Here is a 72,089-nt window from a genome sequence, read left to right as displayed (position 1 = left end):
CATGGGGGTAATATAATGCTTTGAGGAGCTGAAATTGAGACATGGATTGGAAAATCATGACTTCTATAGATATCTCCTAGTGTGTCACTATTTAAATCAAACCCTTACAAAATATCATAGAAGAAGGCGTAATGAAGGTATTCATAGCAGCATACAATTCGGAACCATGTATAAGGATTATAGCAAAAGTATACAATGGATTACATAAAATTGATAGATGGAAATGTTACTAGTATAAGTATATATTTGACGTATTAAACATAGAGCGGTCGTCCGGTAATTGGAAAGTTCCCGGTTTGATTCCGGCTTCTCCCGGCAGAGTGTCGAAATGTCCTTGAGCCCAAGACACTTATCCCTACCTTGCATGGTCGGCTCCGTCGTCTGTGTGTGAATGTGTGAGTGAATGAGAGGCATAAGTTGTAAAGCGTTTTGGATAAAAGCGTTGTATAAATGCAGTCCATTTAAATTAAATTAAATTCAACCACCTTCAACAATATTTACCATATTAAGGGTGGCAACCAAAAAAGCTCTCACAAGGAAGTGGATGAGTCAGGTGGTGCAGACAGAGGGAGAATGGATGGACGTGATCCATGAGATCTATGTGATGGAATAGTTGACGTATGAGACAACATAATAATATAATATATATAATAGATGCATATATTCTGTCTGTGTTTTTGTTGTTTCTCTTTTGTCTATGTATTGGGCCAATGTCCTTTGTGCTTATATATAGGTTGTAAAAATGCACCTTTAATATATCTGTTCTGTAAAAGCATACAACTGGAAGACGAACAATCAGGGAGTGGACTCTCATCAAAGATGACGTTGCTTGAAACTATGATATTGGAAAATAATGTTGCCCGTCTTTATAATGGGAAATGGTGGATAAGTGTCATTAGAGACTGTCCCACAATGCATCTGGTTTCTGAGTGAGTGCTCCCGCTACTCCTACTGTAATAGAAGACGATATTATGTGGTCACAAAATAATGTGACTATAGATTACACAATTCACAAAAGGATATGCTGTTTAATTTAGGTTTTGATAGGAGCCAGAGATGGCTGCAGTTCTATATCATACTGGCTTCCGCTCAGCGTCATTCTGCACTAACCTCACTTCGTGCACAGCACTGAATAAAAAATCCACAATGTACCTTTACATACTAACATCCGTCTGGCCACACCCCTATCCGCTTACCTTCATAAGCAGGTGTGTGGTCACCTACTCGCCTCCTTCTTCACTTTCACCACAAGGAAGTGCCTGGTATATACCCCACTTGACGAGAAGAAAGTTGAGAGGAAAACAGAAGACGGGAAGATACGTTTGACATTATATCTTTATTTTCTCTCTCACTATTTTCGAGAAAATACGGCGATATTGTCTTCGTCACTGGAGTGTCTGGAAGATGATGATCATTCTGACCTCCACCGGCTTTTTCGTATTAGGGGCTCGCGCCGCTGATATACTCCCCAACTGCAGTCCTCCTTGCTGCGGCTCGATGGGTATTGACCCTCCGGTCATACAGCTGGACTGTGGGAGGCACCGGCTGTTGTGAGAAACTGGGTTGCTTCCGTGTTGGGTGAGTACTGTTTTGCTTGCGAGCGCTAGTTGTCTGTTAACGCTATGGGGGTTAGCTGACAATTTTACGAAAGCCGACCCCGGACTGGGGTCCTCTGCTCGGCTTCTTAAGCGGCGGACGGAGGATCTTGGTCTGACGCCCATGATGGTCAACCTAGTGGGCCGCGACCGAGACCTGGTTAAAACCCGGGATTCTCTGGACGAGCGGATGCTTCTCTGTCCCGTGCAGGCCCCATCTTTCACATGAATGTGGAAGTACACCCTAAAGCACGGGGAAAAGTGGGCATGGATCTTCATTATCGGGAGTTCCATGCTCAAGTCGGCTGCAGCCCGGATGGGAATTGTGCCGGCTCCGCTGTATGTCTGGTAAATCACAGTTGAAAACTGTGTTTGACATTTCTTTTTCTCTTCCCTCTTAGGATGGGGAGGGACTTGGACAGCGGCCTGTCTGAAGTGTGGCTTGTTATGTCGTTGTGTACAGTTCAGGTGATAGCTGCTTAGCTGGCGTGCTAGTTTGTGGCCTACTGTGTTAGCCAGTCAGCTGTTAGCTGCGGCGCTAGCTCGTTGTGTTTACTAGGCTAGTAAACGTTAGCTTGTTGCTATCAGTCGGACGGCTGTTAGCTTAATGCTACACTGTTGAAACGTTACTGTAACTGAGGGGTACAATTCCCTGACTGTATTGATAAGTATGGTATCATTAAACCACTACCTGCTTTATGTACTTTAAATACTGGCCACACAGTACATGATGTAGATATGATGAACACTTTCCCACCTGATGAAACGAAGTCCACACAAATGTATAAATCGAATATTTTATATAGCAAAGGGTATATACAACGTTCACTTAATGACATTTATGATTTGAATGCACTTGTAAGGCAAATGAGTATTCGTTGGTAAATCAACATTGAATGTCCAATCTCTGGTTACGCAGGGAGCAAGTATACAACCTGGTTCTTTAGGGAACTATAGCGATGGTACTTAAATGATTATAGCTGGATACACTAAAGGGGGGTCCCGCTGGTTGTAAGTCAGTAGGGGGGGGGGTTAGGAGAGCCGCTGGCGATATCCCATCTGGCCGACGATTTCTTGGGAGAATTCAGAGTGCTGAACACGGTGCCCACAGAACCTCGGTCCGCAGATGAATACAGCTGGGCCCTCTTGTAGACGGTAGCTGCCGGTCCACAACGAAGAGACGTGAGGCGACCTCACTCGGGGTAGAGCGCCTCGGGGGGGGTAGTTCCAACACTCAGCAGTGTTGGCCGTTATCCATGGCATAATCAAAGCACCCAAAGCACGTAGATAATCCAAGCCGCGTAGGGCTCGTCGTCGTCCGGGTAAAGTAATCCAATGTACAGGTCCACTCGTCCTGGCCCAGAGCTCCTCGGATGCAAGCACCATACGTGGTCTGTCCAGCCTGGTTAAGACTCTAGATAACGCCAGGAACGATGGGGGTACTGCTCACTCTATAACTCTAACCGAACGATGCACCATACATAATAGACTATTATTAACTTAATAGAAATACGTCCCACTCGACGGTATAGTGCCAAACTATGACAATTCAACTATTAATCCACACGATGTCTCAATGCCTATTCTAAGGCCAAGTAGGCCATACTGCACCACCCGTGCGTCGTGGGTGAGGCTTCACATCTGTTACTAGGTTGGAGGGTAAAGGACTAATGGACTAAAAGAAAGTTCTACTTTACTTGCGCCATATATATATGCGCTGTGAACAAATAGTACCATTCGTATTTCGCCAGACGTATTCCTACGCGGAACCGGGCTTGTAACGACATGTTCGTCGGCACGATTGAACTTGAACCAAGGGGCTTGGCTGCTGGCGCCAGGTTCTCGTCCAATGGTAGAATGAAACTATTATGGGCTGTTAGTAGACTAAAGGGATATTCAGTGTACATGTACAAGGAATATACAAGGGATATCAAACGATATACAAATACTATTAAATATATATCCATAAATAAATATATATATTCGGTTTAATCTGATCCTTCACAACAGCCGCACCCTAATTAGTCCCACCTAATTAGCTAAGCAGAGACAGATTAACCGCACTGTCTACCACTCAAGGTCCGCTGTAAGGGTCAGTCAACTCACAAAGTCATGGGGTCATGGTCGTCATCGATAGTGTCCGGGAGTCTGGGCAGTTCTATTAGCCTCGCCACGGGTCGTGTGTAAGTTCGCCCTTGGACGAGTACTTCAGCTGCTCGGACCTTGCCATCGGCACCGGTGATCACTTTGCTTACGCGGCCAGCCGGCCACATAGCTCTGGGTAGTGACTGGTCGATAATCATGACGACTGTTCCTTCTGTCAAATTGTCTCTCTCTTTTACCCACTTCTGGCGGGTCTGTAGAGACGGTAGGTAGTGGAGTAGAAAGCTGTTCCAAAACTTGTCAGCTAGTACTTGACTGTACCTCCACATTCTTCGGCCGTTCGCTTCTTCAGGCCTGTACATTGTCTGGGGTAGCGCGGGGTCCAGCCGCCCCATCAAGAGTGTGTTGGGGGTGACTGGGTCGACATCTGCTACATCACTGGAGATGTAGCCGAGGGGCTTGGAGTTCAATACTCCCTCGATCTCCGTGAGGACTGTCATTAGGACTTCTTCTGCCACAGTCTGGGCCCCAAGCACGGCGTACAGGGCTGTCTTTATAGAACGTACTTCTCGTTCCAAGGTTCCACCGAAGTGGGGTGCGTTCGGGGGATTAAACTGGAAGTCAATCTGGGATGGAGCGAGGTGGGTCTTAAGTTCTGGGCCCATAGCTTGGAAGCTCTCTCTCAGCTCTCTTTCTCCGCCTTTGAAGTTTGTCCCGTGATCAGACAACAATGTAGACGGTTTTCCTTTCCGTGATGTGAATCTTCGGAAGGCCATAAGGAATGAGTCTGTGCTCATGGTTGAAAGGAGTTCGATATGTATCGCTCTGGTGGTCATGCATTTGAATACAATACCCCACCGCTTCTCGGTTCCTCTTCCTTTCTTTATATACAACGGGCCAAAACAGTCCATGCCTGTGGAGTGGAATGGCTTGTCGCCGAGTCGGAGGCGACAGGGAGGTAGGTCAGCCATCCGGGGTATGCTGGGCTGCGCGCGCCACTTTCGGCAGTCTAGACAGGTTCGCTGGAAGCGTCGCACTGCTTCTCTTCCTTGAAGTATCCAATAGCGACGTCTGATCTCCGCGAAGACTCTCTCTGCTCCTGCGTGGTGTACATCCTCGTCGTATTTCTTTATGATCAGCTCTGTGACCTTGTGTCGGCTGTTCAAGACTATCGGGTACTTAACGTCATCCGGTAGATCGGGGGCTCTCCGCAGACGACCACCCACTCTGATGAGATTATGGGCGTCGCTCTCGGGTGCCAGGTGGAGCAATCTGCTGTCTGATAGGACGGGCTTTCCTCCCTGTAGACAGTCTAGCTCATCGGGGAACGAGTCTCTCTGGGCTCGTTGTAGTAGAAGAAGTTCTGCTTCTTCGTAGTCAGCTGCTGAAATGTCGGCAGTGGGCTGAATCTCTCGGTGGTGCCACAGGAATGTCTTTAGCTGCGCACTCTGTAGGGTAATGCAATCATCTATGTTGGGGTCTGTGGAGGCGACTGTGCTCAGTCCACAGAACATAGGTTTCTTGTTCTCCGCCTCCTCTTTACTCGCTTCCCGTGGGGTGGGCGTAGGCCACTCTTCTTCCGGGAGCTTGAGGAATTCTGGTCCGTCACTGTAGATGTTGCGACGGGTGAGGTCATCTAGGGACATTCCCCGGGTGATGACGTCAGCTGGGTTGTGTTTGGTGTCCACATACCGCCAGCTCGCTGCTTCTGTTAACTCTTGAATCTCGGTGACTCTGACTCCCACGAAGACCTTGTATCTGCATGAATCAGACTTGATCCATGTGAGTACTGTCGTGGAATCTGACCACAAGATTGTTCTGTGCACCGGAATGGTGAGTTCACGTTGGATTAACGTGGCTAGATGCGCTCCTGCTAGGGCTGCGCAGAGCTCTAGACGCGGGATAGATTGTTGCTTTCGTGGGGCTATTCTTGAGCGAGCCAGGATGAAAGCAGTGTGTATCTCTCCTCCCTTCTCTTGGGCACGCAAGTAGGCCACCGATCCATAGGCTACTTCGGAGGCGTCACTGAAGACGTGTAGATCCATCTTGCATGTCTCTGGCCTCACTGTGGGTGGGAAGTAGCTGCGGCGTATATTGACGCCTGGGAGTGAGCGGAGCTCCGTCTCCCACTCTCTCCATGTGGAGGCAAGGTGTGCGGGTATTGGGTCGTCCCAGCCCTGGTCCTTGTCCCATAGTGCTCGTACAATCATCTTTGCCCTGGTGGTGTAAGGTAGAATACATCCCAACGGGTCATATTGTCTGGCGAGTGTTCTGTACACACTCCGTCTGGTGGTCGGTATCGCCGTCGACCTTCCCTGCTCCATGGTCAGGGGTTTGTGTCTATAGTGGAGCGAGTCTGTTTTGAAGCGCCAGACTAGTCCTAGTGTCATTTCTTGGGCTTCTCCTGGGATGGTCGCCATCCAGGTCTCGCTGCTGGCAGCCTTGTCCGCGGGGGAGAGGCTGCGCAATACGTGCGGGTCACTGCTGGCCCACTGCCTGAGATCAAAGCCGCCTTTGATCAGGGAGGCGCGTAGCTTGATTAGGAGAGCCTCGGCTTCTTCTTGAGTCGAAACGCTTTGTAAACAGTTGTCCACGTAGAAACTGTTCTTCACACTGTGTCGGACCTCTTCATCTGCTGCTGGGTCCTCTGCGACGTGTTTCTGTAGTGCAAATGTAGAACAGCACGGGCTGCATGTGGTTCCGAAGGGGAGGACTTCCCACTGGTAGATGGCTGGGTGCTCATCTCCGATCCTCTCTCTCCATAGGAACCGCAGCAGGGGCTTGTCCTCCTCCACTAGTCTCACCTGCAGGAACATCCCTTTGATATCCCCGCTGATAGCCACCTTGTCCTGGCGGAAGCGTAGTAGCACGCCTAGTAGAGAGGGGCCGAGTGTGGGGCCGGGCAAGAGCTCTTTATTCAGATTTTGGGATCCGATCTGGTAGCTGCAGTTAAACACAATGCGATCCTTGCCGTTGTGGTGGACCTTGTGGTGCGGCACGTACCATGATTCGGTCGTCTGATCGGCCTCTTTAATGTCAATCTTTGTCACGTGTCCCGCTGTGATTAACTTCTCAATCTCAGCGCGGTACACACTCTCTTGAGCGGGGTCTTTGGCTAGGCGCCGCTCTGTGTTCAATAGATACCGCTCCGTGGCGTCTTTCTTTGCGTGAAAGGTGGGCATTCCCTCTCGCCTCAGGAGTGGAGTTGCGTATCTCATCACTCCGCCGACTGTGACTCTCTTTGTCCCTTGCTCGAGGAGGTTTATGGCGTAAATGTCTTCTTTAGAACGAATGTCTTTCTTTTCGTTCTTAAAGGGCATTGTCTCTAGTGTCCATAGCCTCTCGACATGCTGCAGGAGAGTGGTGTCTTCTTCTGTCGCTCTGGAGTGGAGGCAGCTAGTGGCTGCTGTTCGGTTGAGAGATTTAGCGAGGGGGCCTTGTAGTGTCCACCCTAGGCGGGTCTCGACTGCTGCAGGACAGCCTCGGGGTCCTGTATGGACCCGGTCAATCGGGACGATGAGGTCTGCATGGTCGGAGCCTATCAGCAGGGTCGGGGTGGCGCCGTCTATGAGCGGGATAGGTAGTTGACGCAGGTGCACATATTTATCCATCAGCTTGGCGATGGGGTAGGTGTACTGCGATAGTCCTATTTCTTGGCTGGTGAAAGCATTTGTAATCCTATACCGTCGCTCTGGCTGCCCGCTTGCTGCGATAGTGAAGGAGACATTCTCGCCCTTTATCGTCTTTAAATCTCTTCTTATTGTCCGAATCGTCATTTGGTTCTCGCTCCCCCGCAGTCCCAGCTGGGCCGCAGCGGACGCGAGCAGAAGGGTCTTCTCTGACCCGTCATCAAGGACGCCGTAAGTGTCCATGACTTTATCTTGGTAGCTCAATGTTACACTGACTACCTTTAAGAGCACTTGGGCGCCGCTGCTGCTGGCGGGGTCAATGTACATGACACTTGCCTTGGTGCTGCTCGGTGGTGCAGGTGCAGGCTTTCTTCTGTTACTGTTGTGTAGTACATCTAGATGGGCTCCGTCACACCGACTGCACCTCTTCTTTAGGCGGCATTCGGCTGCCATGTGACTGCGCGCACATCGGTAACAGCGCCTGTTGGACTTTATCCATTGACTCACTTCTTCTGCATTCATCTTTGTGAACAGGTCACATTGTGACAGCCAGTGTTCCTTCTCGCAGTACGGGCACACCATCTTCCACTTCTCTTTTCTCGAGGGGGTACTGTGGTTCTTACTGCTCGGTACTGATTCTGATTGGTGCATGACAGTCACCGATCTTCTTCCATCGTTTATTCCCCTGGGTCCCTCTCTGGAGCTTGGTGTGCTCCGCACGAACGTATCCAGTTGTAGGCTGCTGACTTCTCTCGCCAGGAAGTCGGCTAGATCGAGGAGAGATGGTTCGGGACCGTTAGGATCACGGTGGTCTCTCTGCCGCCTGAAGCGCTCTTGTCTGGCGGGTGGCAGCTTCTCTAAAATCCTCTCGACGTTAGAGTTGGCGTATAGCTCGTGCATACCCTTTTCCCGTTGCGCTCCCAGCATCCCTACCAGGGACTGCACTTTTATAGACAGGTCGTCTAATGAGCGATTATCTGTTGCTGGGGGTAGGCGATCAATATGCCTTATCTCTTGGATTACGTAATCCCATATACATCCATATCTCTGGTCCAGCGCTGCTAGAGCCGCGGTGTATGGGGTCGTAGAGGTGGCATAGGCTAGCGCTATATTGTGCGCTCGTGGTACTTTCAGGTGCTTCAGTAATATTGCATACTTGTGACGTTCATCAACGACATCCACCATCATTGTCTCTAAGCACATCCGGAGCTCCGTGTACTGTGCTCGATTCTCATAGGTGAAGTCTGGAAACGTCGGCGTGGCAATGTATGGCGCCGTGGATGGCTGATACATCGGCGAGCGTTGGGGGAGAGACCTCCTAGGCGAGTCTCCTCTTGCGCCTCTCTGTGGGCTGGTACCGGCAGGGTACCATGGCCCGCTGGTCCAGGTGCTATTCCTCGGGGCTGGTCGTGCGTCGTGCTCACCCGTGAATAGGGTCGGGGGTCTGTAGCGCAGCGCCGCGGGGGTATAGCCTGGGCTGTACTGGACCTCCTGGTCCGGTGGAGTACTGTGCTGTCGTCGGGCTTGGTTCTCCTCCTCTCCCTCTTCTTCTTCTATCAGGTCCTCTAGATCCTGTAGTCGTTTATTTAGCTTCTCCGCAGTGTATGCCGCTCCTTCCTTGTAGCTGGGTCTCGCTTGGACCGGTCGGGGAAGGGGGTCTGCGGGGGGTATAGGTTTGGTCTGTTGGTCAAGTTCAGGGTCGCTTGCTCGGTTAGGAGACGCTGCCCTTGACTGTTGTCTCGACGAGTTCCTTGAACCCCTGGCGGAGGGAGAGGGTGTTGCCTTGAGGATCAGCTGCTCCATTAGTTGCGCTTGTAGCTTGTCGCGCTCGGCTTGTAGTCTGTCGCGCTCGCCCTGTAGTCTGTCGCGCTCGGTTTCGCGCTGGATGAGAGCGAGGTCGCGCTCTGTTTCTCTTTGGGCACCGGCAGCGGCACGCTGGGTGTCTGCTCGGTCTCTTGCCATATTCTCTTCCGTCTGAAGGCGTCTCATCTCCAGGCGTATGCGCTCTTCTTCGCTCCGTTGCTGTGTCTGGAGTCGATCGCGTTCACCCTGAAGTCGATCGCGTTCACCCTGGAGTCGATCGCGTTCGGTAGAGGCTGTCAGGCTGACGAGGAACGCCTGTGATAGCATCCTCTCCGCTTCGCTGGGGGAAGACGGTTGTAGAGGTGAGCCGCTCCTGACGGTACTCGTTGGGGAGTCCCGGAGCTCTATTTCCTCGGCGCTCTCCTCCTCTTCTTCCGTGCAGAGTTCTCTCTCTGTAGGGTTGTCTTCCTCCCGGGGCTGGTCGGGGACTACTTCTTCGGTATTGGCGGGGGGTAAAGGCATGTCAGCTCCCTCCTGGTCCCCACCGTGAGCTTGGTCAGTTACATTAGAACCCACTAGGGCCTCTGTGGTCGGGGTAACCTGTTCGTTAAGGTCAGACATAATTTTACTTTCTACTTTTACCGCGTTTACCGTTTGTCGAAGGCTAGGTAGTTGACTGACAGCGTAATCCTCTAAGTACTGAGGTGTCTGTCGTCTGCACCGTGGGCGTTCTACGTTAGGAGGACCGTTTCGTGGAGTGTTCATCATAGGCCATTTCAATATTAATAACACTATATTAATATTACACTAGTTACCCTCCGGCTCGAAGGACCAATTGTAACTGAGGGGTACAATTCCCTGACTGTATTGATAAGTATGGTATCATTAAACCACTACCTGCTTTATGTACTTTAAATACTGGCCACACAGTACATGATGTAGATATGATGAACACTTTCCCACCTGATGAAACGAAGTCCACACAAATGTATAAATCGAATATTTTATATAGCAAAGGGTATATACAACGTTCACTTAATGACATTTATGATTTGAATGCACTTGTAAGGCAAATTAGTATTCGTTGGTAAATCAACATTGAATGTCCAATCTCTGGTTACGCAGGGAGCAAGTATACAACCTGGTTCTTTAGGGAACTATAGCGATGGTACTTAAATGATTATAGCTGGATACACTAAAGGGGGGTCCCGCTGGTTGTAAGTCAGTAGGGGGGGGGGTTAGGAGAGCCGCTGGCGATATCCCATCTGGCCGACGATTTCTTGGGAGAATTCAGAGTGCTGAACACGGTGCCCACAGAACCTCGGTCCGCAGATGAATACAGCTGGGCCCTCTTGTAGACGGTAGCTGCCGGTCCACAACGAAGAGACGTGAGGCGACCTCACTCGGGGTAGAGCGCCGTCTCACCTGGACTCCTCTCGGGGGGGGTAGTTCCAACACTCAGCAGTGTTGGCCGTTATCCATGGCATAATCAAAGCACCCAAAGCACGTAGATAATCCAAGCCGTGTAGGGCTCGTCGTCGTCCGGGTAAAGTAATCCAATGTACAGGTCCACTCGTCCTGGCCCAGAGCTCCTCGGATGCAAGCACCACACGTGGTCTGCCCAGCCTGGTTAAGACTCTAGATAACGCCAGGAACGATGGGGGTACTGCTCACTCTATAACTCTAACCGAACGATGCACCATACATAATAGACTATTATTAACTTAATAGAAATACGTCCCACTCGACGGTATAGTGCCAAAATATGACAATTCAACTATTAATCCACACGATGTCTCAATGCCTATTCTAAGGCCAAGTAGGCCATACTGCACCACCCGTGCGTCGTGGGTGAGGCTTCACGTCTGTTACTAGGTTGGAGGGTAAAGGACTAATGGACTAAAAGAAAGTTCTACTTTACTTGCGCCATATATATATGCGCTGTGAACAAATAGTACCATTCGTATTTCGGCAGACGTATTCCTACGCGGAACCGGGCTTGTAACGACATGTTCGTCGGCACGATTGAACTTGAACCAAGGGGCTTGGCTGCTGGCGCCAGGTTCTCGTCCAATGGTAGAATGAAACTATTATGGGCTGTTAGTAGACTAAAGGGATATTCAGTGTATATGTACAAGGAATATACAAGGGATATCAAACGATATACAAATACTATTAAATATATATCCATAAATAAATATATATATTCGGTTTAATCTGATCCTTCACAACAGTTACTGTGACTATAACATGCCTTAAACACTCTGACTACGACGTCATCTTTGACAGAGGATGTTAGTCGACCCTACACCCGGGTGCCAGTGCCAGCGAGGACTTCGTCAACATGGAGAACGGCGGCTGGGTGGCGTAGCGGACATACCCTCGTCACCAACGCAGGAGATGCTGGGTTCGACTCGGTGTCCCGTTAACCAGTGTTGTAGTCCTCTCGGCCTGCGCTCAGGGTGAAGGTAGGAGTCCTGACCGGACTTTAAACACTTCTTCTTTTCTTCCCTTATAAATGTTTTGTAATAACGATGTTTCCAAAACATGTGTTGCTGCAATACATTGAGGATACAACGCGTGTTGTGTGTGAATTGTCTTTTCACTGGTATAGCTTCTCTCTCCATAGTAAATCGGCGTTGTTTTTTACAATGAACTGGTTAGTTGTGATGAGAACATGTGTGTTCATGTAACGTTGTAACGTGGGTGAACTCACAACTAAGAGGGTTAGTTAACCTGTGAAGCTATGCTTAGTGACATGTGATTGAGGAATGAATCTTTTCTCAGCCTGTGATGACAATGAACAGCATGTTCACATATTAACAGGGGTACCTCTTCAACTTGGTCGTATCAAGGGTAAGATAGGAGGGGTGACCCCCCGGTTCCCTGGGGCTTCCCCCCCCTCCTCTCAGACATGTTTGTTTACAATATATTGTGTCACTGTGTTTGTGGGGATACGATGTAACCCTCAGCTTAAATTGCTGGGGTTGTGCTTCCGCTTGAGAAACAATTCTTTCCTAAAGAAAAGGTTGTTTGGTCACTTATCATGTGTGCTTAGCAAGGTCTGTGGCCATTACATAATCGAGGACTTGTGTCTTCTCTCGTTATGGAAAACGGCGTTCCTCTGTAGTAAGAGTGTACTTTTGCCATTTTTTGTTGTGATGAAGGGTTGTGTGTGTCGTTGTGATCTACAACTGGGTTAGGTTTGGCCCACAGAAGCACCGGGGCTCTTGAAGGGGCCCTCTCTGTTCTGTGTTTTTCCTTAGTAAAACTCAGATAGCAGGTTAGCACATGAGCTATGTGAAGCTGTTAGATGCTTCATGTAGCATGCTATGACTGTGTCATGCTCTACTTTGTCATTATATCGTATCAGGGGTGAGGGGTCGTAAAGGGGTGAACTGGTAATCCTTTCCTCCCCTTTTCTGATTGGTCAGGGGTTAAAACCCCCTGTCCTTCAGGGTTCCTGTCACGTTGCTGTTCGGCACGTTACAGGGTAGGGGGGGGGGGGAGGGGAGGGAGTTTCCTGGTCCGACGGCCTGAAAAATTGGGCGTGTGCACTGCGGAAATTCCCCCGCCATAGAGTACGTCACTGAGCGCGTCTCTATTGGTAAGACTTCCGTGAGTTGTTCAGGTTCCATGTTATGGATCTGTTTCAGGGAGTTGTCAGAGCTCCTCCTCACGAAGCTCCTCCTCAGGGAGAAGTGCCTTCTGTGAGTTCGGACTCTCCTTCGCAGTGAGGGAGCCTCCTCAGAGTTTCAGAGCCTCCTCCTCAGATTGTCAAGGTGAGTAGAACTTCAAAAAAGGAGTTCTGCTCTATTGTATGTGTATTCGATTCAATTCGATTATTGAGTGTGTATTGGTTCAGTGCCTCCTCCTCGGAGAGCCCTAGTGTTACATAGCTCAATGTTGCAATGTTTCTTTTCAATCTATACAGCTCGCGTGGGAAGTCTCTCTGGGGATTCCCGTCTCCTCCCTGTAGCGAGGGTGGCGGGATGTAAAAATTAAAAAAAATTTACCCTCAGCTGCGTCACGTGGGATTCATGTCAGTCTGTGTTTCTTTCTTTTTTAAATAAAAAAGAGGGAAGAACATGAAGCACGACGGCTCCTTGTCGTTCTCCCAGGCGAATTGGAGGAACAATGTCTGGTGTCTTGTTAGACTATCCATTGATGTGTTTGGGTCTCGACACGTACATAGTGCTGGCTCGGGGTGTTTCTGATAAGAATCACGCATGAGGCTGGTACGCCTTGGTTGCTCGTTATTAAAACAGCCTTTTTATAGGGCAACTGGGATGGAGGTTTTCTCTTACAAGGCCTGTTACAAGGTCTCGATGGATTCTCGTTCATATCTGGGGGATGTTAACGGAATAGATCAAAACATAGGTAGAGGGGTCTAACGCCCTTGGGGTGGGCCACTGAGCGCGGTACGAATGGGACCGTCTGGGTGGCGCCCTCTTTTCATGTTTTAGATCGACACGCGTACCTACCCCCTCTCTTGGAGTGGGGATGTCAGCGTGGTTAGGGCACGGGACTGGTTCTGGTTACGCTGGTCCAGGTCAGTTAACCCGTTGTCCACCGGGGACACAGATCTGCTGTTCTGGTACCCTGAGGGACTTGTGCTTTTTTCAGGCGAAAAAATGCCGGGTTGGCCCGGGTGTCACAGGGTTGGGCGTTATGGAAACCCTTTGTTGGGTACATGTTGTACCTGGCATTATCATGAAGGGGCTGGTTCTCCATTCTTTTCACTCCTCTCTTACGCATGGCGAAGAGGGGGCTGTTGGGGTGGTCTTATGGACCTCCTCTGGCATCCCTGTGTGCTTCCCGGGCCGCCGGGCCCCGTCCGAAGTTGTGTTTCGTCGACCCGTAGGCCTGGAATAACCCCTTTTTGAAAACTGAAACACTTGTACTGCGGTATAGCCAGTGTATACCCGCAAGTGTGTTTGAGTTTTTTCTTGAGGGGTTATAGGAACAACCACCGCATGTGGTACCAAGAGGGTGGTTGATTCCCTGGTGTGTTGGAGCAGAGTCAACTCCCGGGTTACCTGGTTGAGTGTGCCCCTGCACGTTCATGACGTCTGCCAATCGTGTCAGCCTTCTCTGCCTCGACCCCTCTGGGTGGGTTTTTTTTGGTGGAGGCTTTGTCATGGTGCGCAACAATGCCAGCATACGCCCCTTCCGCCGGGGTGCTGTTTCAGTTGACCCCTTTGGCGCCTGTCTCGTCCGCAGTGCTCCAGGCTCGGGTCTAAAGCCTGCTGCCTGGTTTAAGGGATCGACCCCTCTGGGGTCGTCTCCCCGGTGCGCTGCCTGCTTCCGCTATAGTTAGTCTTTTGAGTGCTTCAAGTTACGGCCATGCTGACTGCCTGTGTTGCAGGGTCAGTGTGCCAGGCGGCGTACTAGTGGGGGAAGGGCCCGCTCTTGGAGGGGCCCTGTCCGAATACGCTGGCGATGTGGGGGGCGGTGTCACTAAGTGACCGCCTGGTGAGGTCTTGATGCTTTGGCGTCATTGACCTCTCCGGGCCCCCTTTTTCCGGGGGATCCAGTCCCTTCAGTGGGTCTGGGTCTTCCTTCGCGCTCCGCTGCTACGGCCTTGCCACGGGTTGAGTTTGCTCTTGACCCCGTGATTTTGGGGGCAGTAACGAAGTTTGTTCCTTCCGTTCGTTCCCTGGTGGCATGCGGGTTGTGCGTGTGCGTAGTCGTGGGGTCAAGCCACGGTTTGCTCACCCTGTGCGTTGAGTTGCTCGAGTTTCTCTTCGCACGGTCGGATCCGTCTCCCTCCCGTCCTCCAATAGGGAGGGTATCCTCCATTAGGGAGGGTCGGGGGGCTCGGTCCTCTCCGGTCTGATGGTTGTGGGGGGCCTCAGCGGGGTACATTTTGTCGAGCTTCTGGCTCCCGCTCAGCTCCTGTTGTGCAGAATGACACTGAGCGGAAGCCAGTATGATATAGAACGTAAGGTTATGTATATAACCAAGTTCTATGAATACTGGTGACGCCGCTGCGGCCCTTGACCTCGCCTTGTGGTGAAAGTTTGGGAAGGAGGCGAGTAGGTGACCACACATCTGCTTATGAAGGTAAGCGGATAGGGGTGTGGCCAGACGGATGTTGGTATGTAAAGGTACATTGTGGATTTTTTATTCAATGCTGTGCACGAAGTGAGGTTAGTGCAGAATGACGCTGAGCGTCACCAGTATTCATAGAACTTGGTTATATACATAACCTTACGTTTTCTCTTCAGAGACATATGCTAATAGGCCCCACTGACTTCCACTGTCAAAGACTGCTTCTACTTCCAATACAAACACTGGTGCCAACGCTTGTTTTGGATGGGTTGCAAATGACTCACAGTTTGTGATGAATCAGATATGGCTACACAGAGTGAACTGTTCTTTTTTATATGACTAATTTGATTCACTTTGTACGTTAATCCAGTTTTAAATGTCTTATGTAATAACAATTGGTAATTTGTTGATTAATTGGTTAGAAAAGGGGTGTAATTCGAATGTGTCATAAATAACAGCTCTGAAAGCAGGATACAAAGATAGCCCATGTTTTAGAAGGAATCAAGGCTTAACCCTTTCACTGCCACACTACAGAAGGTTAACCCTTTACACACACACGGTTAACCATCGCTAGTGATAGTAAAGGATTAACCTGCTGTTGTGCGGCAGTGAAAGGGTTATCCTTCTGTAGTGTCGCAGTGAAAGGGTTACCCCTTTGTCGTGTGACAGTGAAAGGGTTAAAAGACAGACACAAAACAAAACAATTCACATGGAATAATGTTGTTTTAATACTGATAGTTTGCATACAGAACGTTTTTACATTGTGTTTAGAAGAGTTGTAGCCTACACTGAGCAGCAAAGACTGGACATCTCTGAAATTAGGCTATAGGGTAATGAACGGGCTGCTTCCTGGCTCAAAGTGATCAATATTATCTGTTAAATTGATGCATATATATATATATATATATATACAGAAGGAGAACAGACAACTGAATATAAATTGATTTGGCAAACTGCCGAACATGACAACAAACAAAACAATAAATAAGGCATTAAGGTACGTTGTTAAATAAAAAAAATTAAGTGTAAATAAAAAAGACGCATCACTTCTCTCAGCTCAATGCAAATGCAAAGGTCGATGAAATAAGACGAGTAAAAATAACCGAATTGACCCATCTCAAGCCCCGCCCCCTCTTTTCTTGATCCTCCAATCACAACCGTGGCTTCAGCTAGGTCAATTCAATACAGTAATTAATCAACCCTGGCGTTAACAGAACACCGGCGTCGATGACTCCACGTTGTATTGCCTCATAAGCATATATTGTATTACGAGCTAATAGCATTCCTGTCGCAGCAGCACACAACGTGTCGTATTTGAATCAGTGATATAGCAAAGGTGCATAAAATCAACAGTTTGTTCCAGCGCCTGTCCCAGGGCCGTTTCTTGCCATATGCGGACTATGCGGTTGCATAGGGGCCACCAGGGGGCCCCTAAACTGCCATACATATTTTTTAATATATTTTTGTATTCACTCAATATACTGTATATATAAAATGGATATAACAAATCATCAGCTTAAAAATGTTTTACCGATGTATGACCGCAAATGGGCGTTTCTTTATAAAAATAAAAAATAAACATAAGTAGCTTACTGACAAAAATGTAGTTGCATTTTCAAACTTTATCTTAAATAGTTCCATTTAAATTTCAATATTGTAAGTCAGAAACTTAAGGGAAATGCAGTATCTATCTCATTTATGTGCATTTGGGAGATGTTATAATGCAGATTCGGTCAAGGAAAATAGTTTCTTGGTGTAGATTGATGCATTTAAATGTTAAATGTATGCTCACCTTAAAGGGTTTGGAATCCCCCCACCATAGTTTCACAAAATAGGGGCCCCCAAACAACATTTTGCATAGGGCCCCCAAAAAGCTAGAAACGGCCCTGGCCTGTCCTGTGTGTGCATCCAGGTCAAAAGGCATCCAGCAGTTCCCACAGACACACGTCATCCTTCGCGAAAACATGGATAAGCCAAAGCACATGCCCTGATACAGGCGTTGTAAAACCACTGTATTGGAACAGTTTACATTAGCCCCATATAAGAATGTGTTGCCAAAAAACGAAGATCTGGAGCTCAATCAGGGTATACATACAGTACATTACATATACATGACAACCTCCTTATATTACCGAGGATATACAGTGTCTACATAGGCTGATATGTAAGAACTTTATCATTCCATAAAAATAAGTCTCAAAAGTGCATTGTTTGTTTTTCAGGATGGTTGTGTACGTGTGTGTGTGTGTGAGTTTTTTCAAATTTACATCTTCTTCATGTTCACAAATAAAAAAAGAAAACATGTTTTTGGACATATCTTGAATTGCAACAAGCTCTGCCTTACGTTTGCACAAAGCGCAAAGTCATTTTCCATTCGCTTCCTATGTTGCTTATTAATGCTCAGCAAGTCAACACATATTTCTGTCTGAAAAGGTTCCAGTGGATCCAGTGGATAGTATACTATAAGTGTACGCATAAAGAAAGGTTCCAGTGGATCCATACTATAAGTGTACGGATAAAGAAAGGTTCCAGTGGATCCGTACTATAAGTGTACACATACAAAAGGTTCCAGTGGATCCATAAGTATACAGGAGCCGTAAACAGTAGTAGAATCACAGTCAGGATGTGTGCTGGTCAGGGCTGTTGTATTTGTATGATCATTTTGCTCTCTCTATGATTTATTTTGCCCTCTGTATGGTTTATTTTGCCCTCTGTACGATAATTCTGCACTCTGTGTGCCTATTTGTTCTCTTGGTTATGACTTGCAAACAATAGTTTTCCTAAATTATTTTTAATCGTAAGCCTCTGGGATGATCATTTAACATTTCCCATCTGGCAACACTGGTGCTGGTAAAAAGAAAATACCCTTTGAAATGCCTCATGATCAGGGAGTGTGTGTGCATATTTATTTTTTTAAAGGCGCTGTAAGTGCTATTCTTTTGTTAAAAGAAGTGTTAAGTAACTACATTCCGACAGCCATCACTGATATAGAGTGTTTGGTTAGTAACATGGGTCTCCCAGTCCCTCCGCTCTGCAGTAAACAGAGAATAAATGTTCTGGTATCCTGACCAGGTGAGGAATAGGATATGCAATTGCTGGATCTTCATTCATATTTGACCTGCAATGCCTAGTCTGACAGGAAGCTAAATGCCGATATCACTTACAGCACCTTTAATGTATGCATTCACAATTTCCAAATGTGGGAGATGTTTAGTATGTACCTATATCTCTAATGCCCATACTTCAATCTATGTCTATGTCTATGTCATATGTCTAGTATATGAAAACTACATCTTCAAGTTGTGTCTGTGTATGTATTGTAGTGTGTGTGTCTCTGTGTATGTGCATGCCTGTGTGTAAGTGTCAATAAGAAAGCTCTCAGTGTCCAGTCCTCCATGGTTCCTAAGCTTCCCTTGGTTTTGCACTTTCTTTTCCATCCAGTAGAGGGCGACTAACAGACCCCCGCTCTACTCCCCAGCCTTGCCGCCGGCCCCGGCCCCACTCTTGAACTTCACCACCATGACGGTGATGTTGTCGGGACAGCCGCGGTAGAAGGACTGGAGGACGATGCTCTTAGCGCCGTAGTGCGGCTCGTCCAGACGCTCGCGGACAAACCGCACGGCCTCCTCGTTGCTGAAGGCGTCCCACAGGCCGTCCGACGCCAGGATCATGAACTCGGGCTGCAGTTTGTCCAGGTCAAAGGTCATGATGTCAGGGTCGGGGATGACCACGTTGAGGTTCTTCAGAGGGTAGTCGCCCAGAGAGCGGGACATGGCCAGGATCCCCTGAACCCTCCAGGACCCGTTGAAACTGATGAAACCCCCTGGGAGACAGAGTAATAGAGTATTCACTTGTCAATTTAACTTCAATTTAACATTATTTGTTTGGTTAAAAAGAAATAATAATGAATGAACCAAATAAGACTTTGTGACCAAACATCCTCTGTATAGACCTGAAGAGTGAGGTCTGTATAAACCTGAGGAGTGAGTTCTGTATAAACCTGAAGAGTGAGGTCTGTATAAACCTGAGGAGTGAGGTCTGTATAAACCTGAGGAGTGAGGTCTGTATAAACCTGAAGAGTGAGTTCTGTATAAACCTGAGGAGTGAGGTCTGTATAAACCTGAGGAGTGAGTTCTGTATAAACCTGAGGAGTGAGTTCTGTATAAACCTGAGGAGTGAGTTCTGTATAAACCTGAGGAGTGAGGTCTGTATAAACCTGAGGAGTGAGGTCTGTATAAACCTGAGGAGTGAGGTCTGTATAAACCTGAGGAGTGAGTTCTGTATAAACCTGAGGAGTGAGTTCTGTATAAACCTGAGGAGTGAGGTCTGTATAAACCTGAGGAGTGAGTTCTGTATAAACCTGAGGAGTGAGGTCTGTATAAACCTGAGGAGTGAGTTCTGTATAAACCTGAGGAGTGAGTTCTGTATAAACCTGAGGAGTGAGTTCTGTATAAACCTGAGGAGTGAGTTCTGTATAAACCCGAGGAGTGAGGTCTGTATAAACCTGAGGAGTGAGTTCTGTATAAACCTGAGGAGTGAGTTCTGTATAAACCTGAGGAGTGAGTTCTGTATAAACCTGAGGAGTGAGGTCTGTATAAACCTGAGGAGTGAGTTCTGTATAAACCTGAGGAGTGAGTTCTGTATAAACCTGAGGAGTGAGTTCTGTATAAACCTGAGGAGTGAGTTCTGTATAAACCTGAGGAGTGAGGTCTGTATAAACCTGAGGAGTGAGGTCTGTATAAACCTGAGGAGTGAGTTCTGTATAAACCTGAGGAGTGAGGTCTGTATAAACCTGAGGAGTGAGTTCTGTATAAACCTGAGGAGTGAGTTCTGTATAAACCTGAGGAGTGAGGTCTGTATAAACCTGAGGAGTGAGTTCTGTATAAACCTGAGGAGTGAGGTCTGTACAGAGTCTATATAGAATGAGTGAGTTCTGTATAAACCTGAGGAGTGAGGTCTGTACTGAGTCTATATCGAATGAGTGAGTTCTGTATAAACCTGATAAATGAGTTCTGTATACACCTGAGGAGTGAGATCTGTATAAGCTTGAGGAGTGAATTCTGTATAAAGAGTGAGGTTTTAAATGGACTTGAATTGTGCAGTTGTATCATCTAGGAAAATACAAATATTGGGATATTGGGTGAAAAAGCTGGATCAGGACAACCCTAGTAGAGACCATAGGCAGAACTCTTCTGGAGCCCAGTGGGTCTTAGAACAATCATGTGATTTCCCAGGTCTATAAGCGTGACATGATGTCATCCCAAAATAGACCAACAGATGGCGACTGAGGTCTGCAAATTTCGAATACTGTACACCACATATATAGACTGCCAGTGTTTCCCACAGATCTGTGGTGGCAAGCTAAGACGGACAACATACACAGCCAGAGCAGAGGAACGCACTGTGTGCATGCAAGACGAGACATTATTAATGTGCTATTGTATCCATTTGGGAAATGTGTTTGTGGTGGGAAGCCAAATATAAATCTATTAGGCGTGGGAATCTTTGGGAATCTCACTGTTCGATTCGATTTTGACTCTCGGGGCCACGATTCAATTGAATATCAACTCCCGATTCATCACGGTTATCTTGGAAATCAGATTCTAGATTATTAATGTTTGTGTTACAAAGCGTGTATTGTGTGAGTCTTTTTGCTTGGCTAATCGTAGCAGGAGTTAGTGAGCTAGCGGTTTATAGTTCTATGGTCATATCACAAGACTGAAAACTGAAGAAATCTATTTTCAGAATTTGTGAAGAGATTTATAATCTTAGAAGATAGAAGCTGGAGTCACGATCCAAACCCCCCTCCATTAACACTTTGAGTGCCACTCACGAGATTTCTCGGTTTTTTTTATAGGTGGTTGCTAGCCACTCACGAGATTTTTTTTTTTTTAGCGATCTGAAAAATTATTGCATCACCCGAGCCTACCCGAGTATAGCCGAGCGGCGCCGGCGATCACTGTGGAAAAAAGCGCCCCCTGTCGTCTCCCAGATGACATAAGTGATTTTGGAATGGACTCAATGAAAATGGAAAAAAATCCGGTACTCCACATTTTCCAGTTCACTGATCCAGCCGGGGTTACCACAGTTCATTCTGGAACCTCAGATCCCCGCTGATCATGGAGATCTACAGTATCGCGTTGGATCCATACACGTATCGATTTTTTCGAATGGTGATCAGGAATTGGAATATACCAGTTGGATACCATCTGATGTCAGGTAAGGACTCTATGTTATCAGTGTTAGGATAATCAGAGTAAGTTTGATGAAGTTATAAGCTGTTTTGTGAAATGTCTTCTTTCGGTTTCACTGAAAAAGTCCGTGAGGAAATCAACGGAGCGATTATCCGTGCGCGGCCGTAATGTGCTTGCGTGCACGTATAATATTGATCATCTAGCGTTTATTTGAAAACGATTCATAAAAAGGCAGACGAATATCAACGTTGTGGAATATTCCACTAAAAGACGATTTTCATAGAATGCTCCAGAATGAGCTGTTTTTTATATCAAAACGGGGGCTTTTCTAACTGCTCTGAAACGGAAACGACGCGATAAAAAAACAATCTGCCTTGACAGCACTGACTGGAAAATAGTCTTTGATAATGCGATGGGCAGATTAGACACATAGCCATAATTTAAAACATAGATTAGGCGATATTAACGTTAACATTGGCGCCGATGGTGGCATTCAGCCGGTAAAACGGAAAACCAGACGTGGCGCTCAAAGTGTTAACAGTGTCAATGGGAGGGCGAGCACATTTGCGAACGCATAAACTATATCTTAAATTATGGCTATGTGTCTAATACGCCTGTCGCTTATCAATGACTTTGCAGTCAACATTGTCGAAATGGATTGTTTTTGAAAAACGTTCGTTTTTGGAAACTTCCAGAAAAAAGGTGATTCTGCAGGAATCGCGCTTTAGTGGAATACACAAAACACGTTGTAATTTTTCGGCCTATTTATGAATCGTTTTCAAATAAACGCTAGATTATCGATAGTATATGTGTACTTATGCACGCTAGAGAAGCGGGCTGAAAATGTATTATCTTATTTCCTGATCAGCACACACACACACGCACACACACACACACATATGGGACACACTGAGATATAGGTGAAAAAAACTCTGATTATCCCAAGACTGGTAAAATAGATTCCTTCCCTCAGATCAGATGTTCTCCAAAAAGATTATTCCAATTCCTGATCGCCATTCCAAATATCGATCGTGTTTATTGATCCAACGCTGGGTACTGGAAACACATATTCCACGCTCGGCAATGAATGGGATCGTCTCCGGTTACATGCCTGACAAGTAATATGTGGATTCCGGACTCTTTTTTTCCCATCCATTTCATTCAGTCCAATCCAATGGGTGCAATACCATCCGGAGAGACGATAGGGGGCGGTATTTTCCCTGTTCGAGCTCAGATAGATCCCCAATGGTAACGTGAGGCTAGATTGATGGAAACTGAATGGAAATCGATAAAAGAAATAACGATTAAATAACGAGATTTCTCGTTTTTGGCACTCAACGCATGGCATGAACTAATGAGATTTCTCGTGGCTGGCTCTCAAAGTGTTAATAAGTGAATGGGAAACATTGAACTCTGATGTTGTATTATTACACTGTTGCCCCACTCACCTGCCCTCTTAATCCGCTTGCGTTCTTTGAGCTGGTAGGGCTTGTGGTCATGTGACAGTGCAACCGCGTTCCCGTCCTTGTCACACAGAACGCCACGCGAGTCGCCCACATTGGCCACCGTCAGCTCTCTGTCTGACAGCAGGGCCACCAGACATGTCGTGCCTGGGAGGGAGAAGGAGGAGGAAAGATGGGAGGGAGAAGGAGGAGGAAAGAGAGAGGGGGGGAATGTAATTGACCCGAGCGCTTCCGTGACAGAGGCTATGTGGAGAAGGACATCCCAACAGCCTATCAGAGGGCGGTGCGTAAAAAAGAAAGAGCCCTCCTCCCGGTCTGATTTGTCCCCAACTGGGAGTAATTTAATTCCACCCAAAAAGCACTTGGAGCAGTGTTCTAGTATTTGAGATATTGGAAACATAAATTGTAGCATTTGTTAGCATCATGCTATAAAGGTTTCTACTTCCAGGTTTCTCAAAGACTATACCAGGTACCTTTTGTATGGACTGACTGACATGACTCCTGGTTTGGGACAAATCAGATACGCCTCTTAAAAACATGGACTATTCCTTTAACACTTTGACTGCCTAAAAACGATTTACAACGTCTTTGCTGGCGATGCTAAAGTTGCCGGGGGACGCTGTACAGCGTCCTTATATCAATATTTCAAAAATCTGGAATCGGATTCATATTCCCCCTCTGCTGGCCTGAGATTCACCAGCAGGACCCACTGAGCTCTCTGGCGGTTCAGGAGCGCCATCTGGTGGCCGATCGGCGCAACTGCTTAACAGGAAGCGCAGTAGAGGTTTTGCTGGTCGGCCCTATTGCTTCCGGCCACTCGGGATAGGTTCCGGCACTCTAGCTCGTCACTCTACATAGCGATCGATTGCCAATAACTCGATAAACAACATGATTTGGACGTATATACCATTATACAAGCTGGAGATGGACCGGGTAATAATATATCCCATAATGATAAAATGTCTACTCGACGATGATCGCCCAACGGCGCGCGGAGACTGGGGTGAGTTTCAGCGTGTAACGTTACCATCTTCGATACTAACTGCTTTTATCAACATTTGACCCACATTAGATGATTGGTATAACGCTGCCCACGGAATTATAAACGCCCCCTCGCCCATCCGGTCAACATCAGATGACGTGTAGTAACTTCTAGAAGTACGTCTAGTTGGAATTTTTTATATCGCGCTGATTGCCATCAAACTGTATTTCATCATCAATATAATGCATTTGGGGCTATATATCACGTTCTGGAGAAAGTTGCAGAAAGAGATGAAAACATACTTATACATTAGACCATACTTTACTATGAATATGTGAATGAAAAAGTTTAACGTTGCTACACAATGAACAATACATATAGGACTTTGAATGGGCCCTAATAATGGCAATGTAGCAATAGAATTTAAAAAGTTATAGCCCTGCAAAGAAGGGGACGTTCTCCATAGACAAATAGCGCTGGCAATCTATGGTATATCATTAATTTAACCCATGGCAGCCAAAGTGTTAATCAGAGCCACAAACTAATGCAAAGTTAATGGGGTCGAGCTTCTGTCTGTACAAGCTTCCCGAGACAAACGAAACTGTACTCCTTAGTGCACACAAAGTAGATTTAATTTAGCTTCAGTCAGCTTGACCTCATTAACTTTGCAGTAGTTTGTGGCTAACTAACCAGAGCTAGTATGAGGGACAACATGGATTGTGCTGACAAAAGGATTAACCGTAGGGTTCCAAAAATCTGAACTATCCCTTTAGCTACAGATGACTGAACAGCATAAGATATAGAGCAATAGTTCTGGGTCATTAGACAAAATAATTGAGATATAACAAGTTTTTCTCCATTAAATAAAGTATAAATATAAAGTATAAATGGTACACATTCTCTGATACCTAGCCTGGTTATCAGTCCAATATCCTATACCAGTATCCATATCCATGTATCCCTACTAGGGGTGTAACAATGCATCGATGCATCGCAATGCATCGATCCTAAGGCTGAATCGCATCGAATCGTGGTCAAATGAATATTGAATCGTTGCCTGAAGAATCGTAATTGAATCGAATCGTTGACACCCCTAATTATTGACCTATAGTCCATTCATGCTGAGTGAATCAGTTCCCCCAGCCACATTTGTGTATTCAAAATTCTTTGGGGAATTAACTGATCGAAAATTAATCGAATCGTGGTCAAATGAAGAGATTTCACGATGCATTGAATCGTTGCCTGAAGAATCGTAATCTAATCTAATCGTTGTGGGGTCAAATATTTACACCCCTAATCCCTACTTATTTTTTCTTATGCATGTCCTATCATAACCTTTTCCATAAAAAACACACACACCTGCTTCGTCGTGGTTGGCTGAGAGCTTGTCCAGCATCTCGCGGTCAACGGCCAGGATGCGCTGTTCGAGGATGCTGGCGTAAGAGAGAGCACTCTCCCTCCTCTCTCGCTCGACCGCCAGCAGCTGCTGCTTCAGGGTGTCGGGCAGGTGGGCCTTCACGTAGTCAGCTGCAGCCTGCGGGCAGGAGGGGTGGGGCACAAGGAGACGAGGAACCAGGAGAGAAGGAAAGAAGAGGAGGGATAAGACCAGGACGGAAGTGACCATATTCACACTGGTGGCCATTTTGCTCTTGTGTCGTGCTCAGGTTGCGATTCCTTTCCACCCTGTTCCCACCCCTTTGTCATGCTCGGGTTGGGATTCCTTTCCACCCTGTTCCCACCTCTTATGTCATGTTCAGGTCGGGATTCCTTTCCACCCTGTTCCCACCCCTTTGTCATGCTCGGGTTGGGATTCCTTTCCACCCTGTTCCCACCTCTTATGTCATGTTCAGGTCGGGATTCCTTTCCACCCTGTTCCCACCTCTTATGTCATGTTCAGGTCGGGATTCCTTTCCACCCTGTTCCCACCCCCTTGTCATGTTCAGGTCGGGATTCCTTTCCACCCTGTTCCCACCTCTTATGTCATGTTCAGGTCGGGATTCCTTTCCACCCTGTTCCCACCTATTATGTCATGTTCAGGTCGGGATTGCTTAACTTTCCACCCTGTTCCCACCTCTTATGTCATGTTCAGGTCGGGATTCCTTTCCACCCTATTCCCACCTGGTCAATGACAAGTGGACGCAGATAAATAAGAGACAAGATAGTCAAGAGGATGGAAAGAGTTTGGAGGACACATTTCAGACGTTAACCCTTTCACTACCACGCCTGTAGTGTGGTAGTGAAAGGGTTAAACCTTATGTAGTGTGGTAGTGAAAGGGTTAAAAAAAAGTATCAAGTGCGTATAGGCATCTATGCGAAGAGCTCTAGCAAACACGAAGACTTCGGGTCATCGATCGTGCACTTCTGTTTCTAAACAAAGGCTAAACTTAGTGCTGTGGGTCAGAGAGCCACTTTATTAGAGCATAGGCTTTAAAATAGCACTGGGTGGAAATGTATACTGAGCTCTGATTTAACATAACTTGTGTAATGTAACAGTACCGGGTGCAGAAATCCCCTCTTAGATCATCTCCTTTGACTGAGTGCTGCTGTCAGGACGCCGAGTTAAACCCTTATGAGACTAATCAGCATATGACAGACCAATTCCCCCCCTTTGTTGGCTGTATATTGTGTACTGTGTTTCTCTTTGTATAAAAGTGAATAATTCATCAGCAGGTTGCCAACATTGTGTGTTTCATTGTGTAACATGGGCAGTCGATGCTTCTCGTAGGTAGGGATGCACCGATCCGACTTTTTCAGTCCCGATTCCGATCCGATACCCATTGTTCAATTAATAAACTGTATGCCTCACTGTGTGGAAGAGACTGGGATCATTCTTTTGTGCAAGGCAACATCAGGCTTGACTTAAAACATTACTTTCCTAACTTAGTGAAACAAATTAACACATAGATATAAATGTACTCAATTGTTATTTCTTATTATATTATATTATTATAAAAGAATTATTTTAAAGCACTGATTTGCATAACTAACACCCCCCTCTATGGTTGACAGCGACAGCAAACAGAGCGAGGCAGATAGTGTAACGGCCCTAGCACACAGCACACGAATGAACACGGACGGGCGGCTGCCGCTTCACTTCCGCTCCCATGTTAACGGACGCTACTGTGCACACTGGCCGCAAGCGGGAGCGCGCCTCGCAGGCGGCTCCCGAGCAGCAAGCTATCTTTTCCGCTTCAATCGGATTCGAGGCGGCGCGGGAGGCGTGCGCCACGCGATTGATTGATTGAAAATTTTATTAACAGATTGCAGAATGGGTACAATACAGTACAGCTCTCTCTTTTTCCTCCCTGCCTTTCTTTCTTTCTCTCTCTCCAGTCTCTTTCTTTCTCGTTTTCTCTCTAGAGAGAGAGGGAGAGAGGGAGAGAGGGAGAGGGAGAGAGGGAGAGAGAGAGAGAGAGAGAGAGAGAGAGAGAGAGAGAGAGAGAGAGAGGGAGAAAGCTTGTGCTGCTGCTAGTTCTATCAGGGCTCCGCGCTGCAGCGCGCTGAGAAGTCGGACTCTGTGTGTCTGGCCAGGCACGCGATCCCGCTAGGAACCCATGCGTGAAATTCGTGCGCGTTGTATGTGCCCGAGCCGTAACCCGACACTTCCTCAAACAGAGCGAGGCAGACAACGAGCGAGCAAGTGAGAGAGAGAGAGAGAGAGAGAGAGAGAGAGAGAGAGAGAGAGAGAGAGAGAGAGAGAGAGAGAGAGAGCGAGGGAGAGATAGAGAGGGAGAGAGAGAGAGGGAGGGAGGGAGAGAAAGAGGAGCTTCTGTCGGGGAAACAAACCGTGGGTGAGGAAGCAGCAGTAGCTGCTTCCTCCTAGTTGTACAGTAAATTACCAAGTAAGGCTTTGTCAATATTCCAATGTACAGTGTAAAATGTGTGTGTGTCCCCTTCCCAACCCCCCCCCCCCCCCCCACCTCCAATGTACAGCCCTCACCCAACCCACCCAACCCCACCCCACCCAACCAACCTCCTCCAATGTACAGTTTCTATGCCAAATGTATATACACTCCTTTTCACTTTTGTATCACAAACAGTACTGTATTTGCAAATCTGATATGTCATAAATGTATAGATGTAGCAGTACTGTCTATCTGTATGTCATGTATGTCATATATGTTATGATGAATTGAAAATGGGGGACCCTGATGTAAACAAGACGAAAGTCTTTCTCTGGTCTGCATCCCCTTAACAATTGTATGTATTGAGCTGTACTGTACTGTACCCATTCTGCAATCTGTTAATAAACTTTTCAATCAATCAATCAATCAGCACATACTCATTCACACACAACCTGGACCTCGCAGGGAAGCAGCAGTAGCACACTCATTTACACAACGCTTATGGGTGGAGCCAGGCCAACACAGCCTGAAATCCAAAGTGAGAAAAATTTGGCTTTTGAGTACTTGATTAGAAATATAAAACAATGCATTTTTTTGAATAAAAGCTTACAGATGTGTTCAATAGACTCACAGGAATTGTGTAAAGTTGCCCAAATAGTGCTAGGAATAGCAATGCATGTCCCCTTAAAAAATCCCGATATATATTTTTTTTTACCGATACCCGATCCAGCTATTTTAGTCATATCGGGGCCGATATCCGATATCAATATCGGAGCTTCCCTACTCGTAGGACGAGAATTCTGATTTTTATCTAGATGTGTGTTCATTGGTTCTTTGTAGCCGACTATATTGCTTACATTTAGAGAGCTGTTTTCTCTTTAGTCTGAAAGGTCAGAGTGAAAGACTGAATCAACAGTATTATCATTTCACTGCTTCCCAGATTCTGGTGTCTAATATAAATTTAGAGGAGTCTCTCTCTCTCTCTCTCTCTCTCTCTCTCTCTCTCAACAGAGGGTTAGGCAGGTGTCCCACACTGAATTATTGAATGACCTCCTCTCCTCATCTCTCTCCCTCCCTTCTTACCGTTCTCGTCCTGAACAGGAATCCCAACCTGAGCATAACATAAGAGCAAACTGGCCGCTGTGTGAATCTGGTACATTTTCACATTTGAGATGGGGGAGATGGTGCGGCCCGCGGGGTGGCATTCCCGTCGCCGTGCATGGCGGTGTGAGTGGCACGTGGGCTGTTTGTGTTTTCCTTCGGTCATGACATGCTTTATCAGGGGGTGTGTCTTGGATGGGGATGTGGTGGGGATTCCTGTGTGGGGTGTTTGGGGGACAGGCTGTTCCAGGGGGGTTCACATGCCTTCGAGCAACACTGTACTTATTGTATGCCTATTCTTATGTCTGCACGTTCTACGTTGCACTACTTTTATACCTATTCTTATGTCTGCACTTTATGCATTGTTTTTATTCTGTCAACTGTATGCTAATTGTATGCCTATGTTAATTTTATGCTATTTGCTGTGGGGCACTTTGGGCTGCGGTCCATGTGTGAAAGGTGCTATATAGATAGTTATTATCAAAATAAAGATTTGAATAAATAAAAGTTTGAATTTCCATTGCACTCTGGCTGCTGCCCACCATATATATTTTTTTATCCACTTTTTCTCCTTATTTTCTATTTTTCTCCCATCTCAATTTCGGCTTTCCCACCCCTCTAATACTGCCAATTGTATTAGTATGAACGACCAGCCAAGCCGGTAGCAACGCAGAGAGCTGGGCTCGAACCCAGCATCTCCTGCGTTAGTGGCGAGCGCCTTGCCCACTGCGCCACTTAGCCGCCCTTGCTGCCCACCATATATGACAATTTATACATGAAGGTTATTTTACATCTTTATAACCAGTGCCCTGTTCACATATATTACACACTTCAATAATACATGTCCACCCCCTTGCGGTGTGGAGGCAAAGCACCTTGAGAAGAGCCCCGATCAGTCTGTTTTGTCTGGAGCTCCAAAAGATGATGTTCATAGGGCTGGACGATATGGCCAAAAATGTTATCACGATAATTATCTCGATATACATGAAATAATTATTTCTGTCAAGTTTAAAGGCTATTTTTGCTGCTGAATGAAAGCTGAAGAAACCAGAAGGTTAATTGTGGTTCAGAATATTCTTTATTGTCAGAACATGACAAACTAGGCCTACTTGCCAAACCACAAATCGGAGGTAGAACATGAATAACAATAAAACTTTTATAACTGGCATTAACACATTAATTGCCAAAAACGAGTTAACTCGTTATTGCCCGCCAATCGAATATCGCCAAAAATGAGTTAACTCGTTTTTATGATTGTTATTTCTTTTATTCACTATATCTATTCTTATTATATTCACATTCGCCGAAATGCTTGCTTGTGATTGGTCAATAGCCCCCGACAGCGGTGAATTATTTTTCGATAACCACCGGTGATTATTGTTTTTCGCAGCTGGAGTAATCAAGCCCACTGACACACACTGTTTCATTGCAGCCAATCAGACACACCTGCCGGGCTGCCCGCGATAATAATAATGGGTCTCATTCCCGAAAATTTTTCAAAGATATATTCTGGAAGACTTATCTTGGAACCACTGAGACTGTGACATAATCTATGACAAGTGCACTCTGAGTCCTGAACGTGCTGGTAATATGTCTTAAGTGGCTGAAAAGGTCGCACAAATTATATTATCTGATATCTGCTTGGAGAATGGCATTCTGTCTTAAACTCTAAAGCGCGTTCCCGTTCAGCTCATTTGCATACAACACAACGCCTCCATAGCTCCTTATAAGGCAACTGGTGACGCAGCTGTGTGAAATGGAATGGCGGAAGTGCTTTGCGAGCCGCGTGATTACGAAACCTAGCGTCAGTCAGTGCCAATCAGAGAGCGTCTCAGAGAAATGCGGCTAGGTTTCGTAATCATGCTTGCGCCCATCAAAACTAGATTAGATTAATGTATTGGCATCATATACAGCTCGCGGTACACACCTGCCGCAGCGCGCGCGCACACACAGACACACGCGCAGTACTGTATATGAATGAATGAATGACATATAATATATATAGCCTATGGCGGGCGTAATGAATGAACGCAGTATGGCTTATTATTCCATAATTAAGCCTATAGGCTACTGTTCATTCGTATAGGCGCACACAAGACTTGTTATGGAATATTAATGCAGTCTATTTCCACCGATTAGCTTTAGTTCTTATTTATTTATCCACTGTCATTTCAGTGTTGGTGTATAGGCTATATAGTGTATTTCAATATAAGTTTAATTGATTAATGATATATTCGAAGGAATGCAGGTTTATAGCTATATCAACCCCCTCCAATGTACAGTAAATGACCAAGTATGGTTGTCAATATTCCAATGTACAGTTTTGCTTGTACAGTGTAAGTGTGCTCCTCAGCACTCTTAAATCTGCTCTCAGCCACGATCAAATAAGATCTCAGGAAAGTTTGGAGACTCCCACTTCCAGCCCTAATATGTCTTAAATGGGCCGAAATCTGGCTAAGACGAAATATTTTGTCGTAACTTCGTTCGGGAATGAGACCCAATCACTTTATTTGGGCTGACACAGAACAACTGCGATTTGTCAAATGAATTCAAGTCAAGTCAAGTCAAGAGTTTTATTTGTGACGGCATACAATGAAATGCGGGTGGTCTTGCCCGCAACGATGTGCAATACAGTGGTACAACATATAATAGAATCCAATAAAAAACAACATTGTGCAAACAGGTAACAAGCAGGTAACATGGTGGGACATCTCGGTATCTGTACATAGTTATTTGCATAGCATGTAGGACATGCTAGATCCTTTGGTAGTACAGTGCAATACACTGTTACTGTTGCTATGCTATTTTTAAAGTGACCTTTCCTTTTGGCCATAAGTGTGGGCGTGTGCGGCATGAGTGTGTGCCTGCTCATGTTAAAGTGGCTGCTAGTGTGTGAGCGTGCACAGCGTGCGTGTCGTGTGTGTGCTCATGTGTGCTTGTGTGTGGAAAGTTCAGTGCTCTGTGGCACTCAGTGTTCATTGTTCAGGGCTCTGATGGCCTGGGGGAAGAAGCTGAGTCGAAGCCTCTCTGTCCTTAGGTATATTGTTAGTAAGTTAGCCATGTAATAAGCGGGATAATGTATAGCTATACTCGGTCATCATCGCAAAATAATTGACCTTCACTGACGTTTTAAAACACTTCGCTGAGGCGGCTCGGTATTTTAAACTCCGTGTCGTTCAATTATTTTGCGACAATGACCTCGTAGCTATACATTATCCCTTACATAATTCATGGCTACAGCCTCTGCAGACCCTGGTGAATGTGTCTGAGCTGGCAGACGGTCAACACCGCCCTCTACTGCCTTGCGGAGCTATTGCACTCCATTGGAAACGGTCTGGTGTGTTTTCTGAGCCGATCTGAGCCATGGGGGCGGGGGTCATTTCATGTATGCACGAGGAGACATAATAATGATAATCTAGCGTTGATTTCAGGATGATTAGGTAATCAGCCGAAAAATTACAACATGATAACTGGATTACACTAAAATGCCTTTTTCTCGTCTTTTCCTGGAATTACTCAGAATCACTCAAACTATACTCATATTCAAAACGGTATAAAACGGAAATGTACGGATGAAAAATCAGTTTTTTGCATGTTGACCAGAAGCAACTCACTGACAGTCGACGGCGTTATTAGATCCATAGCTATAATATAAAATATAGTTTTAGGACTCGCAAGTTTGGCATTCTAAAACTAGATCCATTGAATAAAGACCTGACGCTGAAGGGGGATCAGCGGGCATTGTGTTAACAATGAAAATAAATAAATAAAATCTCAATTCTGGTATTAATAATGAAAAATTCATTAAATCTCAAGTCTGATTAGCACACATAGCCTACTGTGTACAGACGGTTTCAAACTGTATTTTAAATTAGAAAGCAAACAAAATAAAGAGACGAGAGAAAAATAAATCTCAATTTGGTCAGTATTGTCATTTGGACAAGCAAAACCATTACTTTAAGTTGCAGGCAAGAAAGACAAGTCTGTCCACAAATCTGAGGTAGAATATGAACACAAACTGTATAACAATAAGACTTTTATAACTGGCATTAATAATAAAAATAATAAAAAATATTAAATACAATTATTGACCACGTTTCATATTTATATTGAGGAAAAATGTATTGCGATAATTATCGTTATTGTTTTATCGCTCAGCCCTACGTTCACATGTAGCATGAAGTCAGAATAAGCCGGTAATAACACTGCATGATACAATGATGCCTTTTTGAAAGCTTTCCCTGACAGCTCAGCCTCTTCATGTGGGCCAGCAATTATTAACAGTGTTTCCACCAGCACTGCAATCAAACTGATCAACCACGACAGATGAGACACAGGAGACTAATGTCACTCAAGATGTTTATTATTAAAAATAGACGGCTTAGAGAGAGGAGTGGAAAGGGGGAACGTGACAGGAAAGCAATATGAACGATTATAATATTTCCAATGAGTCACTGGAGTGTGACTTTGGGGGCAGCGGTGGCCTAAAGGTTAGCGACGCGGGGCTTGTGACCAAAAGGTCGCCGGTTTGATCCCCTAGACTGGCAAGTCTGTGCAGGGAAGTAAATGAATAACTCTCTCCCCTCCCTCAATACCAACCGCTGAAGTGCCCTTGAGCAAGCCACTTAACCCCCCAACCTGCTCTGGTGGAGCTGCTCAGTGGTCAACAGTGACAGACTGTGGTTGTACTGGGCGGCTCCTAGATCTATCAATCCTCCTCCAGCCAAGCTGTTCATTTCCGGTAATGGCGCCTTCTTCTGTGGTTTTCTCATTCAAGTTCCATTAGCAGAAATTACCAGCTTGGCTGGAGGATTTGAACGGAGACTTCCTAGAGAAAAGGGTAATTTTATACAGTATTTCAGCAGCGGCTTGTGTTTTCACCACACAAGACTCTTCTTTGAGCTTTCTGTTGATCCCTTTCGAAAACACATTGCAAACTTGCAATAATTAGTTAGGACGAGTTGTTGACTTAACCCTCAGAATATATGGCGGTTTGTTACGGAGCTTTGTATATTAGATTTGATTAGATTAGATAAAAATGTATTGTCATCACACAGCACAAGTACAGTACAACGAAAAGACGTTTGGCATTCAACCAGAGTGCAAATGTTGCAGTAGAGTGCAACAGCAATATACAATGTACAGGTGATTGAACTGGGTACAAAATATACAAATTGGTACTACTGAGTGTAGTGCTAATCAGATGTATACAGAGTTGTAGTATATGTACAGTGATACAGCTATAAAGATACTATGGTAGTAGTCATACTGGCCAGTAGGGGTGGGAATCGCCAGAGACCTCACGATACGATACTATCGCGATACTTGCGTCACGATACGATAGTATCGCGATACTAAATATATCGTGATATGCTGAGTATTGCGGAAAAAATATATATATATTTTTTTATCAGGTTTTTTATTACTTTTTCAACATGTTTTATCTAATAAAATAAAGTTCAGTCTGTTCATCTCACTTCAATAATTCTTATTGCAGAACATGATATTTTCTCAAGCAGACAGATGTAAACACTGTAATCTGTGTTGCATGTACCTGACAAACTGAACTGTTTGTATTACAGTCATATTCCAACTTAACTGAATGCACATGTGTGTGTGGACTACTGTACTACAGGTATTGAAATGAACAATGTAACTTCCTTATACAAAAAAAGATTTATTTGTATTTTTTATGAATAATTAAATATCGACACTTGGCGTCCCTGTATCGATACAGTAACGCCACGCAAAGTATCGCGATACTACTACTACATATCGATCTTTTCCCCCACCCCTACTGGCCAGCAGCGTAACTAGGCCTAACAAAAATAATGGTTTGGTTCCGGTTGCCGACCGACCCTGCCGATTTAGGTGCGACCCAATTTATTTTATGAGTTAAAAAAAATCAGATTTTTTTTTTACAATAAAGTTTCATACAAATCTTAGTCAAACCTTTAGTATTATGGATATTAAACATGCTGGCAGAGTACATGCATCCATGTTGTTGTGAACATTTTAATTAAATAAAGAAATTCCCTATCCATAGTTGCCGTGGGGGAAACAAATTAAATAAATTCCCTACCTACCCATGGCCTTAACTGACAACCAACAGGAACCAAACAATATTTTTTGTTATGCCCTAGTAAGAGTAGGATATGTACAGATATCTACAAATATGCAAAATGCTACTGTATGTGCAGGTAAATACAGACAAGTGTGTAAATATATATATGGTATACACAGCATTTGTACATGCTATCATCATGTATATAGAGGGGTTATATGCAGGTATATACATACAAAGCTCAATAGAGCTAGGCATCTCTTAGGTGTGAATGTGTGGAACTATGCAAGTGTGAATGAAGCAAGGCAACAAAAAAAAGAGTGAACAATCTATCTCTTTTTCTGTCCCTCCCTCCTCCCTCCCACTGGATGAGGGTTTCTCGTTGATGCATTTCATTTGAGAGGGAAGCAAACAGTGAGGCTTCATCGGTGACAGAGCAGCATCAGACATTTCCCATTCACCCTGTTTAATATTCAACTGAACCACTCTCCAGCTGGGTAAAAAAAAACACACACACCTTTCAGTGTGAAAATATAGGCCTGATTTGTGTGAATGTGATGCATGCTGACTAATACAACACAGTCGTTTTCATTTGATAACCCAGTCCCTGATTTCGATCCTCCAGCCAAAATTCTCACCGATGCATTTTGAGAAACGGCACCGCTTGAAGAAGTCGGGTCGCAGCTAGGAAATGCCATTTGCGTGGCACAGTTACAGTGTGAACACCTACTGTAGGAAAAGAAACCCAACAGTATGTTCTGAGAAAGTTCCGTTTCAACAGAACGTAGTCTAGCAAATAGCAATGAAATCAAAATGCACACGAGAAGCAGCAACTTGTGATGGGGTCTTAGGTTTTTTTGGACCTGCAAGCTGCCGCCTGCATTAAAAGAAATACTTCTAAAATACAGATGTTTGAGAAGGTTGTCGCGTACTTACAGGCTTAGAACATTGAGCTCTGCCAGAAACATGCTGTTCTATCTGTCCATGTTTGGTTTGGCATGTTCACTTCATTCAATATTGGGAAAGGAAATGCAAATAGGCCTCTTCATTTGTGCCAAGTAACACATGAGAGAAAAAAAAAGAAAAAGCAAACAAACACAGCCTTGAGCTAAACCGTGCAGCGCAGTACTTTTCCCAGCGTTTCATCAGCGACGAGAGATTCTGAAAGGACACACAACCCACGTTTCCTCCCGGTTATTTCAGCGCAGAGACCGTCTCCACTCGCTGCGCTACACAGTTGATGTTCTTTGGGAAACCGTGCCTTTGGTGTTAGTTTTGTCCGTCAAGATTCCAACCACAACGTGTTTACGTGGATTTGTTTGTGAGGGGCCTTGTGGCCTGGCAGTCTGTGTGTGTGTTTGGGGTTACATGCATAACTACTATATATTAGGGGTGTAACAATACACAAAAACCACGGTTCGGTACGTACCTCGGTTTTGAAGTCACGGTTCGGTACGGGTTTTCGGTACAGTGGGGGAAAGTTTGGCTTTCCATGTTCCACTCAGGGGTGATGTATTGTGCAGTAACTAATTGTACTTGTAGGGCTGTCAACGAATATTCTATATTAAAATTAATGAATAATCGATTTGTTCGAAGATAATCGAAGAAATAAAAAAAAATAATAATAATATTAGATTGTGAAAAAAACAGCCCCCAGTGGGCGGTTGTAACTTGTTAGTGGTTAACACATTGGCTGCCAGACCCGAGATTTCTCGAGTTTGACGTTTTTTCTTTTATTCGATTTTTTTATTCATTACAGGTTCACGGACCTCGGTGTTACCATAGGAAATCATTCTGATATCCCAAAAGTGCAATACCGGCCGCATCCTGCTAGGTGGCAGTATCGCCCACCCTTTGAAACCTTATTTCTAGTGCTGTCAGGCGATTAAAAAAATGTATCTAATTAATTACAGGATTTGTAATTAATTAATCTAATTAATCGCATTTTAATCGCATAACCATTTTATGCCTGATATTCTATTCTATAATCATATTTCAAATTGCATGTGTCCGGATGGCAGAATTCAGTACTGTATCTACAAAACCTTCTGTTTAATCATCTTCCATCTATTAATTTGCTTAGATTTTTCAGGTCTGGTCAATTTGAGCATGGTGTTATTCACAGTCAAAGATAAAAAAAAAATTTAATTGATATTCTCATTTGGTTCATTACAATTTACTCAAGCCTAGTAACAGACACAGTATTTCTGGCACTGGGAATACATTTCCTGAGATCCATAGATGTCCCTAGAATCAGATACCAAGAACATGCAAATGGACCATATTAAAAAAAAGTCTGTAAATGTGTATTCTACATTCTTATGGAATGAATGAGATAAAAAAAATATATATATATATTTTTGTAATTAGTTTTGAGTTAATTTTCATAACGCGATAATTTACTCTGTAATTAATTAATCTAATGAATGCGATCAACTGACAGCCCTACTTATTTCACACTGTGTGCTACATTGTATATGGTCCAGGCGGAGAATTTAGACCAAGCCAATTGAATCGCTTCATCCGAAGTTCCGAACCACTTCAAAACGCATTCAGCACACTTGAGGCATATCTTGTGCCACTTCATGTCAGGGACCAATACTGGATCAATACTGGAAATCGTGATCAGACAATTGGAATATTCTTTTTGGGATACCTCCTAGTAAAGGTAAGGACTATATGACATCAATCCTACTTTGATCCAACAATGATTTCACATTGATCGCAACGATCATATGTAACATACTCCAAAACGTATGCCATTGCTGACGATCAAAGCATTAAAAAACGACCCCCCCCTTTCATGTGTTCATGATGAAACATAATACCTATTATATACCTTTGAATTGGAAATAGTAGCATGTCCAGGCGAGCAACGTGAACGCTTTTAGCAAAATTCACATATTGCTCCATTACACAGTTACCAGGAATTAGCCAGAATCACTCTGAAACTATACAATATTCACCACGGTATAACACGCGAATGTATACATGAAAAAAATTATTCTTTTTCACATGTTGAACGATGGATAGTTATTGTCAAATGAGCCATAGTATTGTCTCCATAGCTATAATATAGAATGTAGATATAGCCCTGCAAACACCGCGACGCACAGTGAAAATTAGGGATGCCCCGATCACGTTTTTTGCCACAGATACCGATCGTCGTGAGCCATATCGGCCGATACCGATCGTTTTTGATTAAAAAGAAATTAAAATTATTTTATATAATTTTTTTTTATAAAATATATATATTATATAATTAGACTTGTACTTGTATTATCTGCGAGACATCGCCACCACGCAACAAGTCAAAATGCTCGCTATCTGCAAACAGCTCCACTGTCTGTGTGTACTCTAGTAGCCTCCAGCTCCAAAAAGGATTCTCCTGTGCTGCAGCTGGACCCTATTGGTAACGTTACTGTGCTTTGGTCATATCACATTCAGCAAGCCCTCAGCTCGAATACGCATTGAATCAATGTTATAAGACATTGATATCAAGAGCTATCTGTAGCTACTGCTAGCCGGCTAGATGACGTTAAGACAGAACTTTTTAGTTCAATGGGACATTTCGTGTTTAACAGTGAACTAACGTCAGCTAATGCAAGCTAACGGAGGTATCAACATGGACCAATAGACTTGCTGGAGCATTTGTTGATATCAGGAGCTATCAGTAGCTAGCCGGCTAAATACCGTTAGACAATGCCTACTAAAAGTGAATAGTTGACTGGGTAATTTTGTTTAAACAGTAACGATTAGCTCAGGTCGAATGCACTATAGACTCGAGCAGAGGAGCCGCCTCTCAGTCCTCTGTGTTTACAAACTGTACACAGGTGCGGGCGGGGCTAGGGAGGAGGAGCAGTTTGCAGGTCCTGTGTGTCTGAGACAGACAGCGAGTGAGATCTCCGCTTGATCGGTTTCCGCGATCGGCGAATATGACTCATTATCGGAATTCACAGATCGCATATTTAGTTTCAAGTTTCAAGTTTCAAGTTTCTTTAATAGTTGTCATACAGAAGTACAGAATACTTTCATACAAAATGCTTCTTACTGTTACGCTCCAGAGACTGTGCTAGACAAGATAGTATCAAATAACATAGTATAGCATGTAATTTAGAAGAAGAAAATTAGGTCACAGTGTTCGGTATAGACATATGTACAATGTTCTGAGTTACCATATAATATACAATACTATGCAGTGTACTAATGTACAGTACTATATAGTGCAAAGCAGAAATGGGATGAGGTACAATTTACAGTAAGGTGTACGAGTTGTAGTGCAATCCTTCATCAATAAATATAAAGTGTGGGGAGTGGGTGCTACAGTGTGTTTGTTTAAAGTGGGTGTGTGCTATAAAGTGTGTGGAGTGGGTGCTACAGTGTGTTTGTTTAAAGTGAGTGTGTGCGTGTGGATGTGTGTGCTATGTGCGTTTGGTGGTTGTTGTTGTGTAGTGTTCATTGTTCGTTTAGCAGCCTGATGGCCTGGGGATAGAAGCTTCTTCTGAGTCTTTCTGTGCTCGCCTTGAGACTCCGGTATCGCTTGCCTGACCGCAGCAGTTCAAAGAGGCAGTTGTTCGGGTGACTGGAGTCTTTAATGATTCTCTTAGCCTTGCCCTTGCAACGCTTGTTGTAAATGTTCTGGAGGGTGGGGAGCCCCCCTCCAATTGTGCGTTCGGCTGAACGTGTCACTCTTTGTAGTCTGCTTCGGTCTTGTGCAGTGCTATTCCCAAACCAGGAGGTGATGTTGCCGGTCAAGATGCTCTCTATTGTACATGAGTAGAAGTTCTTAAGGATCTTCTGACTGACTTGGAACTTCCTTAGGAAAGAAGAAGAAAATGAGGTCACAGTGTTCGGTATAGACATATGTACAATGTTCTGAGTTACCATATAATATACAATACTATGCAGTGTACTAATGTACAGTACTATATAGTGCAAAGCAGAAATGGGATGAGGTACAATTTAGGTACAATTTACAGTAAGGTGTACGAGTTGTAGTGCAATCCTTCATCAATAAATATAAAGTGTGGGGAGTGGGTGCTACAGTGTGTTTGTTTAAAGTGGGTGTGTGCTATAAAGTGTGTGGAGTGGGTGCTACAGTGTGTTTGTTTAAAGTGAGTGTGTGCGTGTGGATGTGTGTGCTATGTGCGTTTGGTGGTTGTTGTTGTGTAGTGTTCATTGTTCGTTTAGCAGCCTGATGGCCTGGGGATAGAAGCTTCTTCTGAGTCTTTCTGTGCTCGCCTTGAGACTCCGGTATCGCTTGCCTGACCGCAGCAGTTCAAAGAGGCAGTTGTTCGGGTGACTGGAGTCTTTAATGATTCTCTTAGCCTTGCCCTTGCAACGCTTGTTGTAAATGTTCTGGAGGGTGGGGAGCCCCCCTCCAATTGTGCGTTCGGCTGAACGTGTCACTCTTTGTAGTCTGTGCAGTGCTATTCCCAAACCAGGAGGTGATGTTGCCGGTCAAGATGCTCTCTATTGTACATGAGTAGAAGTTCTTAAGGATCTTCTGACTGACTTGGAACTTCCTTAGGCGCCCGAGTCAATTATACTGATTATCGGCCGATAACGATCGGTGGCCGATCGATCGGGGCATCCCTAGTGAAAATCCCTATCCTTTACAGCGGTGGCACACTGAGTACAAAGATGGCTAGACCGGCTGGTGCCCAAAGTGTTAACATACCGCTGTATTCCTCGGTACACAGCCGTACTGAACCTTACCTTCTTGCTGCTCCTTAAATATGAACTAATATATATAACTATATATATATATATATATATATATATATATATATATATATATATATATATATATATAATATACTGTATATATATACATGTATATATAACTATATATTAAAATAGGTAACTTAGATATTGAGTATTTCCTGTAGTCATCTTCCCTTTTGCTCATCTGCTTTCAGTCAGGGAGGGAGATGGAGGAGATGGCCAACCGATGGGCTCCCATTGCATTGCAATGTGTGTGTGTGTTATGGGTGGATAGGTTGTTTTTGTTTCAATGTTCTGTCCTTATCCTTTCTTGTCTTATTTCTTTGTTTGGTTTTGTTTTAGAAAACTGTTTAACCCTTTCACTACCACAGTACAAAGGGTTAATGCTTTAATTGCCACACTACAGACGGTTAACCCTTTCACTACCGCACTACAAAGGGTTAACACTTTCACTACCACGTGACAAAGGGTTAATGCTTTCACTAACACACTACAGAAGGTTAACCCTTTCACTAGTGGTAGTGAAATAGTTAAAGAAAAAGTAAGTATGGCAACTGCTCCGCCTCTGCAAACTTAATTTCGTTCTACTTTGTATCTGTACCCTGTGCATTGACAATAAACTTGAATCTAATCTTTATTCCTGGGAACCCCATGTACGAGGACGATCTCCGAGTGACCCAGTCTGCAGGGTTCAGCCTACAGTCATCATGACACTTCCTGCTGTGACCCTGTCCCTGGCCATTAGAAACTACCAAGGACAGCACAGATAAGCACACACAACAGACTCACATAGAGTGGGGGAGACTGATGCAATGTGGAGAGATGTGGGGGCAGACGGGAAGGTTAAATATTTGATTATAGGACAGGAATAGACAGAGAGGTCCAGGTGGGTGAACAGCCTCTACCATCTCTGTGTGACAGAACACATCATCCACAGAAACCCTATTTAAAACTTTTCTGAGATGTTTATATTTCCATTTTGGGCTTGTGAAGCCCATCAAGACATGTGATGTGATCTTGGGCTGTACAGATACACTTGACTTGACCGCTTGTGCTGTATACCATGTAGGCCAGTGGTGCCCAACCAGTCGACCGCGATCAACCGGTAGATCGCGGGCTGATTTCAAGTAGACCGCGAGATTATTTTGGAAAATCATTTAATTTTATTATATGATTTGGAGGAGAGGACAAAAAACGTTCGAGCAGTCCTGTGGATGGGCAGGGAGTCAGGCAGCCTGAGCCAATCGATACCGTCTACATTCCGTACATTCCGGACAGCGAGCCTCACCCATAGGGATGCTACGAACAACAGAACTCCAGCAGATGAAGTCTTCACTAGTGGGACAACAGTCCACTTTTACGAAGCCCAAAACCAAGGCAAAAGCTGCAACAATTGCATCTTATCGTGTCAGTCACGTTCTTGCTAAAAAGAAAAAAATCCTTCAAAGACGGCGACAGTGAATGGACTGTGGCTGTCGATTCACTCTTTGGTGATTCCAAGTATCACACAGAGATTATGGATGCTGTCAAAGACCTTCAGCTGTCACGTAATACTGTGACCCGGCGCTGTGAGGAAATGTCCGAAGATGTTCACGAGCAACTCATGAGGGACATTAATACATGTGAGTGTTATTCCCTGCAGTTCGATGAATCGACTGATATGGTAGATGTGGCACAGCTATGTATTTACATTAGAATGGCCTTTGACGACATGAGCTGCAAAAGAAGAGCTGCTCACCATATTGCCTCTTAACACTTTCCGTGCCAGCCGTGCCAGTCCTATTAACCCCGTTGCGTGCCACCGCTCTATTCAATGACAGAGCTCTCACATTTGTGAACGCATAAACTATATCTTAAATTATGGCTATGTGTCTAATACGACCGTCGCTTATCAATGACTTGTTTGTCGAAACGGATTTTTTTTTTTAAATTGGTTAATTTCCGTTTTATACCATTTTGAAAAACGCTCGTTTTTTTTTAACTTTCAGGGGAAAAAAAGATTCTGCAGGAATCTGTGCTTTACTGTAATACACAAAACACGTTGTCATTTTTCGGCCTATTTATGAATCGTTTTCAAATAAACACTAGATTATCGATAGTATTATGTGTACTTATGCACGCTATAGAAGCGGGCTGAAAAATCCATTATCTTATTTCCTGATCAGCTACACACACTCACAGCCACATACACACATAGGGGACACGTTGATATATAGGTGAAAACAGCTCTGATTATCCCAAGACTGGTAAAATAGATTCCTTACCTCAGATCAGATGTTGTCCAAAAAGATTATTCCAATTCCTGATCGCCATTCCAAATATCGATCGCGTTTATTGATCCAACGCTGGGTGGTCAAAAGACATATTCCACGCTGTTCTGAGGGTTCTCCGGTTACATGCCTGACAAGTAAAATGTGGAATCCGGACTCTTTTTTCCCCATGCGTTTCATTCAATCCAATCCAATGGGGTGCAGTACCATCCGGAGAGACGATAGGGGGCGGTATTTTGCCTGTTCGAGCTCAGACAGATCCCCACTGGTAACGTGAGGCTAGATTGATGACAAATGAATGGAAATCAATAATAAAAAAAATGACAACGTGTTTTGTGTATTCCAGTTAAGCGCGATTCCTGCAGAATAATCTTTTTCTTCTGGAAGTTTAAAAAAACTAGCGTTTTTCAAAATGGTATAAAACGGAAATTAACCGATTAAAAAACAATCCGTTTCGACAATGTTGACTGCAAACAAGTCATTGATAAGCGACGGGCGTATTAGACACATAGCCATAATTTAAGATATAGTTTATGCGTTCGCAAATGTGATCGCCCTCCCATTGACTACAGCGCTGGCACTCAAGTGCTATTTCTGGCGCCCCCTGCTGGCACTCAAAGTGTTAATTACCACTGCATAATTCACCAACAACTGCTGTGTGGTAACATTTTAAATATGAAGGAAGTTATGGATATCGCTATGAAGATTGTGTGCTCTGTCAGGTCAAGGAGCCTACAGAGGAGGCTATTTCGTGCACATATGGAGGAGACGGGGGCGGAGCACACAGACTAGGGATGGGTACCTTTCACATTTGAACCGATACCGGTACCTGTACCTGTGAATCGATACCGGTACCCAACGGTACCTTTTTTCTGTACTTTAGTCTCAAGAAATTTAATTTACCTACCTCAGTCGTAAAAAGAAATATCCAAACTTCAAATAACTACAATTGACAGTTTTCGGCTTGTCATTGCTCCGACTCAGGGGAGGAAATTAGGCCACTTTACTCGCCAAATGCGAGTATTTTTTACGTTTGGCGAGTGATTCATGAAGACCACTCGCCAGTCTGGCGAGTATACAAAAAAAAAAAACATTCTGCAATCACTGCACTGGCAAACGGTGCGCGTCTTCTGAGTGCTCGCTTTAGTTGACAGTGCCACGAGAGCACTGCACAAGACCACCCGCGGACATATAATGTTTAATAAAAGTTTGCGCAGTACTGGCCAACCCGCGGACATATAATGATAAAAGTCCTGCGTTACTAGGCTAGCCATCAGGAGCACTCTCAAACGGATAACGTTAAACACAGCAGAAGATGGAAAACAGACAGACTGACCAACGGGGAACTGCATCCAACCCTAGTACAACCCTCGAGTATAAGTTACTAAGGACACATTTAAATCACAGAGGTGTAATGTTAGTCTACTGGAAATGTATACAGTGGTTAGCTTCTAGTTTTAGCGATAGCTGCTTGCTAGCTAACGTTAGCCCCGTGTGCTCAAAGCAGCCAGCTAGGTGTATCTGTTATGACTATAATGTTTCCAAAAAAGCACCGGACTACGACGTAAGGTTAGACATTTTATTTCATGCTCAAAAGCCCCTGGCTTGCACATCGCAGTCACGAAAGGGGCTAGCTAAGCTCAACCAGTGCACTGTGTACAACAGCACACCAACCCAACTGACGTTATCACAACACTTGACGGTACTGTCGTAAGACCACCGTGCTGTCTTAAAGGCACAGTGTGCCTACCCAGATGCATACACAACATTGACGAGGCTTGACAACCGAGGTTCAAAGTTAACTTGATTGATTGAAAACTTTATTAACAGATTGCAGAATGGGTACAATACAGTACGGCATTTTCAATTCATCATAACATATGACATACAGATAGACTACTGCTACATCTATATATTTCACATCTATCTATACACTTCACAACATACTTCGGTTTTTTTCTTTCACTGCCCAACCCAGTCCAACCCAGCATCTTTCACTGCCCAGTTCAGCCCAACCCAGTCCAGAATAGATACCTCTTTCATGTTAATATGTTTTATGCTAATATTGTGAAGAGTAGAGATTAATGTTTTATGCTAATACATATTTTAAAGAGTAGAGACACGGTGTGATTATTTTACTATGATTGAAAATCTATTTAGACGAAGACATACAAAGAAGTAATTATCACAATTAGCGATTTTTTTTGTCTGGTAAAAAATCTGTTTGGCTGGTAAAAAAAATCAGATACTCGCCAGTTGGCTGGTAAGCCAAAAAGTTAGTTTCCTCCCCTGCTCCGACTGCTTTGTTGTTGAATCAAGTCAAATCCTAAGTAAGCATATATTGTGCGTGTGAACGTTGAAAAGAAAAAAGTTAAAAAAGTATCTCACTTGATTCGATACTCGGTAGTACCGACGTGTTTCGGTTCGGTACCTCAAAAGTACCGAATTCGGTACCCATCCCTAACACAGACCTGCTGCTGCACACAGATGTAAGGTGGCTGAGCAGAGGTACATTTCTGGAGAGATTCAGAGAGTTGCTGCCTGAAATTAAAGAGTTTCTCAAGCTTGCTAAACATGCCGAATATACACATCTAGAGGACAACAACTGGCTTTTGAATTTGGCATTCATAACCGATGTCACTGGCATGCTGAATAACCTGAATTTAGAGCTGCAGGGAAAGGATATTGATTGATTGATTGAATTGATTGAAAACTTTATTAACAGATTGCAGTGTGTAATACACATGATCAGCTCAGTGAATGCTTTTAAAAGCAAGCTCACATTGGTTGTGGTTAGAGGTGGTTGTGGTTAGAGGTGGTTGCAAGGCCTTTATTTACTTGTTTCCTTAACCTGCCTTGAGAGGTATGTGCTCCAGCATGGATGAATGTACTGACTGACACTCTCACATCACATGTCTCATTCTGCGATTCTGTACAACAATGACAAATCCTGGTTTACCAAGGAACTGAGGGAGCTTAAGACAAGCAAAGAGCTCACCCACAAATAAGGGAGCAGGGATAATTACACAGCAAGGTGAAACTGAACAAGACCATCAAATCGGCCAAGAGGGACTACAAGGGGCGGCTGGAGGATGATGTTGATTCCAGCAATTCACGGGTCTCGGCCTCTCTGCATAGACTCATTAATTACAAACCCTTGAGCTGGCAAGCACCCCTGTCCCCTTGCTGGTCCCTGGCTGTATATGTAGGCCTTTGCCACGCTTTGCTTGCTTCATATCACAGCTAGGCAAATTAACATAGACTGAAATTTACTTTTGATCTCCTGGGCAACAGTACATCATGCAATTTGATTTTACTTACTCAGAAGCATTTTCTATTACCTAAACAAGTTATTGAAATGGTATAACTTCTCAAAATTTGAATGGAGAATCTGTCTGTTTACTGGGGGCAGATCATAAGTTCATTTCAGTCTATGTTTCAGTCTATGTTCATTGCTGTGATATGAAGCAAGCAAAGCGTGGCCTACTACATATACAGCCGGGAACCAGCAACCTGTCCCCCTATCTAGTTAACCAGTTCTACTGCCACTTTACGACTCTACCTCCCTGTGATCAATGGATGACGTGGTTAACTTGTGTCTCCAGTCCACTACATCCTGGAACACCTGGATAAGCCTAAATGCTACCTGCTACACTCACATCCTGTTTGTGGACTTCAGCTCAGCTTTTAATACCATCATTCCTGAGCTGCTCCGTCACAAACTGGCCCAAGTCAACACCCCATGATGGCCAAGTGCATTTTCACTACGGTTGATGGCCAAGTCAAATTCTGCTGTATTTACCTACTTCTGTGTCTATATACAGGGCTCAGGAAGTGGGTTGGGAGTTAGATGGTTGCTATGCGTTGCTACTAGTGCTGTCAATAGATTCAAATATTTAATCGCGAGTAATCGCATGATTGTCCATAGTTAACTCGCAATTAATCAAAAAAAAATTGAATCTACCTTAAACAGATCTTTTTCAAGTTCCAAATTTGAATACTCTTATCAACATGCGAGTCAACAAATGCTTGCTTTATGCAGCCATTTAACACAAAAGGATGACCCTCATCATGCATTGCAAATTTGCATCAAATTCAAAACAGAGTGATGCACAAAATAACTTAAAAGAAAATAATAATTTAAAACAATGAATAAAGTGTGCATGAAATAATAGGGGAAAGAAAACGTTAGGAACTTGTTACATTCACCCACACAAGGGCTGAGTAATCTCACACACACACACACACACACACACACACACACACACACACACACACACACACACACACACACACACACACACACACACACACACACACACACACACACACACACACACACACACACACACACACACACACACACACACACACACACACACGAGAGCATCAATAATACACCTGAGTGAAGTCTAGAGAAAAAAAAATATATATAAAGCGTGAATTAAAAAAAATTGTGGCGTTAATAGAATCGGGCGATAACGCGTTAAGCGTTGCCAGCTTTGGTAGGATTACTTACATCAACTTTATATTGAGAAAGCGCTAAAACTGCTAAATGTACAAAGACAGAGGTACTGTAGGCATAGCTGTCAACCCTACCGGTTTTCCGGTATTCTCCTGTTTTTTTTACCCTCTGCACGGCCTGTTCACGGCTCACGGATTGGTACGTATTTTGTACTTATTATTTTTTACAAAATGGCTGCAATTCTCCTCCGTGACGACAGGTGGCAGCAGTGTAGATTAGACCGTTATCACAGGAAGTCAGACCGTTGCGACCCCGAAGAAGAATAACAGAGACGCGACCGGATAAAGCTCAGAGCTCAGGGGAGAGAGTAGACTGATGCACCGAGGCGGACCGAGGGTGTCAAATCAACTCTATCAGCATGTGACTTGCAACACCAGAGGCGGTAACATCCTAGATCACTGTTACACGCAATTTAAAGGTGGCTACAAGGCTCATTCTGATAGTGGCTTTGGTAAATCAGATCACGCGTCAATCTTTCTTTCACCAAAGTACAAACAGAGAATCAAAAGTACTCCTGTAGTCTCGCGAGAGGTGCAGAAATGGGATTTGACGTCAGAGGAGACGCTCCGGTCTGTGTTTCACTGCACAGACTGGAATGTGTTCCGCGACACAGATAACATTAATGTCTACACGGAAACAGTGCTGGACTATGTTTGTACTAGGGTGGAAGAAACAATCCCCACTACCAAAATGAGAGTTTACCCAAATCAAAAACCCTGGGTAGACAAATCCGTCCGTGAAGCTCTGAGAGAGCGCACCAAAGCATACAACGACGGCCTAGTGGCAGGCAACATGAATGACCACAAGGTGGCGCGATACAACGTAAGGAGGACAGTGTCAGAGGCCAAACGGCACTACAGGGATAAAATTGAACTCCAGTTTGAACAAGCTGACTCTAGAGCTATGTGGCAGGGGCTCAAAACGATGACAGACTACAAAGGCGCCTCCCTCAAACTGAACAGTGACATCTCCTTAGCAAATGACCTCAATACCTTCTATGCGCGGTTTGATGCTGGTAATAACAACACCAGCTCACAAGCCACGGCAATGGGGGGGGGGGGGGTCGGCTGCTGATGGAGGCGCAGTGTTCAGGGTAACAGAGCATGAGGTGAGGCGGACCTTTAAAAAAGTGAATATCAGGAAGGCAGCAGGTCCGGACGGCATCCCCGGCTGCGTCCTAAAAGTCTGTGCCGACCAACTGGCCCCAGTATTCACTGACATATTTAACTTGTCCTTAGAACAGGCTGTCATCCCCACCTGCCTGAAGAAGTCCACTATTATCCCTGTACCCAAAAAATCCAAGCCTGCTTGCCTCAACGACTACCGCCCTGTAGCTCTCACCTCCATAGCCATGAAGTGCTTTGAGAAGCTAGTAAAGGGCTACATCTGCTCCTCCCTCCCCATCAACATGGACCCCCTGCAATTTGCATACCGCCCCAACAGGTCCACGGAGGACGCCATAGCCCATGTGCTGCACACAGCAGCATCACACCTGGACAAGAGGCAGGGGAACTATGTGAGAATGCTATTCATCGACTACAGCTCGGCATTCAATACCATAGTCCCCTCCATACTCATAGCCAAGCTCAGGGACCTGGGCTTGAACTATGACCTCTGCCAGTGGGTCTTGGACTTCCTGACTGGCAGACCCCAGGTGGTGAGAGCAGGCAACTGCACCTCCTCATCCATCACCCTCAACATAGGGGCCCCCCAGGGCTGTGTTCTGAGTCCCCTCCTCTACTCCCTGTACACACACGACTGTGTGGCTCAGCAGAGTAGCAATACAATCATCAAATTTGCTGACGACACAGTGGTGGTGGGCCTGATCTCTGCCAACGACGAGAGGGCCTACCTGGAAGAGGTCAAGGTCCTGGCGGGATGGTGCCAGGAAAACAGCCTCTCCCTGAACGTCAGCAAAACAAAGGAGATGATTGTGGACTTCAGGAGGTCGGGGGTCAAGGACTACAGCCCCCTCAGCATCGACGGGGCACCGGTTGAGAGAGTCAACAGCTTTAAGTACCTCGGAGCCTACATATCCGAGGACTTGACATGGACCACACACATTGACAGTGTTGTGAAGAAGGCACGACAACGCCTCTACTTCCTCAGGCGCCTAAGGAAGTTCCAAGTCAGTCAGAAGATCCTTAAGAATTTCTACTCATGTACAATAGAGAGCATCTTGACCGGCAACATCACCTCCTGGTTTGGGAATAGCACTGCACAAGACCGAAGCAGACTACAAAGAGTGACACGTTCAGCCGAACGCACAATTGGAGGGGGGCTCCCCACCCTCCAGAACATTTACAACAAGCGTTGCAAGGGCAAGGCTAAGAGAATCATTAAAGACTCCAGTCACCCGAACAACTGCCTCTTTGAACTGCTGCGGTCAGGCAAGCGATACCGGAGTCTCAAGGCGAGCACAGAGACTCAGAAGAAGCTTCTATCCCCAGGCCATCAGGCTGCTAAACGAACAATGAATGAACACTACACAACAACAACCACCAAACGCACATAGCACACACATCCACACGCACACACTCACTTTAAACAAACACACTGTAGCACCCACTCCACACACTTTATAGCACACACCCACTTTAAACAAACACACTGTAGCACCCACTCCCCACACTTTATATTTATTGATGAAGGATTGCACTACAACTCGTACACCTTACTGTAAATTGTACCTAAATTGTACCTCATCCCATTTCTGCTTTGCACTAGATAGTACTGTACATTAGTACACTGCATAGTATTGTATATTATATGGTAACTCAGAACATTGTACATATGTCTATACCGAACACTGTGACCTCATTTTCTTCTTCTAAATTACATGCTATACTATGTTATTTGATACTATCTTGTCTAGCACAGTCTCTGGAGCGTAACAGTAAGAAGCATTTTGTATGAAAGTATTCTGTACTTCTGTATGACAACTATTAAAGAAACTTGAAACTTGAAAACTTAGCCAGTGTCTCTTGATTGCCCACTCTGTGGCTTTTGTCTCTGGAACAAAAGGTTTGCAAATCTTCTGTGGATAAAACAATACAATGTTACTGTATGTGATGCAGGAATGTGTAAATGTGGTTGGTGAACAGCCGTTTGCTCTGCGCCTCACTGTCCCCTCGTGCCATTCCTCCACGGAGAGCATGCCTTCACTGACGCCCAATTTTGCGATTTATACATATAAATTGATCAGTTTTAAAAGTTGTCGTGAATTGTCATGGTATGACAAATACAGTTACTGGTAACTCGCAGGCATTGCAAAGATATTGAGGAAAAACACAAAATCGCATTGGCTTTTTTTCTATCTCATTTTTCTCTGTAGAATGAATGAATGAATGAAAACTTTATTTAACAGATTGCAGAATGGGTACAATACAGTACGGCTCAATACAGACATACAGACATACAACACAGACATAATAGACACACACACTGTTCCAATGATATTCCCACTGCTAAATTAATGACCATAGGTATTTTTTATAGCTTTTTCAGGAACATGGCATGTCTTTTTTTATCATGCATATCCTGTTACCTATATGTTTTGCATTTTGCACAATCAATGCGGGCGTGACCACCTGCATTTCACGGTATGTGACAAATAAACCTCTTGATTCTTCTTGAGTTGTCGTATTAATATGTAGCCTACAGTGATGAAGGTATAAAGACACTGGTAATACATTGATTGATTGCTAACTTTAACAGATGGGTACAATACAGTATTGTGCAATACACAATTGTTAAGGGGATGCAGACCAGAGAAGGACTTCTTCCCCCATTTTCAATTCATCATAAAATTTATGTATGAATTGTAAGATTTCAATAAATATGAACATGTTAATGCTACTACTACATAAACTGAATTTATACTGAATTTGTCTTACACTTAATGCAGGGATGTTCACAGCATTTCACTTTCAACCAGGTATCTGATTAATTTAATGTAGCAACTAGTTCACCCAGTCCTTGTTGGACTGATGAGTGGTTGCCTAGTGGAGATTTAGGATTCACTGACTGTAGACTGTAAGAAAAAAAGCTGCAAGAAAACTAAATGTCTGGCATCTATGGTTTCCAAATACTGTCAAATTACAGTAAAATCAAATGCATTTACAGATTACAACCTTTATTTAATGGTTAATATTTTGATAAAAGGTAATTTACTGTATTTTTATAGCATTTATAGCACTATTTGGGCAACTTTACACAATTCATGTGAGTCTATGTAACACACCTGTAAGGTTTATTCCAAAAATAATCATTGTTTTATATTTCTAATCAAGTACTCAAAACCAGCATTTTTCTGTTTTAGGATTTCAAGCTGTTATTGGCTTGGCTCCACCCATACTAGCAGAATGCTTTGAGTGACAGCCACCCACCAAATAGCTCCGCCCATCTCCCCGTCCTTCCCTCTCAGGTGAAGGGTTTTTATTTCGACACGCAAAACATATACCGATTTTACTAACTAATACAACATGGCTGTACATTATGTTTGGGATCCAGAGAGCGACCCACAGTATGATTCAGAAGAAGAAGTCAAGTTGCAACAGCGAGGCTTGCAAATAGTTTCCGATTGGTACGTTTATCTTGTATGTATGTAACGTTAGTTATAACGTTAGTATAATGGCTTGCCGAAAAGAGCGAGTAACGTTACTTACTTGACCAGCCAGCTTGCTTCGATAGCTTGCTATAAGTAACGTTACCTTGTTTACCTCTGACTAGTTGTGTTTGTATTGAGCAGTTTTTAATTATGACTAGCTTGCTTCAATAGTTTGCTATAACGTTACTTTATAAAGAGCAGCATACCGTTATATACAGTGTACTTCTGTCGCATCCCAAATAGTAGGTACAACTCCTTTGTTTACCCCACCGTCGAACACACACACACTAACGTTAGATTGTACTCACCCCCCAAACAATGGTTCCCCACACACACACACGTGAACGACATATCTACTTACTACTTCTGTCGGGTCCCGAATAGTAGGCACAACTCCTTTCTTTAGAAGAATCCAGGATGTCACCCCAGCATCAAAAAGACCTTGATTGACAACGTCTTCGGCGGAAAAATGTGCAGTACAAACCCGAGTATGAGACGTTGCGACAGAACTAGGAGGGTCCCCAAAAACGAACTTTGTCCATTGCTGGCGAAGTTCGGCATCCACGGGAAAAGTGTGCAAAGACGTATTAGTAGTACTAGCTTTACAGCCAGGAACAGAACATGTCCTGTAAGGCCTGTGGGGTTTGCTGGGTTTGCTCATCGTGGAAGATATGAAGATGCAAGTGACCGCACTCCGTTTTCTCGGTACCTCTGTATTCTCGGTAGAATGGGGGCGGGCGTTAGAGGGCAGGCATTAGCTCCAACCACAGAGCCAATCGCATCACTGTGCGCTACCCAGCGGCCGTATGACGCGTATTGGCAGTTAAAAAAAAATATGACCTGATTTACTAGACGACGAAAGGGGCTGGGCTGAATCTGAGCAATCCGCCAATATGGTATTTAGACCCTAAAACACATTGATACAAACTCCTATTACTATAATACAATGCTAGAGACTGAAAAATGACATTTATAATACATAGCCCCTTTAAACATTGATCTTAAGGCGATCACTGACTTTATTGCTTTTATCGTTATATATGCCTATGTTTGTGTACAGCACTTTGAGCTACATGACATGTATGAAAGGTGCTTTATAAATACTTACTTACTTACTTAAAGCCCAACCTCCAGGTTAAACCCTACTGATCAATTATGGGTAGTTTACATCATTGGTATATCATTTCATTATTTATTTTTTTCCATTTGACACCGGAAATGCCACTCTGAAAGAGTTAAAAAGGTCCACGCACGAATAACATGCACGCGCGAATCAAAAAAGCGTATCAAACGCCGACGTCACTACAAGTGCATATTAATGAGCCGAATCTAAAAGCTAGCACGGCCGTGACGTCGCTTCAGGAAATGCCTTGCCCGTCCGCCTAAATATTAAAGGCAACCAACTTGTGTCTAACCACGCCCAACTTGCGTCTAGCCACGCCCCCGCGGCGACGCGGCAGCAGCAGAGCGGAGCGGTAGCTCCGCTCTGCCGCGGAGCGTAGCGGCAGATCGGAGCTCATTATATGCCAGTAACCGCCCCTTATTCAGTATCCAGAAATAGCTCAATTGGCAAAGCTGCATGGCTGTGGATCCTACGGCTCGTTGCTAGCTAGTTCGATTCCCTTCAATTTTTTATTTTTTATTTTTTTAACGTGCATTCGCATTCTTTCGCCGTTAAGTTTAGGCATAACTTTAAGCATTGTTTCGGAGTTGGTTAAGGTTAGGCATTGTTTCGGAGTTGCTTAAGGTTAGAAGGGTTAAGTTTAGGCGCTGTTAAGGAGCTGGTTAAGGTTAGAGTTTGACTTAGAGAATGGCAATATTTTTTAACGTGCATTCATTTCGCCGGTTAAGTTTAGGCATTGTTTCGGAGTTGGTTAAGGTTAGGCATTTTTTCGGAGTTGCTTAAGGTTAGAAGGGTTACGTTTAGGCGCTGTTAAGGAGCTGGTTAAGGTTAGAGTTTGACTTAGAGAATGGCAATAGACAGCCTATTTCCGCGCTGCAGCGCGAGGCAATAGACAGCCTATTTCCGCACTGCCGCTCTCTCGCGCTGCCGTGGTCACATGGGCGTATTGGCCAATCAGAGAAACGCTAAACACAAGTTGGTTGCCTAAAATATTCACGCTGCCCGTCCGGGTCATAGTACTAGTTCAATGGTGGCCCACTCTGTGCATCACAGTTAGCCTATATAGCTCCGTCCCTGCTGCCTACAGTCGGGACCACTACACTGACGTTAGCCTATGGTTCTCTCCTCTTTGTGTGCCCCCGTCCTCGTGGGTGTCCTGCGGAGGAGCTTGTGGACGCGACAACAGCGGCGGCCGTTGTTAGCTCATAGCTATCGTGTTCCACTAGCCTTTACGGGCTCGAGCACCCTACAGGCTGCCACCATTGTCGCCGTTGTCGCGTCCATGGCCCCCCGGCAGGGTACCAGTGGGGACGGGGTGTACAGAGAGGAGAGAACCATTTTGGGTCGGCCGTTCATGCCGGCCAGCGAGCCGGATGTCGGGATATTTTGTTAGCACAATAGCTACCAAGCTAAGCTATGTTAGCTACTAACGTTATAAACACAATATGTGTACAACGACACAATGATTTACATTATTACAAATATGGTAACGTGGTTGTGGCTTTAGAGATGGGTGGCTATAATCACGGAGCAATAGTGTTAGGTGAAACAGATACATTTTCATTCGGCTAGTAGTAGCAAGCATATATCAGTGCCTGCCACTAGCTGTGTGTGACTCTCAGCGCTCCCTGGTGAGCCCCCTGGTGCCCTGCACCTGTTGTGACGATCATTTCGATTACACACGCACGTTATGAACCATTATTAAAATATGCACGTGCGTGGTGATTGTGTTGGGCAGACAAAATGTTTGATAAAAACGCTAAAACTGGGTCAATTAATACTTTTTTTCCCATTCTTCATGAAAGTCACTGTTGGCCTAGTCCACATTGTTTATTGAACAAAAATACAACGTGAAGGTTGACCTTTAAAGTAGGAAAACAAAATAATACAGGTTTTGACCAGCAGATGGCAGCGACGAGGCAGCTCCATTGGGAGGGGGCAGGCTGAGGGGGCGGGGCCAGGAGAAGGGGCGGGGCTAAATCGTGCACGTTTTAGCAAATCGTAATGTTGACAGCTATGACTGTAGGATTGGAGAAAAATAAGGGTTGAGGTTTTCTCCCATGACAGCTGGGACATTTTCTGTGTCAGCTTTTCACATAACAAGACCCAAACTATCTTGAATTTCAGAAATCTGCCTGTCAACAATCAACTATGGAGTAATCGTCCTCTACAAACGATGGTTTTGTGACGTCACCGGACATTATGTTCCTAAGCCCTATACATTGGCAAATAAAAGTGACTCATGGTACAATGTCATGAAAATCATAGATCAAGAAAACTAAAAGTCAAACTAACTAGCTGTAAAACCTAAATTTGAAGAATGGCATATGAATAACTTTATCCAAAGCGATTTAAAGGGGACATGTACTATAAATGTCATTTTTCAGTCTCTAGCATTGTATTATAGTAATAGGAGTTCGTAGGCCTGCCGCGATAAGCAATAAATCGATTAATTGCCGCGATAATTAAAATGAATGCAATGATTTTGACGGGCGCGATTAATTGCTATTTGCGCGTTTGTTTTAATGAGGCGGACCCAGTGCCCCTTGTCAGTCACTGTCCGTGTTGGGAGGCGGGCCGCTGGCTTTACTACAGAGCATAGCACAGGAGCTCCGTGGGGCTAACGTTACTCATACAAACAGAGTAAACACAGTTTTCAATCAATCAATAACAACATTAACGAGACCCTCGTTGTGTCTATTCTGCTAACGCTAACGTTACCTCTCATTGTGTCTATTCTACAAGCGTTAACGTTAGCTAGGCTGTCTATGCTAACGTTGGCTAACAAGCTGTAACGTTACCAGTCGCGTCTATTTGCTAACGTTAGCATTAGGTAATAACCGGTTTAAAATGGATGGTGATTACCTCACGTTGTGTCTATTCTACTAGCATTAACGTTACTCATACAAACAATCAATAGCGAGTTATATTGATCACGCTATGTACGATAGCCATGCTAAAACGCTAGCACAACATTAGCACCTAACCTAACAACAAGCCTTAACAAGTCAGCGATCTTTTTGCGAGACTAAACTCTCCGCTCGGTGGCAAATTGTGTTGATGTCGGTTTTGTTTAATCAATAAATGAGGCAGAATACACAGTGACTGTATCCTTTGTTTATTGCACTTGTGCCTGCTGCAAACATAATGATTATGAAATCCTAGAGACGCGTCTCTATTCTGACCAATCAGTGGTCTGCAGTGTTTCACGTGACTTTTCTGGTACCCAAAGTACCTGATAATCACAGCAATACTTCCGGTCCGGTCGGTGGGCTTCAAAATAAAAGTCTAAAACACCGGAAAAGACGGAGCGGTGGGCTTCAAAATAAAAGTTTTGGGAAATAAATGTCTCCAAAAAAAAAATTCTCTAACCGGTCGCAATAATATCGCTTATCGCGATATTTTCGGGGGCAATTAATCGCCCAGCAAAATGTGTTATCGTGGCAGGCCTAGGAGTTCGTATCAATGTGTTTTAGTGTCTAAATACCATATTGGCGGATTGCTCTGATTCAGCTCAGATCATTTCCTTCTCCAGTAAATTAGGCCATCCTGATTTGAAGACCTGAATGACGTTACTCAGGCTCTGGGTAGCAGACAGTGATGTGATTGGCTCTGTGGTTGTAGCTAATGCCCACCCACAATCTACATAGACTGACTGTACACAGCGAGTGGAAAACCACTTCCTCATTCTCTGCATGCAGTCTGGAGGGAGAGAGAGTGAGAGAGAGTGAGAGAGAGAGAGATAGAGAGCAGGGCTGTACACTGCGACGAGATGATCGCGAATTGCCCCTTTAATTGGCCGTTGCGATTGGTAAATATTATCTGGGGGCGGGCTTGCGAGTAGTTCTTTCAAGCCTTGCATTCGCATTTCACTCCTAAATTATCCAAGGCGTGTGATGACGTCACTCACGCGAGCTGAGCAGTGAGCACTCAGCAGGTATGATCAGCGGGAACAATCGACTGAGCACTCACTCTGATAGACTGGCTGACTGTCTGATTCATTTAGCTATGAAGAAAAGTAAAGTTAGTATTGCTTCATATTTTCGACGCGTTCGACCTCCTATAGTGAGCCGAACTGAACTGAACTCAGACACACGGAGAGAGCTGCGGCGTCTGCTGCTCCTCCTCCCTCCCGCACCCGTGGCTGTTGTAAACACTAGTCTCTAGTGGGACACTGGGACCTCGGTGAGCCTGCCAGCCGGCTAGCTACTGATATCAACAAATGCTCCAGCAAGTCTAGTAGTGCACATAGCTGTCAACACTACCGTTTTCCCCGGGATTCTCCTGTTTTTTCAACCCTCTTCACGCCATATTCACGGTTCACGTATTTTGTACTTATTAATTTTTACAAAATGGCTGCAATTCCCCTCCGTGATGACAGGTGGCAGCAGTGTAGATTAGAACGTTATCACAGGAAGTCAGACCGGGAGACGGTTGCGACCCGAAGAAGAATAAGAACAGAACAGCGAGCGGATTTGCTCAGAGCTCAGGGGAGAGACTGATGCGGCACCGAGGGTGTCAAATCAACTTAGCCAGTGTCTCTTGATTGCCCACTCTGTGGCTTTTGTCTCTGGAACAAAGGGTTTGCAAATCTTCTGTGGATAAAACAATACAAAGTTACTGTGTATGTGATGCAGGAATGTGTAAATGTCTTGGTGAACAGCCGTTTGCTCTGCGCCTCCCCTGTAAGGTTCACGCGTCCCCCTCCTTCACTCTGACGCCCAATTTCCTGAATGCGATTTATAAATAATAATTGATCCGTTTTAAAAGTTGTCGTGAATTGTCATGGTATGACAAATACAGTTACTGGTAACTCGCAGGCATTCCAGAGATATTGAGGAAAAACACAAAATCGCATTGGCTTTTTTTCTATCTCACATTTCTCTGTAGACACACACACTGTTCCAAAATGATATTCCCACTGCTAAATTAATGACCATAGGTATTTTTTTATAGCTTTAACGAGTTGTAGTATTAATATGTAGCCTACAGTGATGAAGGTATAAAGACACTATGGTAATACATTGATTGATTGCTTTTATAGTTTCACAAACACATCAAGACAAATCACAAACACAAAGAAATAAAAACAACAATAGTATGTTGCCAGACACTGTCACATCAATGAACAAACATACACCATGTCATATGTAGAGCCATATGAAATCCGCGTTCACGGAATCGCGGACGGAATCGCGGAATTGACCAATAAAAATGGAATCAACTGCAAAACGTGGAATATTGCAGAATTTGGCCTAATCTGGACTGAAATTCCGTTTTTGGGTGGAACGCTTGGTGCACACGCGACCGGGGAGGCGGACGCTAGAGCGGGTTACACACAACACAGGCAGTCTCCCAAGCGTCTCGCTGCTTCAGTGTTTACATCGTCAAGAAGCTAATAAATTCCCCAATAAGCCCTCAATTCAGAGCAGAGCAGTATCCTAATGACTTTTATGCCTCCGGCGATAAGGTGTTTTGCTAATTCTGTCAACGTTCCGTGGACTGGAGCCACAAAAATAACGTTAGGACATGATCGCTTCTTGCTAAATCTAGTGCACCCATCCATTTGTTTAATGCAAACGAGTCATTATACACTGCCCTTTATAATCGAAATAAACTTAAATAGCTATGAAACGTTTTACAGTACATAGGACTATAGATGGAAATGATAGCTTCTTGCTAAATCTGGTGCAATCCATTTGTTTAATGCAAACGATTGTCATTATACACTGTCCTTTATAAACGAAATAAACTAAACTAAAGGTGCCTAAATTATGCATTACTATATTTCATCACAATAAAATAGATATAGCTAGGCTACTGACATTGTGATAATGTCAGTAGTAGCTAGCTGTATCTATTGTTTACACTTGAAATGTGTATTTTTATTTTGTCACAATATTATTTGAAAAGTATTGTGTAAAATGTAACTGTATTTCTGAGTTGCAGCACTTAAAAACATTAAATGGACTGATATATCATATTCAATTGTAGACATTTATTCATTCCCACTTATTAGACACTATTTCTGATGGTAAAATGAGCATAAAAAGCAAAATACAGAATTCTGAAATATTAAAACGGAAAAAACGGAATTTGGGAAAAAATAAAATGGAATTTGGAAAATAATAAAATGGATTTCATATGGCTCTACATATGCTATACACTAAGGACGCAAGGGGCTGATTCTCTGACATATATACACACATTACATATATACACATATATATATATATAATATATACACCAGCGCCGCCAATAGATTAAAAAAATTAACTAATCAATCTCACAATTTTCTGTAATCAATCTAGATTAATCTAGATTAAAAACAGCATTTTTCTACATAAAACCGAAGCTTGTAACAGATATTTACTTGAGTAAAATCATGGAATTAATGTAAAATCAACACAAAGAAAGTATAATTAGATTCAAAGACTATTTTAATAGCTTTCTTTGAATACAGTTTCTCTCCTGTGAAATACAAATGTTCAACAAAACCATAATTTACATAGCATTTACACTCTAAGTAGGAAAAGTTTACCCTACAACGAATGGCTGGGTAGTGGGTACATACAGGTTTTGACCAGCAGATGGCAGCGACGAGGCAGCTCCATTGGGAGGGGGCGGGGCCGGGTGGGAGGGGGCGGGCTGAGGGGGGTGGGGCCAGGAGAAGGGGCGGGGCTAAAACATGCACGTTTTCTCAAATCCAAATGTTGACAGCTATGGTAGTGCATGATAGCTCGCGTTAGCTCACTGTTCAAAACGAAACGTCCCATTAAACTAAATAGCTACAGATAGCTCCTGATATCAATGTCTTATAACACTGAGTCGATGCGTATTCGAGCTGAGGGCACGCTGAATATAGTCAATAGGGTCCAGCTGCAGCGCCGGAGAATCCTGGCCGTAGCTGGAGGCTACAGTATAGGGTCCAGCTGCAGCGCCGGAGAATCCTGGCCGTAGCTGGAGGCTACTCGAGTACACACAGACAGTGGAGCTGGTTGCATATAGCGAGCATTTTGACTTGTTGCGTGGTGGCGATGTCTCGCAGATAATACAACTACAAGTATGATTATATAATATATATATTTTATTAAAAAAAAATGTATATAATAAAAAAAAAAAAATTTTAAATCAAAAACAATCGATATAAATAATGGTAAAATTGTTATTTAAAAATGTGCCCCTAAAAAATATTTTTTGCCCCTAAATTTCTCATTTAGGGGCAAGTGTGCCCCTAGTGAAAAAGCTTATCGTACAGCCCTGGAGAGCATTCAGGAGCACTTGGGGGGGGGGGGGGGGGGGGTCCGCGCGACACACACCTCCGAATGGGAGAGTGATAGAAAAGAAAAAAAGGAAGAGAGAGGGAGGAAGGGAGGGCCCCCCCCCCCCCACAAGCTGCGCGCAGCACACCGAGAGGCAGAGAAAAAAAGAACGGCCTGTCTATTTTTCCCTCTCTCTCTCACCCCCTCTCACCCCCTCCCTCTCTCCCTCTCTCTCTCTGTCTACCAGTCGCAGACTGTCACTCAAAGTGCTTATGGGCGGGGCCATAACAGCCTGAAATCTTGAAGCTGAAAAATGATAACAAAGCTAGCACAGATCAGGATCGTAACGCATATATAATGACTTCCTTTCTGGGGTTGTCAAAATAAAAGTGCGACGTTTATAGCAGCGGAAAACGTTTATTTTGTACATTATCTAACGTTAACACGAACCTAAACTAACTTTAGGTTAGTTGTAACGTTAGTTTAGGTTTGTGTTAACGTTAGATAATGTACAAAATAAACGTTTTCCGCTGCTATAAACGTCGCACTTTTATTTTGACAACCCCAGAAAGGAAGTCATTATATATGCTTTACGATCCTGATCTGTGTTAGCTCCGGTTAGCTCAGAGCGTCCGGTATATCAACACCAGCCATTGGATTACTGTTTTCTAAATTGGGGAGGCTTTTAATCGTCAAGGTAAGAGGATTTCAAGTCATGGTATCCATAAACTTCAATCGGTTCAGATCCTTTGAATGAATGAGAATGTAAACAAACACAGCGTCACGTTGAAATCAATGACTGCGCCCCGAGAGGAGTGGTTCGGCAAAAAATAGTTCCGAGTATATTTGCTTATAAAACGTAATTGTCTAATTCAATTATTTTTTATTTCTCCACGTGGTGAATACACAGGCCACAACATGTTTACATGAACGTTTTGGAGTTGTATTTGGAGTGTATTCTGCAATCTGTTAATAAACTTTTCAATCAATCAATCAAACTATACACTGTAAGGGAACGCCAGGCTCCGGCCCCGCCTCACTTCCAGTGATGAAGCTAAGCTATGCTAACGGAGCGACTGTTCCCTAAGCCTAATGCATGCACAGAGACAAAAAAGGTATGTATCTTCTTGTCTAACTCCAGGGAAGATGTTAAATAAGCTAATTTCCCAAAATGTTGGAGTTTTCCTTTAAAGGTTTTGTACAACAAGTCAGCAGGAAGGGTACAACTCTGGCAGCTAAGGGTAAGTAACATTGTTCGTCAAACAGTGTTGACGATACACACCAAGCAAACTAAACTGACAAAAAAACAAGGTTTATCTCAAACATTATAACTTCCATAATGATTCAAACATTGTCCCTCCCAAAATGGCAGACACACATGCCTGTGTCTTTGGTAATTGGCCTTTACACCGGTATGACCCTATATAATAAAAAAAAAAAAAAAAAAAAAAAACACAAGATCTGAAATCTACGATGTTGAATGAATGAATGAATGAAAACTTTATTTAACAGATTGCAGAATGGGTACTATACAGTACGGCTCAATACATACAATTGTTAAGGGGATGCAGACCTGAGAAAGACGTTTGTCTTGTTTCCATCAGGGTCCCCCATTTTCAATTCATATAGACATTTATGACATACACAACATACATGACATTTATGGCATAGGGACATATAGGTATTTAGTACTGATACATTTGTGACATAGGCGGTATTCAAATATACAGTACTGTTACCCCTAGATCCTGACAGAGTATATACATATGATGGGGAGGGGACTGTACATTAGGAGGGGGTGGGTGGGTGGGAGGGAAATATACATACGGCGGGGAGGGAATATATACATGCGGTGGGGAGGAGACTGTCTATTAGGAGGTGGTGGGGGTTTTGGGCATTTACGGTGGCCAGTTTCGAATTGCAGCCTCCCGTAGGTGCTCTTTAAGGGCGGTTTTGAATGTGGGCAGGGATTCACATTCCTTTACAGCTTTGGGTAGGGCGTTCCACATTGTTGTGGCATAATTGCGAAACGTGTTTAGTCCCTTGTTTGAGCCGAATCTGGGCTCAATAAATGTCAACAAATAAATGTTGTGACCTCTTTCTCTTCGCCTTATTGTCTTTCTATACTTAATAAGTCAAACAGGCTATTACACTAACGAATAGCCCTGTACTCGACCTCAACGAGAACCGTATCATCACCTTTCTACGTAACTTCCCTTTCAGTTACCCCGCATCTGTCAACTTGTCGCTGTACTGATGTATCCCGTCATTGGTCATGTTGATACAGGTTTCCCCATATCCATCGCCTGCGTCTATGTCATCTATCTGTCTCTCTCTGCATATGTCTGTCAGTAATTATACCCACAGCTATCCTTCTATCAGTCCGTCTTTATTTGTGTGTCTCTGTCTGTCAGTTTTGTCTCTGTCTAATTGGTTATCCTTTTCTTTCTGTCCACCTGCTTCTGATTTACTTTTTCCTCTTCTTATTTTCTTTCAATCACTTTCACATCTCACCTTAAGGGTAGGGGGGAGCAACTTCTCCAGTGTTTTGTAAGTAATATTTCAATTTAATCTTAAAATGATATATAATTATATATATACTGTATATACAGTATATAGCTGTAAAAACCTACATTTGTGGAACAGCGCAATGAATGACTTGTGCTATGATTTTTTAAATTGGATACACTGTATGTTGTATACAATATATTGTAATCACAACAGAACTGGGAGACTGATCATTTGCATGCCCTTTCTTTTGTATGCATGACTTGTTGGTATCTTTGGTACTTGGCCTTCACACCAGTCTCTATTAGGTCTTTATAAAATATGACCATATATTCTTATGTTTGATAAAATAAAAAATAAAAAAAATAATAAAGAAACAAACACAAGATCTGAAATCTACAACGTTGTCAATACATGTGTCTATTACACTGGCAGACAAGAAGCATCTGACCAGTGTGGCCTTTCATGTGGTTATCCTAATGGCTGAAGACAGGTTGGTGACAGATGGTCCCCAAGACATATTATGCTGTGTTGTACACCGCCATGGGAATACACAGACCCTTGAGAGGGGGTGGAAAACAAAACCTTCACACACCCATGTGCGGCCCCAGTGCCCCACAATAAAACTCAAGATGGCCGGATCTTTGTGACAGTGTGCAATTCAACTCCATGACTTGGAGGAGTACATGAATGAATGAATGAATGAATGAATGAATGAATGAATGAATGAATGAATGAATGACATACAAAAGACTATGGGGGGGGGGCATATTCTGTTTCTGAGCAAAGCTTGTTTTATATTTATGGTATGTGCAGCATGTTGTAGATAGCGAGGATGAAATGTGGCATGCCTACTTCATTTGAACTTGCAAGATGGCCAGGCTATTATTATAGCCTACTTTTGAATCAGATGCTCACCTGTTCAGTGGTAAGAGGCATCATCACCAATACTTGCCAGTGAGGTACAGACGGTATTTCTTCTATAGAGTTGGCAGCTAGACAAGTTTGTCTAAAATGCTATGTAATAATGCCGGGCCCGAATATCCCTCACACTGCTTACCTCACCGCCGTGACCGTCAAATATACCGAATATAGACGGGTGGCTCTTGTTGCTGATGTCAGTAAGCACCTCGAAGCGGTCCTCCATGTGATCTCGCCGCCCCTGGATGGAGTAAACAGCCACATTGTTATTCTTGAACTCCCAGGTTTTGGAGAACTCCGCGTCCAGGACATTGAGGCCACCCAGCCGGTCATTCTGCATCATCTCCGCCACTTTCCCCTTCACCATCTTCACGGCATCCCTGCTGGACTTCACGATGGTCTTCACCTCGTCCGTGTGGAAGAAATAACTCCACAGAGCCAGGCTTATACACAACAGAAACAACGTCTCCGGCCTGAGGAGAAAATAACGCATGATCCGACCCAAAAGAGACAGCAGCGTCATTGTGTCTCCTATCATCACACGCAACCAAACTGCGGACGGTGTCTCCCTCTCTCGTGCAATTCACTCCATCCGCTCAATGGGAACAACACAAAAATCCTTTCAGAGCCAAAATGTCTGACAGCATTTATGATCGGACATCTAAAGTGGGGCTACCGCTGCAAGGCCTGCCTGGTACAAACACTCCGAGCGCTTTACGCACCACGCACCGACGATACGCCAGATACCGGGCCGAGAAGAAGTGCAGCACAACAAAAGCAGACAGGAGGCCACCGTCATTGATTTGGCCCACAGTCTTGAGGGACAACAATGAAACAGCCCTGCTGTAACCAACAGCTGCAGGAGAATTCACCGAGGTTAGACGATCGCACACAGTCCATTGTAGAATAACGGAATTTGGACCGTAAAGTGACGGGAAGTCACTGGGGGGCTAGTAGACGGGATTTTGAGGGTGGCCCCTTTTCGGTTGACCCCGTTTCTTCTCCGGGAAATGTGCCTACTATTCAATCCATGCTCGGTCCCCGTTCCTGGCTCCGCATCATTTCCCACACACACACTACACCCCCATTCTTGAATGTGACCGTCGCTGACAGAGTGCGCAGCTGCAGAGCTTGGATGACCAAAACATCCAAGAGGCAACTGGCGGTGAAGGAAACGATCAAGTCTCTGGTATCAGATGATCATGTAATGTAATATAATATAACCTTATATCCTGTTGAATTTTTCTTTTCTTCATAGGTTATATCAATTTACCCAAGATATAATGTCCTCTATATTATAGAGGACCCGATACACATGCAGTAAAGTGCTGCAAAAATGTAATATAACGCCCCCATACGGAAATAAAATGCATTGCAAAACATTATGCATTTTGATACATTGCAATATCTTGACATTATCAGCTACAGTATATACAGTATCAGTACATTTGGCCATTATTATAAATGTATTTGAATACATTCAACGACAATTGTTTATACATTGCAATATTTGTTCACAAATGTATACGTTTTTTAATACATTTAATTAACCTCCATTGTAAATGTACTGCAATAATACATCACCAATGTCTATACACTTAGAAAAATGTCATGTGGTACTGGGAAATGTTCTTGTGGTACTCTGGTACTTGACCTAGGTACCATAGGACAACCAAATCTAAGATAATGGATCATAATACCTATGGTAATTATCCATTTGTTTTATGGTAATGTCCAACAATATTTCCATACACCACATGTCTTGTGGAAATGTACCATAGACCTTATGGCAACCTACCACAAACTTTCAACATACCCCAAATTGTGGTAAAATACCATATTCCTTATGTTACTGTAATACAGACTATATACTACCAAATTGTTAACCCTTTCACTGCGACAATACAGAAGGTTAACATTTTCACTGCCACATGACAAAAGGGTTAACCATTTCACTACCACACTACAGAAGGTTAACCCTTTCACTACCACACTACAGACTGTTAACCGCAAGCACATTCTCTCTCTGGTCCTCCATCAATCGTGCTACCTGTTGTGTGCCGCATTTCCATACCATCCCATTGTAATACATGCTATTTTCCACAGTGCTTTGTGGATATGAGCAAATCATTTGTTTAACATAAATAAAAAGCACAGTCTAAGATTCCAACCCTTATACTGTAAAGCCCTTATACTCTAGCCACCCAAACAACTGCCTCTTTGCACTGCTGCGGTCAGGAAAGCGCTACCGAAGTCTCATGGTCCAGTACAGCAAGACTCAAAAGGAGCTTCTATCCACAGGCCATCAGGATGCTCAATGTGGACTCTATATAACACTAACTCATCCATTCTACACTCATTGCACACACATCCACATGCACACACTCACTTTAAACATTCACCTTTAACATTCACTTTAGCCACTTTAAACACGTTTTAAGTACACCTAGTATATATACACCATGTTTTATCTATTTATTACTAAAATATTTGCACTACCTCTCTACCTAATTTTAGCATTTTGTTTGCATTTTGTACTTTAGTTTTGTATATTGTCCATTTTGTATAGTGTTTGGTCTTTATTCTTTTAACTTTTTTTTACTGTATATGAAGCACATACAGGTGGGGGACCGGATAAGACTGTGGTATGAAACTTCCAAAGTGATCAGTTGGTGTTGGTGAGTGGAGTGCTCGGGGTTCTTACTTGGTTAGAGAATGAATTCCATAATGTGAAGTCCCTGCCAGTGGCCAGTTACCATCTGCCAATAGTGCATTGGTGACACAGATAATATGGTATTTAGTGAGTTTACACAGGGGAGTGTAATCAGGTTGAGACCACATAGTAATAACCCCTTGTTGTAAACTCACTACATGTCCCAAGCTTGCTTAGCTATCTGAATTGGAACCGTTTCAGGTGATGGACTGAGGAAGTCTGTGGTATTAAAGCTTTCGTGGGCACATGGTGCTGGTGTGCATGTGGTTGAGTGTTTGAGGCTGCCAGTAGCCAGTGACACATTGGTTATATATTGACATGGCAATTTAACCAAGACCCTCCCAGACAACCTTGAGCAGGTGCAGAAGAGGTCATGCTAATGGAAGAGCATATGATACAACTGCTACAGGGATGCAGTCGACTCTCGCTCCCTGCCCACTCGGAGAGACAGAAGAGAACATCACTCTAGAGCAGTGTTTCTCAACTGGTGGGTCGCGACCAAAAAGTGGGTCGCGGGGCTGTTTTGAGTGGGTCGCGGATGTGTAAAAAAGAAAAGAAAAAGGTAAACACTTTTTTTAATTTTTATTTGTTTTATGTATATATTTTTTTGCACTACCTATCTTTGTGAAAGTGCCTTCTCAGCTCTGGTTCAGCTGAAGACAAAGCAGAGGAACAGATTGGACATTGAGCATGACCTCAGAGTTGCTTTTTCTACCATCACCCCAGACTTTGAGACTCTTGTCAGGAGCAAACAACATCCCCAGTTATCCCATTAGTTCCCTGGGATGTTAAGCTAAGAAGTCTGCTAAGAAGGATATATTATTTATTATTATTATTATTATTATTTTATTTCATTGTGTTTTTAGCCCTATAGTTGCACTTTTGTTGCAACCCAAGTTATCCCATTAGTTCCCCCAAACGTACTGTAGGTCTGTTATGTTAACCAGAACCTCCTGCGGATGAAATTCAGGGTCCTGGCGGCCCCAGGGTGACGGGTGAGGGATGACGTATGCGCCCATTGCAACAGCCGTGAGCGCACAGCCTTGGGCACATACAGCCTCCCCGGGGGCCCTCGCCCAGGATCAGGCTCCCGCCCCAGCGCTGATCTCACCACCCTGTCTATCTCCCATGACACGGGAGTGACAATAAGGGCCTCAGGAATGATTGGGTGTGGTTTCTCCTCTCGGTCCATTGGGTCGAACTGTCGGGAAGAGTGTCAGATTTGACATTCTTGGACCCAGGCCGAAAGGAGATGGAGTAGCAGAACAGATAAAAAACAAAGCCCACCTGGCCTGGCGTGCGTTAAGTCGCTTAGCCCCCTGGATGTATGCCAGGTTCTTGTGGTCGGTCCATACTATAAATTGTTGTGCAGCCCCCTCCAACCATTGCCTCCACTCTTCCAAAGCTAACTTAATGGCCAACAACTCACGATTTCCCACATCGTAGTTGCGTTCGGCCCGGGACAGGCGACATGAAAAAAAATCGCAAGGATGCACTTTCCCATCCTTTAAGCATCTCTGAGAGAGCACCCCCCCCCCCCACCGCGACATCGGAGGCCTCCACTTCTACCAGGCAGAGAGGCTTAGTGAGGGCTGTTAACGGAGCGGCTAGGGCACAAAAATTGTGTATAAACCGCCTAGAAAAGTTGGCAAACCCTAAGAAGCGTTGCAACTGTTTAAGCGAGGAGGGGCGAGGCCAGTCTAATACTGGCCGGATCCATGCGTAAATCGCCCCTGGTCAACACAAATCCCCAAAAAGACACCGTGTCTGTATGAAAAACACATTTCTCTGCTTTAAAGGGGACATGTACTGCTATTCCTAGCACTATTTGGGCAACTTTACACAATTCCTGTTAGTCTATTGAAGACATCTGTAAGGTTTTTTTTTTTTTTTAAATGCATTGTTTTATATTTCTAATCAAGTACTCAAAACCATCATTTTCCAGCTTCAAGATTTCAGGCTGTTATGGCCTGGCTCCGCCCATAAGCACTTTGAGTGATAGTCAGTCCACACAGTCTGCGACTGGTAGACAGAGAGAGATAGAGAGAGAGAGAGAGAGAGGGGGGGGTGCGAGAGAGAGAGAGAGAAAAAAAAGACAGGCCGTCTCTTCCTTTCGTTTTTTCTCTCCCTGCGGCAGCTTGTGGGGGGGGGGGGGCCTCCCTTCCTCCCCTCTCCCGTGTGGCGCGGCAGGCCCCCCCCCCCCCCAAGTGCTCCCTCCCTCTCTCTCTGTCTCCCTCTCTCTCTCTCTCTGTCTCTCCCTCTCTCTCTCCCTCTCTATCTCTCTCTCTCTCTCTCTCTCCCTCCAGAGTATGCAGAGGTGTCGGGTTTCACTGCCTCGCAGTATGAGGAAGTGGTTTTCCACTCGCTGTCTAGTCTATGTAGATTGTGGGCGGGCATTAGCTACAACCACAGAGCCAATCACATCACTGTCTTCTACCCAGAGCCTGAATGACGTGACTCAGGCCTTCAAATCAGGATGGACTAATTTACTGGAGCAGGAAATTATCTGAGCTGAATCAGAGCAATCCGCCAATATGGTATTTAGACACTAAAACACATTGATACTAACTCCTATTACTATAATACAATGCTAGAGACTGAAAAATGACATTTATAGTACATAGCACAAAAACAAAACACAACGGGCGATGGTGCTACATAAGCACATGACAGAGTATACAAACGAGAATGCAAGGCAAGGTAATACTATCAATAGCAAGCTAACTTATCCTCCATGGCAGGAGCGATAAGCGTTTCTACACAACTGTGTACTCACGTTAATGTTCAGTGAACGACTGACAATCTGAGTAGTAAACAGAGTCAACTATACACACCAGGTACTAATTAGGGCAATCAGGGCAGAAAGACAGGTAATTACCATTGGGCAACACCAGGGCCCTCATTCATCAACGTGTGCGTAGAACATGTTCTATTTCCACACGTAAGCACAGAATTTAGAATGAGTGTACGCACAGGGAAGTCGGGATTCATCACACGTGCGTACGCAGGTTCTACGCACACCTGTCATGATGAATATGACTTTGATCCTACGTTTGTGCTTGTGCACTGTTTTAAGTATTTGCATACCAGAAACGCCCCGATTAACCATATACGGTAATGGAATACACCCATGAAATGTGGAAAAATGGACTAAGCCGAGGGAAGCGTGTCATGAGACAGGCTGACAGACGTGTACACTTACGGTGATGTCGGATATGATATCTGTAGACTCCTTTACATAAGCCTACTGCGAGGGGCAAGTGGACTGGCTTTAGTTAGACGCGTGCTTGAAGAATTGAATGTCCAGAGAGCTCTTATCATTTTGGATATGCCAATCCTTTTATTGACTTATCAACCAAAAATATATATACAAAAACTCTTTTTACTAATAACACTGACCGCCGACCTATACGGCACATACACGAACACGACAAGACACGGTCAAAAACTGTATGGCTATTCCCCTTGCGCACCTGGGGCTCGTCACCCACTGATCAGTATATATAGGGACAACCACCCCCTGTGGTGGTTGCCATGGTGACTGATAAAGCCAAACCTCTGTACCGTGAGTAAAAATAAAAATAAATAAACAGAAGGGCATTTTGGCTCCAACACCCCGGCCCCTAATTGAGAATGGCAGGAGGCCAGGAACAATTCAAAATAATATTTACATAATGGAGCCAATAAATGTATACAAAATAACTCAAAAAACAATTATTTGAATTAGAAGCTTTAAATTGCAGCTTCTTGAAGCAAGCAAAGTTTAGTTACTGGTCTATCCAGTGTGCTCGTTTTTGTCTTCACTCGTGCAGAACGCACCAGTCCTTTCCTGTCAGGATAGGTCTCCAGGACTCTTCCAAGTAACCAGGAACCACGTGGAGCTGTAGCGTCTGCGATCAATACAATGTCTCCAGGGACAAGACTTCGTCTCTCCTTACTCCACCTCTGCCGCTCCTGTAGCAAAGGTAAGTATTCTCTCAGCCAGCGTTTCCAAAAAAGGTCTGAGATGTATTGGACTTGTCTCCATCTCCTTTTGAGGTAGAGGTCAGACTCCTCAAACAATCCAGGTGGCAAGATTGGAATTCTTTTCATTGTGAGAATGTGATTGGGAGTGAGAGCTTCCAGATCGTTGGGATCTCCAGACAACTTAGTTATGGGGCGATCATTAAGAATGGCTTCGACTTCACACAGCACTGTATGAAATCCTTCGTCATTCAAGGTTTGCTGGTGTAGAACTGATGTTAGTATTCGTCGAATCATCCGTATGATGCGCTCCCATGCACCTCCATGATGAGAAGCTGTTGGTGGGTTGAAGCTCCACTGAATTCCTTCTTCCAGAAAAGCTGATTGTATTTTGCTGTGGTTTAAAGCAGCGAGAGCTTCCCTCAACTCTCTTTTAGCACCAACAAAATTGGTTCCATTGTCCGATCTTAAATGAGAGATGGGTCCTCTTCTACAAACAAACCTGCGTAGAGCATTTATACAGGAGTCCGTATCCAATGAATAAGCGACTTCCAAATGGACTGCTCTACTTGCCATACAGGTGAAAATGACTCCATAGCGCTTTTCAAAGGAACGTCCCCTCTTGACCTCAATCGGGCCGAAATAATCAACTCCAACATTGGTAAATGGAGGAAGATCAGCAACGATTCGCTCTAGAGGCAAGTCTGACATCTTCTGCTCACCCAACTTTCCTCTATGGCGTTTGCAGAAGACACAGTCAGACAGGACCTTTCTTGTTGCTGCATTGGCACTAGTGATCCAATATTTTCGGCGCAATCTGGAGAGAACATGGTTTCTCCCACCATGACCCATCTGTTCGTGGATGTGCTTTAGTATGAGAGTCGATACATGGAGGTCTTTCGAGAGGATAACAGGATGTTTAGATTCCTCAGACATTGCTGCCCTACTCAACCTCCCTCCAACTCTAAGCAAGCCATCCTCCAGAATGGGGTCCAGTTTATAGATGGGACTGTCTTTCTTTATTTCACCCTTTCCAGATGTCAACACAGCAAGTTCATCAGGGAACCTTTGCTGTTGAGTGAAGCGAATGATGGCAGACTCAGCTGTAGAAAGATCATCTGGTGTTAAGTTCTGGTTTCCCAATGCAGCTCTACTTTGTTGCATTTCCTGTTCCACTTTGTCTGCATCTTCATGACTCAGTTGGCTTCTTTTACGACTCATCTCCAATAGAGTCTTTCGTAATTTCAGGATCCAAGCAACGGACCTTTTCAACCTTTTCCAGTCAGAAAAGTAGGTGATCAGTTGGTGTGTGGCACTTGGTGCATCGACAATTACTGCGTTGATGGCGAGATCCTTTTTGACCTCAGGGTCATCAGCAGCAATGTTGTACTCCAAGATACTATCTGGCCACTCTTCCTCTGGTTTCCAAAGAAACTCAGGGCCTTCAATCCAACTTCTGTTGGTCAGCAAATCATCCACCGTAACTCCCCTTGAGGCTTTGTCAGCAGGGTTCTGAGTGGTATGAATGTACCTCCACTGCGTGACTTCAGATGTTCTTCGGATGGTAGAAATCCTATTTGCCACAAAGGTGTGAAATCTCTTGTCTTCATTTCTGATGTACTTTAAAACTGAAGT

The 72,089-nt window shown here is 44.3% G+C and overlaps 1 protein-coding gene across 1 annotated transcript; it reads right to left on the bottom strand.

Moving 5' to 3' along the window:
* Positions 1-15,960: 15,960 nt before the first annotated feature.
* ppm1la (protein phosphatase, Mg2+/Mn2+ dependent, 1La) lies at positions 15,961-64,431 on the bottom strand. The gene is made up of 4 exons (XM_084327130.1): positions 63,918-64,431; positions 25,183-25,357; positions 22,827-22,988; positions 15,961-19,007 (listed from the first exon to the last, which is right to left on the bottom strand). Exons 1-4 carry the CDS (start codon positions 64,314-64,316, stop codon positions 18,652-18,654), a joined length of 1,092 nt encoding a protein of 363 aa, XP_084183256.1. The 5' UTR covers positions 64,317-64,431; the 3' UTR covers positions 15,961-18,651.
* Between the last annotated feature and the right edge of the window lie 7,658 nt (positions 64,432-72,089).

The sequence above is a fragment of the Notolepis coatsorum genome (genome assembly GCF_963971535.1).
Source record: "Notolepis coatsorum genome assembly, chromosome: 13".
Lineage (NCBI taxonomy): Eukaryota > Metazoa > Chordata > Actinopteri > Aulopiformes > Paralepididae > Notolepis > Notolepis coatsorum.
This window is presented reverse-complemented; position numbering and strand designations above follow the sequence as displayed.

Excerpts from the sequence above, each read along its gene's own strand:
- ppm1la (XM_084327130.1), bottom strand. The coding sequence starts at position 64,316 with ATGATAGGAGACACAATGACGCTGCTGTCTCTTTTGGGTCGGATCATG. Across the intron at positions 22,989-25,182 it reads AGCCAACCACGACGAAGCAG|GCACGACATGTCTGGTGGCC; the intron begins GTGTGTGTGTTT and ends TCTCCCTCCCAG. Across the intron at positions 19,008-22,826 it reads CAAGCGGATTAAGAGGGCAG|GGGGTTTCATCAGTTTCAAC; the intron begins GTGAGTGGGGCA and ends TCTGTCTCCCAG.